This window comes from Eschrichtius robustus, chromosome 18 (assembly GCF_028021215.1).
Source record: "Eschrichtius robustus isolate mEscRob2 chromosome 18, mEscRob2.pri, whole genome shotgun sequence".
NCBI classification, from domain to species: domain Eukaryota; kingdom Metazoa; phylum Chordata; class Mammalia; order Artiodactyla; family Eschrichtiidae; genus Eschrichtius; species Eschrichtius robustus.
In genome coordinates, this window is record NC_090841.1 from 19,946,264 (window position 1) to 20,007,211 (window position 60,948).

The 60,948-nt window shown below is 40.6% G+C and overlaps 2 protein-coding genes across 3 annotated transcripts; one reads left to right on the plus strand and one right to left on the minus strand.

The window, feature by feature from the left end:
- The first annotated feature begins 22,479 nt into the window (after positions 1-22,479).
- Positions 22,480-42,032, plus strand: MED4 (mediator complex subunit 4). Of its 2 annotated transcripts, XM_068527075.1 has the most exons (8): positions 22,480-22,650; positions 31,591-31,626; positions 32,930-32,996; positions 35,086-35,256; positions 37,006-37,063; positions 37,890-37,976; positions 39,479-39,610; positions 41,392-42,032. In XM_068527075.1, the coding sequence occupies exons 1-8, from the start codon at positions 22,526-22,528 to the stop codon at positions 41,562-41,564; spliced, it is 849 nt and encodes a 282-aa protein (XP_068383176.1). In that variant the 5' UTR covers positions 22,480-22,525; the 3' UTR covers positions 41,565-42,032. The 2 variants fall into 2 exon arrangements, with proteins under 2 accessions (XP_068383176.1, XP_068383177.1); XM_068527076.1 differs by lacking the exon at positions 31,591-31,626 and having other exon boundaries at positions 22,481-22,650.
- Positions 42,033-50,678: 8,646 nt separating this feature from the next.
- On the minus strand, positions 50,679-60,606 carry NUDT15 (nudix hydrolase 15). Its single transcript, XM_068526394.1, has 3 exons — positions 60,430-60,606; positions 55,758-55,954; positions 50,679-52,369 (listed from the first exon to the last, which is right to left on the minus strand). Exons 1-3 carry the CDS (start codon positions 60,585-60,587, stop codon positions 52,209-52,211), a joined length of 516 nt encoding a protein of 171 aa, XP_068382495.1. The 5' UTR covers positions 60,588-60,606; the 3' UTR covers positions 50,679-52,208.
- Between the last annotated feature and the right edge of the window lie 342 nt (positions 60,607-60,948).

A 60,948-nucleotide genomic window follows, 5' to 3' on the forward strand; every position in this document is an offset into this window, starting at 1 on the left:
AATCTTAGAAGGAGTGTCCTCAATGGAGCCAACTTTAGAAGTTGTCTATGGTTATCCTAGCATGAGTGGGCCAGATGTAAAGTACTTGAACTCACTATAATTGGTTTAGGACATATTGCTTTTATTTTTGGTCCAATAAAGCAATTGTTTCCAAACTGTTCTGTAAAAACTTCAGAGGTTCAACAAGGGATTTTTGAATATCTTAGAATAAAAACAAGAGTGTATCGTAATATACGTTTTTGATTTGTGTCCCCAGTTCACCCTCTTCAATCACCACCCCATAACAAACGTATACTCTACGGGTAATTATGTAGGAATCACGGGTATGTCTGGCCAAATGCGACATGATTCTAATTTTATCGTTCGAGTCATATGTTACATGAATGTTAATTTACTGAGTACTTATTATGTGCCTGCATTTACTTGGATTATTTACATTAGTCTTCTTAACAACTCTGACGTAGGTGCTCTTATTATCCCCTTCCGCAGAAGAAGCAGAGACTTAGGAGGTGAAGAAACTTGCTCAAGGTCTCAGAGTGAAAAGCAACTAAGCCAGGACTGAAACCCTAGCATTTGGCTCACATGTTTTTAAAAACGATGATCTGCTACCTCCTCAATGGTTAGAAGGAGAATAATCTGTAAAATCAAGCTTTCCTTCTGTACAGTAGGTTTGGCCCCGGCCTCCAATATCCCGCCCCCTGTTGAATGAATAGATTATAAACTTGGAATTTCAGACATTCATGTGAATCATGTAAGGGACGGGGGAGTGGAAGGGGTACCTTCTACTAGTGTATTTGTAAGGGCTGCTTTCCATGCAGTTAGTTGAGAGCCGCTCTATTTTTTCAAGTTCCACTGGCCAACAAAAGGCAAAGACTACCTTCTCTAATGACCATTCTCGTGTCACAACATCCTCTCAAAGGCCCTTGGTCAGCACGGCCCAGGGAGGGGACCTGCAGCACCTCCCTCCCTGCAGCTCTGTTAAGTTCCTGGCTGCTCTGCAGACCAGTGAGTTGTCCCGGTAGGCTGCCCTCTCCTGGCTGTTTATGGGTCTGCAAGGGTTTTCACTAGGGGGCCGTTTCTCCTTTCCTTGAGGTTTGACGGATTACAGTTCTCTTATTACTCCATTTCAGTCAGTCCCAGTCTGAGATGCCATGGAGGTGAAAGGTTTATGCTTTGGGTGCCCTACGGCTGCTGACCTGACCAAATCCCTTCATATGAAATATGGTCTCCTGGCACTCACACGGTCTCTCTGAAGTCTGTGAGCAAGTCCTCACGGACTCCCCTCCCAAAGCTCCTCCACCCCTCACTTCCCCATAGGCCATCCATTATGAGAAGCGACGATTTTGAGGCTGTCATCGTGATGACGGTTCAGTGGCCCAAGAAACCTGTAACCTTTCTGCCTCAGGCAGATGGAGCCCTTGCCTCCCAGGATTACAGCTCCATGAACAGGGATGAGATAGACAGGCCTCTGTCCTTCTCAGAAAGACCTGGAGCTCGTACTAGTTCTTGGTCCCCACAAGGTAGCCTTGTTTATCCCATAGCAGCTTTCCCTACTGAAGTGCAGACCAGAGTCCCAGCAGGATGGATTAGGAGAAACTGTGGTAAAACTGATCCAAGTTTTCTTCTCCTTACTGACTCTAAAATTGGATCCCCCCTCAGTGACTCTTGGGCCCAAATCAATCGGTCTATCTTGTCTTCCCTTCACTTGAGCACCATTTCCTGTACTGTTACGGGAATTTTTCTTTAAGGTCAGGAACCCAAGGTTCACCTATCCACCTATCCATCCGTGCCTCTATCCATCCGTCCATCCCTCTATTCATTGATCCCCTTGCCCACCGTAAAGCATTTACTGAGCCTCTCTTACAAGGGGCGTTTCAAGCAGTGGGGATTACAGTGATTAATAATACACAGTCCTTGTCCTTGAGGAGCTAATAGTCTATTGGAAAGATTGAAAAATAAATGGGCAGTTACAGCTATCACCCAGCGTAATAAGTAATGTTATCGTCTTTCAGAGCAATAAAGGGGCACATGCAAGTGGCCTTGATCTTCCTCCCTTCTCTCTTTGGGCATCAGGTATATCCCATTCGATTCTGACTTCTGACCAGCCTCATTAAGCTCTTCAGGGTCCGGGCTAAAGTTCAGTTTATAAAAGGAAAGTGGAAAACACCTCACCCTTTGATAATGAATCCACTCACTTCTGAAGTGAAAGTAATACTGAGAGAAAACATGTTTTCCAGCTTGAGTCAGATTTTCTTCCTTTACTTTTTAAAATGGATTACTTGGAGCACTGGAAAATGCTAATAATATATGAATTATCAGGGCCCTTACCAGTTAATTTGAAATAGGTATTCTGAATTGCAAATTCACCTCCCAGGCTTCAGTGAGTGCATTGCAGTGTTTACAGTTAAAGATGTCTCAGAAGAATAATTATTTTGTCATGCACCTTAACTCTGAACATGTTGATGAAACAAACTACTTTGTAGTTCTTTCTTAATGTTCTAGACCTACTAGGACATTCATATTTCCAATGGGTCTTAACTTGGAACATCTGTGCTGCCTCATTGCACCCTCTGAAGACTTCCCAGAATAACTTTGACATAGGGTTCACTTTCCCAAGGACAACATTTTGCCTACTGCTTCAAAAATGTGTCATTAAATTAAGAGTCTTTTCATTCTTGGAACCCTGATGCAGTCAATCCTTTCTCTCTGCAAGATACCCTGATATTAATAGCAAGCACTCTGAGTGTCTTGGCCCATTGTTGGCCTGACCCAATACTGGCTCAAATGCCCACTCTTGTTCTAGTAAAAAAATTCTCTTAGATAAAAAAAAAATACATTTGGCACCTGATAGATTCTGGACATGATGCTATGCACTTTCACTTACACTGTTTCATTTAATTCTCAAGATAACTCTATAAGGTGGGTAGAATCGTGCTTGGCATACATACATAGATGCTCATAAAATACTTGTTGAATGAATGAAGAAATTACAATCAATTCCCGTTTTACAGACTAGAAAACTGAAGATAAAAAAGGTGACGCCCTTTGCTTGAGATCACTCAGTGGCCAAAGCAGGCCTGTGTCTTCGTTCTCCAGGCCCTCTGTACCACGTGCTTCAGAGCCGAATGTGTTCTAGAAGTCTTATGCTGCATCACCATTTGATGCCCTAAGGATTTTCTAAGTCATTGTAATCAACACTTACTAAGCCCCCTCAAGTAATCAAAAGTCCTTTAATCCTCAACTGTGAACACATAAAGCAAGGCTTTATCTTTGTGTCTATGTTGGATAAAGGTCTCTGCTGAATCTCCTTGGTCTTGGATGTCAATTATCCAAACAAGTGTAGAGAAACTCAGGAAAATTCACAGGGCAAAATTAATTTTAATGACTTTAATTTACGTAAGAGCCCGTGAAGTAACTAGCTTACTGACCCCATCTGCCACATCGCCCTTTGTCTGCCCTGCTGAGTCCTGACCCCTGTCCAGGCTGCAGGCCCCTCCCCTCTCCTCCCCAGTGCCCCTCTCTGGGTCCTGATCCTTCCACCCAAAGCTTATTCCATCTGTGGGCCACTGTCTGTGATCCGTCCCAGCACCTAAAAGACTTCTGTGTCTCCCCATGACATATGAAGAGCAAGGCCACTCTCTTGGTTTCACCCAGAGTCCTGCCTCCTTTTCTGGATTTACTATTGCCTTAGTGGACATTGTATAGTTGTATACAATTTACAATTGCCTTAGTGGACATTGTATAAGTTGTATAGTTGTTGTATAGTAGTTGTTGTATAGTCCTTAGTCTTGTCTTCCAACTGGTATGGACATTTATCACCCCATCTTAAGCATTCTCCTAAACATGTCAGGCAAACTCTGGGCATAAGAGGCAGGTGGTGTGAAGTCCTGTTAAGTACTTCTGATAAGCAGTCCATCCCCTACCAGGCAACAAAGAAAAGAGGAACCCTGACACTCTCTCCCCTTTTATGACCTGAGTTCTGAATTTCCTCTACAAAAAAGGAGAATCTTGCTGTTAATGGCGATGTACACAGTTTTCTTTCTCTTCATAAACTGCAGTACAGGCCGTGTTCCTCAAACCCAACCAGCCCAAAGAGAACTCCCCATTTCCCCAAGACCTCTCCCTTCTCCTGTATAGTCCTCACCTGAGTTAATGACACTGCCTCTACCAGGTCATCACCCAACCTCATCATTTAACTTTTTTCCATCCCCCTGCACGTCTCTCTCTCTCTCTCTCTCTCTCTGTCTCCCCCCTAAATTCAATCAGTCAGGCAGTCCTTATTTTATCTAGTAAATATTTCTTCAGTTGTCTACTCCTTTTCATTCCCCACAACTCCTGTCTTGGTTCAGACTCACATTACCGCTTTCTTAGGCTGTTGCAATGTCTCTTTAACTGGTTTCCCTCCTCCCATGTCTCCCAACTCCCGCTCCAGCCCATTCCTCACGTGGTTGTGTCACTGTCTTACTAAAAATCTTTCAGTGACTTCTTATAAAACCATATCCAATTTTATTGCTGATTTCTTTTTTTTTTTTGGGCCATGCTGCACAGCTTGTGGGATCTTAGTTCCCCGACCAGGGATGGAACCCAGGCCCACAGCAGTGAAAGCACAGAGTCCTACTAACCACTGGACTGCCAGGGAATTCCCCTTATTGCTGATTTCTAGCTTAGAGGCTAATCAGAGAATACGGTCTATAACATCTCTATTTAGGATATTCTATCAATATTTTCTTTGTACCTAAATGCATGATCAATATTAGAAGATACTCCAACAAAATAGGAAAGAATGTATATTTTCTGTTTCTGATTTACAAAAAGAAAGGTCTATATTCACTATTTACAGTGTCCATATCCTGTTTCTACTAAATTGATTTCAGTGATTATATTCTGCAATATCTAGTTTGTTATTTTTTGTTTATTTCATATTTCGAATTTAAAAAGCCACATATTGACAGCTATAGTTTAATGGTGTTTTGTCAAAATTTCCTTATATTTCTAGTTTTTTTTTTAAGTTGGACGATACGGTGTTTGTTGCATAAATTTTCCATCCTCTGTGAATAAAACTTTTACCAATATTTATTTATAAAAAAGAACAAGTCTAAGATTTTTTCTCAGAAATAAAAATGCCCTTCATGGAATGGCTTCTCCTTACACTCTCCAGCCTTCTCTTCTGCTATTACCTCTCTCTCCCTTTCATTTTAATAATACAGCCTGCTTTGGGTGCTTCAGATCTTTCCAGATACACCTAAAATTTTGCTCTCCCTAAAGTTCCCATCATAACTATGACTCAGCTTTATATCTGAGCTCAGCTGTGGTGTCTTGAACCCCCCAGATTAATCTAAATGCACTTTGTAAACTCATAGCACCTGTGTTAACCTGCTTCTCACCACATCTTGTAATCTGTGTATATGTCTGGGTTTCTCACCAGACTGTAAGTGCTTAAGAACGTGGACCAGATTTCATCTCTTTTTGACCCTCACAAGGCCTGAAACCTGGTAGGCTGCTCAGTTCTCTTGCACTGTACCTGACCAAACAACTTCCAGCCAACACCCCAATCTGAGCCTTGTCTCGTCTTACCCATCCTCCCCGTGTCCAATATGATTGATCATCTTAGGTTTCCATAAACCCTTCACTCCCCCTTGCTGTTTGATCTGACTTCTCCAGAATATTCTGGAGTGCTTCTTAGCAAGAGTTGGCTTCTCTCCCTGTTCTTTTTCCTCATGCTTCCTTGGGTAACTGCCTCCGGGTTTGTGTTCTCTTGCCTCAGAAGTGGTTTCTTGTGATTCAGCCCCATCCCCTGGAGAAGGAGCTGGAGAGAGATCAGACATTATGACCATTCAGTACTTTTTGTTCTGAAACTATGCTCTCCAGGCCACTTTTTTTGATTGCCGTTGGGCTTGCCAAATGGAAAAATAATGGATCCATCGACAGGGGCATCTATGAACACTCAGAAGTTATAGTTCTCATTATAACTGCATCAATTTGCATTGTTTTAATTAATTAGCTTCTTGAAGAATTAGTTTGTATAACATAATTACTGATTCAGATTCTTTAAGTTGCAAGAAACAAAACTCAGTCAAGCTAGTCTGCGTGTGGAGGGGGAGAAGCTCCCTTATGTGGAGCAATAAGAGAGACAGGGGTCATGAGAATTCGTGAATAAGACACATGATAAAGCTGAAGCTTATGGGAACTGAACTTAGAAAGTTGCCAGGAAGTGGGCCGGCCCCAGGGACTACCACTCGCCCCACTCCATCTCTCATGGGCCATATCATCTCTTTCTCCCCATTACCCTTTTCTTTCCCTATACTCTGCATATCTTTCAACTTCCTCATAGCATCTACATATTCTTGGGTTTTGCTCCTTTATAAATTTGGCGTACACAACCCATCATGGTCTCTTCAGCTTCTCTCTGCATCAATTTCATTCTCTCCATATTTTTTTTGGCTTCGTTTCCGTAGAGAGAGTTGGCTCCAAGTCATCTCTTTAAGCTGTGGATGGATGTATCTGTAATCAGTCAACTTTGCTCCGTCTCCGTGGCTACTATTTTGGTCAAATCACTATCATCTCCCCCCTGAATTAGTACAATGACTTTTCCTACCACCATCTTCCCCCATTCCCAATCCATTTTCCGTACCCTTCAGAGAATTCCCATTGTCTTCATGATAAAGTACAGATACTTTAACACCCTGACATGACCCTTCATGATTTAGCCTCATGGCCTGGTCCTTAAATACATTTCCAGCCTCAGTTCTTCCCACTTCTCAATCTTGTACTCTGCTTCCCACCTTACTGAAAATATTTAAGTTTCTTAAAATATACCACGTTCTCTCTTACCTCTGGTTATATGCTGTTCCTTCCAACTGGAAAACTTTTCCTCTGCAACTGGCCTTCTTCTACTTAATCTTCAGCTCTCAGCTTAAACATCGCTGCCTCCAGGAAGTCTTCCTTGACCAGGTTACTTGACTACACTGCTATATGCTCCCCTAGCACTGCACTTTCCGACTTGACCCTTTCTCCTGGCAGCCCAGGGGAGTATCAGACCTCAGCACACTTTCTTTTTCCCTATTGTCTGGGGCCACCCTGAGCCTACCCGGGCCCCTGGGGTGCATGCCAGACAGAAACTGCATGTATATCAAGTGTGACTTGGAATAAGAAAGAGGACTAATCAGAGCTTTATATCCCTGGACTTCTCCCACCTCACTGTCCTTGGTGCATAGATGTGGGCCAGGCCGTTCACTCATGCTGGGGATGTAAAGTTTATTGACCAATACTCTAGGATGTAAACGAACCCAAAAGGCATAGTTTGCAGAGATTTAATATGCATCTGTCAGAATGGTCACTTGCCAAGTGATGTCTGTGATCCATAATTCCACCGTTTCGCATCTAAATCCACCGTTAAACACACCGTGGGCTGTGGGTGTCTGAAGACTCAGAGAAGAACCACTGACACTGCTAAAGTCAAGGGATCTAAACTCCCTTTGAAACTGTAAAGCCTTTGTTGAGGAACGTCGCAGTTGTTCTGCCAGAACCCGAGAAATACCTTTGGGGCACTTTGTACAGCCCACTGGCCCGGCAGGAGCATTGTATACATACAGGGTTGAAAATGGATTGCCTGGTCATCCAGCAAATGAAGCTTTATTATGTGTTTGTCTGGTTGAGAAGAGATAAAAAGCATGAATCAGACAGAGTAAAATGTGGCCAACGTTTGGCCAGGGCTTGCCAGTGAAAATAAAAAGTCTTAACAAAGAGTGGCTTGCAGTTTCAGATCTCCTAGGAGAGAGAATTTGGTGTCTGTAATTAGAAATTTTATATCAGGTGTTAGGTTCACAAAATGGGCAGGCGACTTTCTGGAAGCCCAGCCTTGGAGGACAGGGAGCCAGTGTGTTCACCACCGGCGGGGCTGCCCCAGGGGAATGACTTGCGGGGAGGTTTGAGGACCAGACCTGGCCGAAGCCCAGCATGTCCAAGAGCAACGAGTTATCCAAGAAAAGGCAAGGGCCAAGCCCCAGAGAGTCTGGAAACACAAAGGGGCCACTGTTCTCCCTGATGAGGGCCAAGAAACCTCCTTCAACCTCATGCTTTCAGCAGTAGACTCATCCGTCTGTCTTTAACGATAAAAATCTGGCCAGCATCAGAATCAGATAACAAGAGTTCAGAAGTATTTGAAAGTCAGTAGAAAAATGGGAAATGACGATGATGTCATTATATCCAGAAGGCTAAATTGTCTGGGAATTTGGTGGTTTTGAGGGGGGGTTCAAGTCCTCATTTCCTGACACTTCAATGTTTATCTCTTTGCCTTTGGGGAGAGGTGTTACAGTGAGTCATATGCACACAGGGTCGTGCAGTACGTTCTGGATTGTGATAAACATTCAGAGAGAAGGTGAAGGCAATCTGAAGCCAATTTTGCCAATTGAACTATAGTGTTTAGCTCATGAGGTGTTTTTCTAAATTAAATCAGTAAACATTTATCAAGCATCTGCCTATCCTGTGAGAGGCTGATACACAAAAATGAACAGGATTTGAAACGCAAGGAAGTGAAAAACAAACCAGCAGCCTGGAGATTGTAGTTAATCTTTTCTGAGTTGTCCCCACAGAGTTAGAGACAGGAAGTGAACTAACTTACTAACAGCCAAAAAGGAGAGTTTTTCTGGGAAAGCTCCCTCAGTATAGCCAAAACAAATATTTTGATCTAGGGGAAAACAAAAGTTAAAATGAATGTAAAACTGACCTTCACATTAAGATGCTAGATAAGTCAACTAACTTCAATAAAAATACTGAACATTTGCTATGTGGTAGGTACTTGTTTTATGAAATTAAAAAAACGCGGCTGGCATTCATGAGGACAAATTTAAACACATATTATTCTGTGAAAAATGGGTATTATATGAAAATATGTTCCTTTTTCTCAAACCTCTTTTTTGTTGCTGTTTTTGTTGTTTAGGGATGTTAGATGGAGAAAAATTAAAAATTATTGTAACTGAAGTTCATGAATTTGGTAGAGTCTATCACGAATTCCTTGTGCATCAGACAAAGAAATGTGGACAGGATGATGGTATAGTAGGTGGATTTGTATGGTTAATTATTTATAGCCCAGCAGCACTGATTTATTAATTGATGGCTGCTGCATCCCAGAAGGTTCTTGAAGGCATCAGGCTATTGGACTAACTGAAATATCATACATCTTTGCTTTGGATTGGAATTATATCAACTTTACCCAGCAAATACTAGCTAAGAAATGCAGGAGAGGACATTTAGAGTGTGTGTAATTCATTCACTCCTCCAGCTTCATTAAATTCTGTCCTTGAATCAGGTTAGACCACCAGCAGTCCAGACATATGGTCTTCTGATGGCTCCAGGGCCACATTAAATTAACCTCTCACAAGATAGCCTTCACTGGCCCCAGAGGACTCTGGGAGGCAAGGCTTCCAGAAAAAGGGGGTTTGAAAAACTACTGGATATGATGGAGCTCTTGGAAAAATAAACGGAGAATTATTGCAAAAGATTACCAGAAGAAAAAGAAATAGAAACACCAGAAAAACTAAACACTGTGTAGGAAGAGAATTAAAATAATAATATCCTACTTGGTTCTGCCTTGAGCAACAATTACCTAGGTTACAATATTGTAAACACTGGTGAACACTTACATGGTTTAAGGGGAGTTCATCTGAAAAACATCAAGAATTTTTAAAATAAACTTTTATTCAGAATAGTTTTAGATTTATAAAAAAATATTGTGTAGTAGAGAGAATTCCCATATATTCCACATTAGTTTCCTCCGTTATTACTATCTTCTATTAGTATAGTACATTTGTCACAATTAATGAACCAATTTTGATACATCATTATTGACTAAAGTCCATACTTTATTCAGACTTCCTTGGTTTTTGCTTAATGTTCTCTTTCTGTTCCAGGATCCGTCCAGGATACCACCTTACATCTAGTTGTCCTCTCTCCTTAGGCTCCTCTTGATTGTGATAATTTCTCAGACTTTCCTTGGTTTTGATGATCTTGATATTTTTGAGGAGTCAGTTGTTTTGTAGACTGTCCTTCAACTGGGATTTGTCTCATGAGGTTGTGGGTTTGGAGGAAGATCAGAGGTAAAAAGCCATTTTTATCACATTATATCAAGGGTACTTACTATCAACTTGACTTATGACTGTTGATGTTGACCTTGATCACCTGCTGAAGCAGTGTTTGTCAGGTTTCTCCACTGTGAGTTTACCCCTACCCCCTTTCCATACTGTACTCTCTGGAAGCAAGTTATAGCTAGCAGTATACACCTAAGGAGCGGGGAGTCACACACCGTCTCCTTGAGGGTGCAGGACCTACACAAATAACTTGGAATTCTGCACGAGGGATTTGTCTATTCTCCCCAATTTATTTATTTATCCAATCATTTATTTACATTAGTGTGGACTCATGGATATTCATTTTATATTTTAGGTTCTAATCCAATACTATGTTACTTATTTTGTTACTCAAATTGTTCCAGCTTTCACCATGGGGAACTCTTTCAGTTGGCCTATGACACTTTGACATACTCCCATCATTGTAGGTTTTTTTCTTTTCTTTTTAGCATCTCCTTACTTTCTGGCAGTGCAAGATGCTCCAGGTTCATCTTGTATATTTCCTGTCCCAGTGCTAGAATCAGCCACTTCTCCAAGGAGCCCTGGTTCCTTTTAACAAAGAATGGTTATTAGAAATCCAGGGCCAAGAGCTAGACCCTAGGTGGCCTTGTTGCTACCAGGCAGCAGGGGTCACTGCTTCTAGGCCCTCTCAGCTGACAGATCAAGGAAATATATATGTGTCTACTAATCAGTGTATACACACACACATATAAGTATTTCTATTTGTAGCCATCTGTATCTCTGTTTAGTAAACATGAGTTCATACTGATGTGCCCAACTCTAATCTATTACCACATGGTCATTCTAGCCTTCTAGCCTTGCTTGTCTGTAACCTCCTTCTCCAACAGTGAGAAACCTGGTTCCCACATCTGCCATCTGTTTACTGAATTGTTCAATCCCCATATACATGTATAGTGACTTCAGAATTGTTAACCTGTATAACCTTGAGAAACAACTTTATCAACTAGACTATGGTGTTCATATACCATTTATTTTGCCTTTAGTCTTAAAGATGAAAGTTACTTAGGTCAGCACCTTTTACACTCACTGCCTTCAGTGAGGTTGTTTCATGCATATATAATATAGTTAGAATATTTTGTCACATTCTTCATCCCATCCTGGGATCTCACAACCTCCCAAATGATTTTTTAAATTTGCACATGTTAAGGTTCACTCTTTGCGCTGCACAGTTCTATGAGTTTTTACAAATGCATAGTGTCGTGTATCCATCATTGCAGTATCATACAGAATGTTTAACCACCCTAAAAAATCCTCTGTGCTTCACTTTTTCAACCCTCCCACCTCCTGAGCCTCTGGCAACCACTGATCTGTTTACCATCTATATAGTTTCGCCTTTTTCAGAATGTAATATAAATGGAATCATATGTAGCCTTCTCAGACTGGCTTCTTTCACTTAGCAAAATGCATTTAAGACTCCTCCTTGTCATTGCAGGGTTTGATAGCTCATTCCTTTTTATTGATGAATAGTATTCCATTATATGGAAATACTAATGTTTATCTATTCTATGGCTTATCCAACCTATTGAAACACGGATTGGTTGCTTTCCATTAAGAATTTTAATAAATTGCAAACTTAAAATGAATCAGCAAAACTACATGACTTCCAGAAAAGTTACTCTACCACTATGATGCATTGGGAGAAGTAGAGCAGCTGTAATGTTAGTTGCTGTAAAACACAGTGTAGTGGTGAAGAACACAGCCTCTGAATCCAGACTGCCACCTCCCAAGATATGTGAGCTGAGCTAGATTACCTACCATTCCTGGGCCTCATGTCCTTGTTTGTGAACAGGAATAGTAACTGTACCCATAGTGGCTTAAACAGTGGCTCAATAGACGTTAGTTATTGTTATAACTTATAATAATATTTTCACGTATCATGTAGCAAGCACTTTACATACATTCTTTTCTGCCTTCCAACAAAATTTCAGAGGAGCATAATTATCCCCATTTTATAGATGGAGAACCTGAAATACAGAGACTACACCTCAACTTGAACTGAAATCTATCATTACAAAGGCTCTACTCTTCTAGCTTTACTGCAGTGATTTTCAAGAGCATAAGGAATGTCTCCTTTTACTCAGCTCCAGACATATCATCTTCACTATGAGTTGCCACACATTATGAAGGACCAACTAGAATGTGAGAAAGAGATGATGATCAGGGTGATGAAAGACCTGGAAATCCTTTCAGTTGAGGCACAGCTGAAGGAACTAGAGATGGTTGGTGTGGAAAATGAAAAGTTGGGAAGGAAGTACAGCAAAATGTTAACAATGTGTGTCTCTTAATGGTAGGATAACAGATGATTTTATTTTCTTTATATTTTCTAAATTTTTTAAGATGGAATGTTTATTTTGTTTTTTTAATTTATTTTTTATAATTACTCTTATAATAAGAAAAAACACTTTAACAAATCACAGTTAAAAGAAAAATTTGAGTGATAGATGTTAATGAAACATTATGGTAATCATTTTGTAATTTATACACATACCAAATCACTATGTTCTACACTTTAAACTTATACAATAATATGTCAATTATATTTCAACAAAGCTGGAAAAAATAACACCTATATATACACATCCAGCACAATATTTAACCCCTTTTTGAAAAGGGAATTATTCACATTTTATTTTGAAATCTGACAGATTTTGAAATGTATATTTGAAAATATAACCTTTTTTTCCCTTGTGAATTCTATGAATATAGGTTACATTGAGCAGAAAGAAAGAAAGAAAAACTTGATAGTTTTTTCTGTGAAAGACGGGTTAAATGTTTTGCTTATGACCTCAGAAGACAGAGTTTGGTACCAATGTGTGACAATTATCTTGAAGCACACTTGGGCTCAATATGAATGGAATTGGTTGACATGTGAGGTGGCCAGCTTCCCTCTACCAGAAAGGGATTACTCACAGGCTGGGGTTGGGCTAGACCAGATGACCTCTGAGATCTCTTTTGACTCTTACTCTATAACTTGGGCTACTACTTATGACCACAACATGTTTCTAATGGTTTTAGCTCATGATGTACAAATTGATGCTGTTAATAGAAATGCATTTAGTTTATTAATATTCAGGCACCCAAGAAACACTTAGCAATTTGTTTTACATATAAGAAAAAATGTGCTTGTACTTCCTTAGTATCTAATTTAGAATGTCTATTCATTCAAACTAGACTTCTTCCTCCTTGTATTAGTTTCCTAGGGCTGCCATAATAAATTGACACAAACCAGGAAGCTAAAAACAACAGAAATGTATTCTCTCACAGTTTTGGAGGCCTGAAGTCCAAAATCATAAGCAGAGCTGTGCCCCCTTGAAGGCCCTAGGGAAGTATCTTTCCTTGACCACAGGCATTCCTTGGCTTGTGGTTGCATAACTTTCATCTCTGCCTCTGTCCTCACATGGCCTTCTTCTCTTCCCTGTGTCTCTCCTCTATGTGTCTCATATAAAGACTGTTATCATTGGGTTTAGGGCCCACTTGGATAAGCCAGGGTCATCTTTTTAAAAAAAAAAATTAATTAATTTACTTTATTTTTGGCTATGTTGGGTCTTAGTTGCTGCATGCGTGATCTTTGTTGTGGCATGCGGGATCCTTCGCTGCAGCGGGTGGGTGGGCTCTTTGCTGTGGCGCACTGGCTTCTCTATAGTTGTGGCGTATGGATTTTCTCTCTAGTGTGGCGTGCTGGCTCCAGAGTACGCAGGCTCTGTAGTTGTGGTGTGCAGGTTCCAGAGCGCATGGGCTCTGTAGTTTGTGGCATGCGGGCTCTCTAGTTGAGGCACATGGGCTCCATAGTTGAGGCAGGTGGGCTTAGTTGCCCCGCGGCATGTGGGATCTTAGTTCCCTGACCAGGGATCAAACTCGTGTCCCCTGCATTGGAAGGCAGATTCTTTACCACTGGACCACCAGGGAAGTCCCAGCCAGGGTCATCTTATCTTGAGATCCTTAACTTACTTAATTTTCCAAGTACCCTTTCTCCAAGTAAGGTCATATTCACAGGTTCTGGGATGTGGACATATCTTTTTTATTTATTTATTTATTTATTTTTAACATCTTTATTGGAGTATAATTGCCTTACAATGGTGTGTTAGTTTCTGCTTTATACCAAAGTGAATCAGCTATACATATACATATATCCCCATATCTCCTCCCTCTTGCGTCTCCCTCCCACCCTCCCTATCCCACCCCTCTAGGTGGTCACAAAGCACCGAGCTGATCTCCCTGTGCTATGCAGCTGTTTCCTACTAGCTACCTATTTTACATTTGGTAGTGTATATATGTCCATGCCACTCTCTCACTTCATTGGGTTGTGGACATATCTTTATGGAGGTCCACCGTTTAATTCACTATGCATTTGAATCAAGAAGTTGATGAGATATTTTAACCATTCTCTTTCTGACATTGATTCCTTACGCTAGTTCTTCTTTTCTCTATCCCTGCCTATCTTCCTGCCCATCTCCAACACTTAGCCCAGCCAACTTTTACCATCGTAGGAGTTTCTGATTTCACCTCTTCCAGGAAGCCTTCCCTGACCACTGTTGTTTTGTTTGCCTTCTACAGGCCCAGCATGTAGTGTGATCCCTGGCACATAAACAGAGCTTAATAAATATTTGTTGAAAGAATAAATGAATCTATCAAAGGAGGCCAATGATGATTCCTACCTTTCTTTGGCATTACTGAGAAGTGGTAAGTTTTCAGTGATGCCTGGAGAATTTCAGGCAGGAGATAAGGCTTAATTTTTTTTAAATTTTTTATAAATTTATTTATTTACTATTTTTGACTGCGTTGGGTCTTTGTTGTTGCTCGCGGGCTTTCTCTAGTTGTGGCGAGCGGGGGCTACTATTCGTTGCGTGCTGGGCTTCTCACTGCGGTGGCTTCTCTTGTTGCGGAGCACGGGCTCTAGGCGCAGGGGCTTCAGTAGTTGCAGCACACGGGCTCAGTAGTTGTGGTGCACGGGCTCTAGAGCACAGGCTCAGTAGTTGTGGCGCATGGGCATAGTTGCTCCGCAGCATGTGGGATCTTCCCGGACCAGGGATCGACCCCGTGTCCCCTGCATTGGCAGGCAGATTCTTAACCACTGCGCCACCAGGGAAGTCCGAAGACTTTATTTTTAGAAGGTTTGTTAATTCCAGAAAACCTTTGCATTGAAACCGCACCATGAATATTTTAAAAGAATGAGGTGTTTAACCTAAACTGTTTTTTATTCTCAAGGCACAAGAATGTAGGGAGTTAAAGACAAATTGCCACACTTTCCACAGGGCTAATGACTTTAATTAACGTTGAACGATGTTGGACAGTGGGAGTTTTTTGTTGTGTTGTGTTTTGGAACGAGGAGGATAAGGTTCTTCTGATGAAAGCTTCCCAGTGTAACTAGGACAGGAGGATGAAGACGATAAGGGGCTTTGTTCAGCTTGTAAAACTTCTCCTGATGTAGAGCAGCCCCCGCTGGATTGACCAGAGATAACTCGGCTTATTAAAAGGAGTTAAAATGGCACATTTTGAGGCTTTGTAATTGATTTAAAATTTGAAGTTGCTAACACAACATTGTAAATCAACCATACTCTGATATAAAATAAAAATTAAATACAAAATTTTTAAAAGAAACATATATATATAAGTTGAAGTTGCTGCCCTAAAACCCAGCAACTTAATGGGAACCCACCCCTTACCCTGAGTAGCTTTTTGAGAGGTGATTTATGGTACAGAAACCATACATGTGATTCTTGACATCAGAGCTTACTCCTGAGTTGAGTGTTATTTTTACCTGGGATTAGGGACTCTGAGGCCTGTGCTTTGAGATACAGTCTCAAGCCTTTCTGCTTTTTGAGGAAGGAGTTAATCAATGCCGTGGGCCTGTTTTCCTTTTCTCACTGCCTGACCACTGGGAGAGAAATGCCTGAGTCTGACTCTCCACCTCCTTCCCTGTGGGTTTGACCAGGAATGTGAGTGTTCAAGCTTACTTTGGGGACTGGCTGGGGGAAGGAGCTTCAGAACAGAGGAAGCTGGAATGAACCATTATTTCTTGAGTTACAAGGTACCAGGGACAGTACCCACCACTGTGCTGACGAATATTCCATTTTTGGTTGAGGATGTTATAAATATTTGGAGTTGCTTTTGAGACTCTTCAAGGAGAATATGGACAGAAATCATTGACAGTAAGGCTTTACCAGTTAGAAGCAAAATTGTAGACAACTACAGTTTGTTTGGTTTGTTTTTTGTTTTTTTTTTTTTTTTTACAGTTTGTTTTCAATGTCTGATGATTTCAGCATCTCCGTCGACAACAACAAATCCAATAATTGTTATTGGTGCCCACTCCATTTCAGACAGCATTCTAACACTGGGGCTATGTCTGTGAGCAAAAGGGCCAAGAGACCCTGTCCTCATGGAGCTTACATTCTAGTGGAAGAGACAACTGGCAAAACACACATCAAGTGAATTATATAGAGTGTTAGAAGATGACAAGTGCTGTGGGAACAAAGTAGAGCAGGGTAAAGGCGATGGAAGGTGGGGTGAGATTGCAGTAGTAAACAGGGTGGCCAGGCTGGGGGTCCTGGAGAAAGTGACGTTTGTGCAGGAAGTGAGAGGTTAGCCATGTGACTAGCTGGGGGACAACAGATGAAGACAGGGAGAATGGCCAGTGTGAGGGCCCTAAGACAGGAGTGTCCTGGTGTGCTTGTGGACCAAAATGGCTAGAGCAGAATGAACAAAGGGAAGTGAAGACAGAAAAGCCAGAGAAGTAATGCCAAGTCAGATGATGTTGGGCCTCAGAGCTAACAGTGTTTGGTTTTCACTCTTGAGTGGGATGGCGAGCTGCTGCAGAGGTTTTTTTTTTTTTTTTTTTGGCACGGTATGTGGGATCTTAGTTCCCGGACCAGGGATCGAACCCGCGCCCCCTGCAGTGGAAGCGTGGAGTCTTAACCACTGGACCGCCAGGGAAGTCCCAGCTGCAGAGCTTTGAGCAGAGGAAAAACATGACCTAACTTGAGTTTTAAAGAGGATCACTCTGACCGCCATGCTGAGAATGGTCTGCAAACATCGGGGGAGAAGCAGGGAGAACGGTGACAAGGCAATTTCAGGAAACACAGGTGAGAGATGATGGAGATGTGGACCTGCAATTAGAAGTGGAAAGGTGAGAAGTGGACAAGTTCTGGGCACGTTCTGGAGGCAGAACCACCTTGATTTCCTGATGGATTGGCTGCGGCGTATGAGAAACAAGGAGCAGAGTCGAGGATAACCCCCAATTTTTGGCCTGAACAACGGAAATGAAGAAATTGCCATCAGCTGAGTCGAGGAAGGCTGCAGGTGGTTTGGGTGGGATGGTGAGGGGTGTAGAACAGGAGCTCTGCTTTGCTTATGTCTTTTAGACACCCAGGTAGAGGTATCTAGTGGGAGCTGCAATACAAGTCTGAGTTCAGAGGACAGGTCTGGGCAGGAAATAAAAATTTGGGAGTCGGTTTACAGGTAGCATTTAAAGCCACTGGACTGACTGAGGTGATCAGAAGTGAGTGCAGATAGAGATGAGGGCCTAGCAGTGGCCCGAAAACACTCTTGTGTGTAGAGGTCAGGAGGAACCAGGAGGAAGCAGCCGGAGTGATGGAGAAGAGAGACCAGTGAGGAAACAGAAGAATGAAGAGAGTCTGGCATCTTAGAAATCAAGTGAAGAAAGCGTTATCGAGAAGGGGTGATGGACTGTGTCCAGGGCTGCTGAGAGATCAAACACAGGGAGCACTGACCGTTACCTTAGGCAGCGCGGAGGTCTGCGGTGACCTTTACAAGCTGAGTTTCCGTGGGGAAGTAAGGGTGAAAAGCTAACTGAAATTGACACAAGGAAGGAATGGACTTGGTAACAAAACAGTCTGAACTTTGCTGCACAGGGGAGCAAAGAAGGAAAGCAGTTGCTGGTGAGGGAAGAGGGGTCAAGAGAAGATTTTTTAAATAGGAAAAATAGCAGCAGGTATGATAAGAAGGATGAGGAGAGGGTGGAAAATACCACAAACTGGGTTGCTTAAACAATAGAATATTTTCTCACAGTTATGGAAGCTGGAAGTGCAAGATTAAGGTGTCAACAGGGTTGGTTTCTCCTGCAGCCTTTCCTTGGCTTGCAGACGGCCGCCTTCCCGCTGGGTCCTCACACCATCTTTCCTCTGTGCCTGCACATCCCTGGTCTCTCAGTATGTCCAAATTTCCTCTTCCTATAAGGACACCGGTCAGATTGGATTAAAGCTCACCCTAACAGCTTCATTTTAACTTAATTACCTCTTTAAAGGCCCTACCTCCAAATACAGTGGCATTCTGAGGTACCGGGGGATAAGGCTTTGACATATGAATCTTGAGAGCAAATAATTTGGAGCCCATAACGACACCCTCCATCTATGCAATGCATCACAGATGATCATCTCAACACACCACTTTATTTGTACATGTTTGCTTTGACTTTCTGTCCCTGGAACACAAAAGTTACACAAACTTTCCCTTTGGGGACCTTCAGGTAGAAGGTGTTGTTTTTCTAAGACCTAGGGTTGGTATCATCCTTACTCTCCAATGCTTGCAAACTTTTTCAATCCACAGTAAAAAATATATTCTATGTTTGACCTAGTACCCACACACATAAATATACAACCGAAAAAAGTGTCCACAAAGTAGTGATACGCACTTTGATGAAATGTTCTGTTCTATTCTGTTTTTTAAAAAACCTCTACAGAGATATCTGTTAGGCATCTCAAATAAATAATAATTCCTAGTTACATGTAAATAATAGTGTAGTAATCTAAGCACTGACTATCGGTTTAACAAAAACTTGGATTTTATCTATTGAGAGGGTAGAGGAAGGGGAACAGGGCATGTAGAGATAAAATCCTCATTCATCATAATCGGAAAGCAATGAATTTCCGAAAGAGTTGAATAGAGATATAGAATGTAGGCATGTTATTTTAAAATATGCAAGCAAAGCGTTAGAAGGACCAATTAAAAACGTTGAGAGTGGTTGCCACTAGGGTGAGGGATGTGACAGGATGTGGGAGTTGGGGGAGGTGGTGACTGAAACTCTGTTTCAGGGCTCTTTGACTTTTTAATCATGCATTATATAAAAAAGTATATATATTGATAAAAATAAAAAATAATTTTAAAAAGACATGTGGTGTATGCAGCCACCTCTGTTGACTCAGGAGCAGCCTGATTAGTTTCTTGTTCTCACTCAAACGTCCACCAAAGGTTGTAGCTGCTTTTTGCTCAAATCTCTGAACTGTGCGTTTGACGGTGCTTGTGTTTTAGACAAGAGGTGCCCAACCCATTTTCTGTACATGAAGGCAACTCTTTCTGTAAAAAGAGAGGCAGGACAACCAGAGGCTAAGAGCACAGATGTTGGAGCCAGACCCTGGGTTCAGATCCCAGCTGTGCCACTGACCAGCTGTGTGGCCTGGGGCGAGCCTCTCCACTTCTCCGCCTCCAGCTTCATTATCTGTAGCATGGAGATAATTACAGTACTCACCTCTAGGAGGTTGCTTTGTTTTTTTATTTATTTATTTTTTATTTTATTTTATTTTTGTCGGCGTTGGGTCTTTGTTGCTGTGCTCGGGCTTTCTCTGATTGTGGCGAGCGGGGGCTACTCTTCGTTGCGGTGCGCGGGCTTCTCATTGCGGTGGCTTCTCTTGTTGAGGAGCATGGGCTCTAGGCGCGGGGGCTTCAGTAGTTGTGGCAGACGAGCTCAGCAGTTGTGGCTCGTGGGTTCTAGAGCGCAGGCTCAGTAGTTGTGGTGCACGGGCTTAGTTGCTCTGCAGCATGTGGGATCTTCCCGGACCAGGGCTCGAACACGTGTCCCCTGCATTGGCAGCCAGATTCTTAACCACTGCACCACCAGGGAAGCCCCATCTCTGGGAGTTTTATGAAAATTAAAAGAGTTCATTTTTTAAACATACTTAGAACAGCGCCTTGCAGGTTGCATACATAAATATTCATAAGAAGGTGGTACTTACCCTTTTTGATTCTATAGATTGAGAAAATCTTTTGCACTCAAAGTTACCATGAATTCAGTTATCATAACAATACAAATATATAAAGTATTCATATTTAATTACACTTGACCCTTGAACAACACAGATTTGAACTGCGGGGGTCCACTTATATGTGGAATTTTTTCAACAAATATAGAAACTGCATTTTCATTTTACAGATCTTTAAGTTAACTAAGTGTGGGGAAAAGCTTGTGTTTGATTACAGATCACAATATATAGAATCAAAAGAACTAGGGTTTGAGTCCTGATTCTGTCCAATCGTGTTTCAGCTTTCTGCCTTGGGTGAGTCATTTAACAATTTCTTTGTTTTTGAGGCAAAGATAGCAGTACTCCGATTGGCACCCTTAACTCTCACGTTGCTCAAGGCTCAGCTGTATAATATATTATAAAATAACTCATATTTTGTTTATCATGTTTAGGTCTGCACAGTTTGCAAAAGAGTGTATCAGTAGGAAGTGCCATTACTTATCAGTCTATAGAGACTGTTCAGTGTGCATGTGAATTTGCACAAATCCGAGGAGGTATAGAGTTCACAACACACATATACTGTCCACATATTGACCCTCGTTATCTGTAAAGTAGGACTTATAATTGGTCATTTTTAACTAGTTAGAACCCTCCCAGAACTTTTATGTGGAAGCTACACTAATATGACCTTCTCCCTCCCCCCACCGGAATCGTGACCCAAGACAAACCTGTAAGAGTTGAGTAAACAAAACCCACACAGGCTGCAGGAGTTTATCCCCTTGGAAACTTAACATAAGAAATTATTGACTAGAGCTACTGGGAGGCATGCTTAGAATGCAATTGTAATTAAGAAAACTTAAATCTAATTTAGTCCATTGCCTGAGAATTGACTGTATTAGAAGAAGGGGTTAGCCCAGAGCAGAAGTGGAGGGTGGTTGGAACATAAAAGGTGTCCATGAGTCTCTTGCACTGTCTAGGGAAGGAGGCACGCTGACCTATGAACACAAATATGCCAATCTCTTTAACGCACATATCCCTACACTGTGGAGGTGCAAATCCATATGATTGCATCAATTAAGTTTTTATTTATGTTCTGATCCAAGTTTATCAAGCAACATTCTGGTGATAATTTATGGCTTCCTGTGTGGGTTTGTCTATGAGTATAATTGTGCTCATCGTAAGAGAATAAAGTGGCATTCTGGATTATTATTATTATTTAGCAGTTACCATGAATGAATTTATTTAGCATGAGTCCCACAGAAATCCTCAGCTCTGGTTGTCCAGCAGGAATCAGGTTTGGCACCTTCAGAAGGACAGACCAGAGGACAGGACTATGGAACGAGGGGACCACAGGTACTCCTGCCTCGCTACCAGCTGTTGTCTGTAGGTGACAACTTTCCAGCTCACCTTCTGTGACAGCAACTCGGGCCAGATACAGAGCTCCCACTCCCAGTGCTGTTTAACTTTGGGTTTTCCTAGTAAGGAAGGTCTCCTACTACATTGTTCTCCCCCAGAAAAGTGGGCTAAGGTACATTATTGGTTGATTTGGAATGTGTGCTACATCAATTATTTAAACTATTTTCAACAACCATTTCCATACTATATTGATGGATTCAGTTCGCTAGTCATCTTGAGCAGTGAACAAAACAGTTTGTTGGGAGATGTATGATTATAAAGATGGAGTACGAAATTGTGGAAGCAAGCCAAGTGTCCCTGACAGATGAATGGCTAAGCAAGGAGGGAGGGAAGAATGGGAAATTGTTGATGAACGGATACAGAGTTTCAGTTTTGCAAGGTGAAAAGAGCTATGGGGAAGGAGGTGGTGGTGGTAGTGCACAGTATGAAAGTACTTCATGCCTCTGAACTGTACACTTAAACACGGTTAACGTGGTACATTTTATGCTAAGTGTATTTTACCACAATAAGAAAAAATTAAAGAAAATAAGATGGATTTCGGTTCCTGTCCCAAAGTGCTTACTGCCTCCCTGAGAGCCCAAGCAGGAGGGTAGGAACAGTGTTATGGGAATGCAGACTAAAGAGAGGTTAATATGAGGAGACCCCGGCCCATTTTACGAAGAAACGACACAAGAGGCAGGCCATTATGTAATTCCCTCAAATGCTTAAAATCCGTTGAGCAGAAGCTTCCCATTCCAGCTTGAATAACCTAAGGCTTAGGAGACCCTGACCGCGATGGACCCCTGTTCTCGGTTTGGCTCTCGCTCCAAGGGTTAGACCCGAGAAGCCCTCGCTGCCCAGCAGATGGCGCTGGGGCCCGCAGGGCACCTCCAGGCGCTCAGGGGCGCTCCCGCCCGCCTCTCGTCCCCCGTCTTGGTGACCCTTCCTTCCGCTTGCCGAGCCCGCCCCTCCACGCCTGCGCGTACTTGCGCGGACGCTGGCCCGTGGCGGGGAATGGCGGCGTCTTCCAGTGGCGAGAAGGAGAAGGAGCGGCCGGGCGGCGGCTCGGGAGCTGCAGGCGGTAACAGCACACGTGAGAGGCTGCTGTCTGCGCTGGAAGATCTGGAGGTCTTGTCGAGGTGAGGCCGTCGGCCTGAGGGCCTGGCTGGGGCTGGGCCGGGAGGACTGACTCGGGACCCCCGGCCTGTCTTGGGCTGGTTCCCAGGGCTTGGCGGGGAGGGCCGCGCTCGGGGCTGCGGCGCACGCTCCCGAGGACAGTGCACGAGGGTCGGGACGTGGGCCCGCAACCCTCAGGGGCTCGGACGGCATATTCCCCCCTTAGAGGACATTTTAATACTGACAGTGACTCTGGAACCCCAGACTGTCAGAATCGTAGCGAACCTTAGAGGTCGCCGGGTGTGAGTCCCTTCGTCCACCGACACTCGACAGACATATCAGGAACTCCCCTGGGTGCCGCGCGCTGGGAGACGGTCCTGCGGGGGAGGCTAGATGTCGACGAGGAGGAGCTCAGTGTCAAGGGGGAGAGACTTACGTGTCAACAGTGACTGTGGTGCGGAGCTTGTTTTGATAGGTAGTTAGGGCAGGCTTCCTGGAGAAAGGACTGCATGGGACGAATGAGTCCCGCAGACCCACTAGGCGGCATGTGGCTGGAAGAGCATGTGCAAAGGCCTGGAACAGGAGCACGCATGACTTGGTGCTGGAATTACCAGTTTGGGGTGGCTGGAGTGCAGCGTGTGTGGCAGAGGTAGGAGATGAAATTGGATGTCCTCCTCCTTATTCTGCCATCTTTCATGGTACTCTGTCAGATTGAAGCGTTCCTTAGCTCCAGTGCATTCACTTGGATGTTAAAATTGTTCTGGTTCTTCGTCCCAAAATGTTCCCATCCCCATTGTCATAATTAATTCTTAATGCAGCTTCCCTACAGTTTCACTTGCCTTAATGCTTCTGCGTTTTATCCTTCTATATTACCCGAGAGCAGAGCTATCTTTTTAAAAAGGCCTCTGGTATTACTTTTTTGCTGTAGAATATTTGGTAGCTTCCCACTGCCCAGTGAAGTAAAGTTCATACTCTTTAGCTTAGCGTGCAGTAAAGCCATTCTCCACCCCTGTTAATCCATCTCGTTGTCCTTATTTACTGCCGCATCCCTCTGCCTTCGCATGCCCTTTATTCCAGCCTCGGTGAATGCTCCCTATTCTCAAGATAGAGAACTTGAAAACTTCCTCATCTTCAGTACCGTTTTTACTCCATCTCCAACTTGATGAATCATTCGTTTATCCTCCAGAATCCAGTTCAAGTGTCACCTTTTCTGTAGTCAACATTCTTTGACGTTTTAGAATAAGTCTTACATACAGGCATACCTTGTTTTAATCCACTTTATTGCACTTTGCAGATGCTGCATTTTTTACAGGTTGAAGCTTTATGGCAACCCTGTGTCAAGCAAGTCTATTGGTGCCATTTTTCCAATAGCATTCTTTTAAAATTAATACTGTTTTTATTCTATTTATTTTCTAAACTTTCTTTTTTAAAATTTATTTTATTACGATTATTTTCTTTAATTTTTATTTTATATTGGAGTAAAGTTGATTTATAATGTTGTGTTAGTTTCAGGTGTACAGCAAAGTGATTCCGTTATAAATATATATCTGTAACCAAGTCCAAGCTCCTACTGCTCACCACATGACAGGCTAATAAATCAAGAGATGAGTTGTTGGGGGTTAGGGAATAGAGACTTTATTCAGAAAGCCAGCAAACCGGGAGGATGCTGGACTCATGCCCCAAAGAACCATCTTGCCTGAGTTAGAATTCAGGCTTCTTTTATACTTAAAGGGGAGGGGCTAAAGTCAAAAATTTAGGTCAGCCTCCTGAGGGAATGTGTTCATTTCTTCCTCCCTGCAGTCATTCGCAGGTAGGCCTGGTCAAGATGTTTCCCGTGAGCTCAACAAAGGTGTTTTAGCTTAATGCTCATTACCTGGGAGGCAGGGCTCCCAGAGATGGGCCGTTATGTATAATTTAAGCTTATAGGCAATGTCTCTTTAGTAATTAACTTGTAATAGAATACAAAGTTTCTTTCTTATTACATATTTTTCTTTCTCAGATTCTTTTCCCATATAGGTTATTACATACAGAGTTCCCTGTGCTATACAGTAGGTCTTTGTTGATGATCTATTTTATATATAGTGGTGTGTATATGTTGATCCTAACGTCCTAATTTATCACCCCCCCACCTGTCCCATTTGGTAACCCTAAGTTTGTTTCCTAAGTCTGTGAGTCTGTTTCTGTTTTGTAAATAAGTTCATTTATATCATTCTTTTAGATTCCACGTATAAGTGATATCATATGATATTTGTCTTTCTCTGTCTGACTGACTTCACTTAGTATGATAATCTCTAGGTCCATCCATGTTGCTGCAAATGGCATTATTTCATTCTTTTTTATGGCTGAGTAATATTCCATTGTATATATGTACCACATCTTCCTTATCCATTTGTCTTTTAATGGACATTTAGGTTGCTTCCATGTCTTGGCTATTGTAAATACTGCTGTGATGAACATTGGGGTGCATGTATCTTTTCGAATTACAGTTTCCTCTGGATATGTGCCCAGGAGTGGGATTGCTGGATCTATTTTTATTTTTAGTTTTAGTTTTTTAAGAAACCTACATACTGTTCTCCATAGTGGCTGTACCAATTTACATTCCCACCAGCAGTGTAGGAGGGTTCCCTTTTCTCCACACCCTCTCTAGCATTTATTGTTTGTAGACTTTTTGATGATGGCCATTCTAACTGGTGTGAGGTGATACCTCATTGTAGTTTTGATTTGCATTTCTCTAATAATCAGCGATGTTGAGCATTGTTTGCAAATATTTTCTCCCGTTCTGTGGGTTCTTTTCGTTTTGTTTATGGTTTCCCTTGCTGTGCAAAAGCTTTTAAGTTTGATTAGGTCCCATTTGTTTGTTTTTATTTTCATTACTCTAGGAGGTGGATCAAAAAAGGTCTTGCTGCTAGTTATGTTAGAGAGTCTTCTGCCTATGTTTTCCTCTAAGAGTTTTATAGTATCTGGTCTTACATTTAGGTCTTTAATCCATTTTGAGGTTATTTTTGTGTGTGGTGTTAGAGAGTGTTCCAATTTCATTCATTTACATGTGGCTGTCCAATTTTTCCAGCACCACTTATTGAAGAGACTCTCTTTTCTCCATTGTATATTCTTGCCTCCTTTGTTGTAATTAACTGACCATAGGTGCATGGGGTTATTTCTGGGCTTTCTATCCTGTTCCATTGATCTGTAAATGTGTCTTTGTGCCAGTACCATACTGTTTTGATTACTGAAGCTTTATAGTATAGTCTGAAGTCAGGGAGTCTGATTCCTCTGGCTCTGTTTTTCTTTCACAACATTGCTTTGGCTATTTGGGGTCTTTTGTGTTTCCATACAAATTTTAAGACCTTTTCTTTTAAAGATCTGCAAAAAATGCCATTGGCAATTTGATAGGGATTGCATTGAATCTGTAGATTACCTTGAGTAGTGTAGTAATTTTGACAGTATTGATTCTTCCAATCCAAGAACATGGTGTATCTTTCCACCTGTGTCATCTTCCCATTTCTTTCATCAGCGTCTTATAGTTTTCGGAGTACAGGTCTTTTGTCTCCTTAGGTAGGTTTATTCCTAGGTATTTTATTCTTTTTGATGCAATGCTAAATGAGATTGTTTCCTTAATTTCTGTTTCTGATCTTTTGTTGTTAGTGTATAGAAATGCAAGAGATTTCTGTGTATTAATTTGTGTACCCTGCAGCTTTACCGAATTCATTGATGAGCCCTCATAGTTTTCTGATAGCGTCTTTAGGATTTTCTATGAGTAGTATGTCATCTGCGGTGGCAGTTTTACTTCTTTTATTTCTTTTTTTCTCTGCTTGTCATGGTTAGGGCTTCCAAAACTATGTTGAATTAAAGTGGTGAGAGTGGACATACTTGTCTTGTTCTGGATCTTAGAGGAAATGCTTTCAGCTTTTCACCGTTGAGTATGATGTTAGCTGTGGGTTTGTCATATGTCTTTATTATGTTGAGGTAGGTTCCCTCTATGCCCACTTTCTGGAGAGTTTTTATCATAAATTGGTGTTGAATTTTGTCAAAGGCTTTTTCTGCATCTGTTGAGATGATCATATGGTTTTAATTCTTCAGTTAATGTGTATCACACTGATTGATTTGTGGATATTGAAAAATCCTTGCATCCCTGGGATAAATCCCACTTGATCATGGTGTATGATCCTTTTAATGTATTGCTGGATTTGGTTTGCTGGTATTTTGTTGGAGGATTTTTGCATCTATGTTCATTAGTGATACTGGCCTGTAATTTTCTTTTTTTGTGATATTTTTGTCTGGTTTTGGTATCAGGGTGACGGTGGCTTCATTAAATGAGTTTGGGAGTTTTACTTCCTCTGCAATTTTTTGAAATAGTTTCAGAAGGATAGGTGTTAACTCTTCTCTAAATATTTGATAGACTTCGCCGTGTAGCCATCTGGTCCTGGACTTCTGTTTGTTGGGAGTTTTTAAATCACAGTTTCAATTTCATTACTTGTGATTGGTCTGTTCATATTTTCTGCTTCTTCCTGGTTCAGTCTTGGGAGATTGTACCCTTCTAAGAATTTGTCCAGTTCTTGTAGGTTGTTCATTTTATTGGCATATAGTTTAAGAACAACTAATGGTTAATTGGAAAATACCTCACTTACTACTTTTTGAGCCAGTTTTTTCCACTTGCTTGAATTCTGGGTCTCGTTCTGTTTGAAATATTCCCTTGAGCTCTTTCTTCTTTTGGGAGAATTCTCACCAGAAGCCCAAGTCTAATACTTGATTGGCTTCTAGCATTTTTGCTAAGGAATCTTGATGACACTGATGAGTGTGAAATTAGTCGAGTTAAAAACCACATGGTATGGATGGTGGTAATTAATTTTTCTGTAAATATGTTGACTTTGTGAAGAAGTAACACCCCCTTTGGGAAGCAATGGATGCTGCCTTTTGTTCTGAGTAGGTCTTAGTCTGAGAATTTCAAATCTTTGCCTTAGTATAACCAAAGAACTATTACATCTCACCCTTCTACTCTGGAGCCCAGTAAATTCGTTTCTTTTCTTAGCTTTACTTGCTGTAACATAATTTGTCTGTTTTGCTGAGTAACCCTAGTATATATTTCATGTCCACCAAGTTCAGGAACTGTGTTTCTGAGCCTGCCCATTCAGTATAATGGTCTTTGAGAACATCTCCTACATTGGACAGCCCAGTAGTCAGTCTTGAGGTCTTGCCTCTAGATTGATTGGCTCCTGGGCTGTCTGTCTGTGGTGTGTTTACTTGATGCTGTCGGTACCTGTAGGAGTGCCTATACTTGGTATTCATGTACTCTTTGCTTGAGATAGCATAGCTAAGTAATTTATCAGTTATGTTAAATTTGAGACTAAATTGAAATTCTCTTGTATCTAGATTTGACCAGCTTATCCCTCTCTATATTTGATTCTTGATTGTCAAGTATAGCATTTTCCGTTTGATGAAGTGTATTTATCCATTGAAATTTTGAATCATTTAAATTTTCCTCAAGAACCTCAGTGTTTCTGAAACTTTCTCCTTCAGCTTTCCAGTTGTACATGATCACCTGAGGTGCTGAGTTCTCTTTTGCCTCCTCTAAAAGAAGCTGTAGTTCTTCTGCTTCCCATTCTCCAGGAATGCCAAAAAGACTTGGATTTCTCGTTAATTTGTAGTCCTCCTCACTGAATCTGTTGACAGGTTGGTTAAAGCCTTCTTCTTTTTTGAGGCGCTCTGCTGCCTGTGGTAATAGCCATTGTCTTAGAAGTTCATTTTTCTTTTTCTCCGATTTTCTCATGCCGTACCTGCCACATTATTTGTTCGTCTCTAACGAAAGACTGGGTGACAGTAGGTAAGTGAGAATTTCTCTCTTTTATAATCCTGAGAATGGTTGTTGGTGGTGACGGAAGAGATGTCACTTTGGTTTGCCACCTAAGACTCATTGGAACCCCACCACAGAAGGAGGCTGCTCCAGTATGATTGGCTTCCCAAAAGGTCCCATTCTGTGGCCAGTCACACATAGATACTTATACTGATTTTGTGATATGTGACGTTTGTCATCATCCTATGAATGAAGTTTTTCTCTTTGCATTTTTAAGTGAAAAATGAAAAATCTCATTATTGTAACCTCTTGACTTTAGAAAGTAGTGAGTGTGAAATTTGGCATATATTTTTGTACTGTTACCTGACTACAGAGCCTTTTAGTGTATTATTGGGGTGGCCAAAAAGTTCCTTAGGTTTTTAAGTAAAAATGAAAGACACATTTTTCAGTTTCACCAAGAACTTCATTGAACACACCGTATTCACCCTTTTGTTCCACTACCTTCTGCCATTTTCCAGGCAACTTCATAATTCCATCTTCCCAAAACTTTTTATCTTTTTAAGCAAAGAACTGTTCCAGGTGCCTTTTACAGTCTTCCAGGGAATTGAACTTTCTTTCATTAAGAGAATTTTGTGAAGACCGAAATAAATGGAAATCTGAAGGTGCAATGTCTGGTGAATACCGCAGAGGAATCAGAACTTCCCAGCCAAGCTGTAACAGTTTCTGCCTGGTCATCGAAGAAACATGCGGTCTTGTGGTATCCTGATGGAAGATTATGCGTTTTCTGATGACTAATTCTGGAGGCTTTTCGTGCTTTCAGTTGGTCTAATTGGGAGCAGTACTTGTTGGAATTAATCGTTTGGTTTTCCGGAAGGAGCTCATAATAGAGGACTCCCTTCCAATCCCACCATATACACAACATCACCTTCTCTGGATGAAGACCGGCCTTTGGTGTGCTTGGTGGTGGTTCATTTCACTTGCCCCACGATCTCTTCCATTCCACATGATTGTACAGTATCCACTTTTCATCACCCGTCACAATTTGTTTTAAAAACGGAACGTATTCATTACGTTTCAGTAGAGAATCACATGCGGAAATACGGTCAGGAAGGTTTTTTTCGCTTAACTTATGTGGAACCCAGACATCAAAGTGATTCACGTAACCAAGCTGGTGCAAATGATTTTCAGCGCTTGGTTTCGATATTGTGTGCCAGCTATCTCTCGTGTGGTCTAACGTTGTTTGTTCTCAAGGAATGTCTCGATTCGATCGCTGTCGACTTCAACTGGTCTACCTGACCGTGGAGCATCGTCCAGCGAGAAATCTCCAGCACAAAACTTCACAGACCACTTTTGACATATTCGATCAGTCACAGCGCCTTCTCCGTACACTACACAAATCTTTTTTTGCATTTCAGTTGCGTTTTTGCCTTTCTTGAAATAATCAAGCATAATGTGCTGAAAGTGTTGCTTTTTTTCTTCCATCTTCAGTATTAAAATGGCAACACAAAAATTCGCCAGTTTTGATAAGTGTTTTTTTAAATGCACGCTGACATGACAGCTGTCACAGTACAGTCTAACAAAGTTGTTTCGAATGAAGTTAAAGACCACTAAGCGCTGCTAGAGCCATCTATGGAAAAAACCAAACGAACCTTTTGGTCAGTCCAATACTTTGTAAGATGTAATAGAATCAGGTAGTCTGCGGAGGAATTTAAAAAATAGAAACCTGTAGGTAGATTGTAGTCTAAAAAGTTTCTTTTAACCTGTTTGTAACTCAGAACTCATTGTGGAACAGAAACCACGTTGATAGGAGTCTTGAGGTTTCCCCACCAGCCTATTAATTGTTTACCTGGGGCTTCCCTGGTGGCGCACTGGTTAAGGATCCGCCTGCCAATGCAGGGCACGGGTTCAAGCCCTGGTCCGGGAAGATTCCACATGCCGCGGAGCAACTAAGCCCTCGTGCCACAACTACTGAACCAGCACGCCTAGAGCCTGTGCTCCGCAACAAGAGAAGCCACTGCAATGAGAAGCCCGCGCACCACAATGAAGGGCAGCCCCCGCTCACCGCAACTAGAGAAAGCCCGTGCGCAGCAATGAAGACCCAGTGCAGCCAAAAATAAATTAAAAAAATGAATTAATTTAAAAGAAAATTGTTTACCTGAAGTGTAGTATCACAAATAATATAGGACCTAACCCTGTGTAAGTTATATTTGTGTGGAAATGTGGGAGGATTCTAATTTGGCATGCCAGGAGTACAGCTGCTTCCTTTGTAGCGGCACGGGCCTCCCACTCCTATAATGAGAGAGAGGACAGGGGGTCCTTCAGCCTCTTTTCACCCTTGGAGTGGACAAAGGTTTCCACTTTGTCCTAGATAGTTAGTGAAGAGCACTGAATCTTACAGACCTCTCCCTCCCTGTACGCCTCTGCCTAAAGTAAACCCTTGTAAGGTTTTCTGTTGATTTATGCTCCCAGATTGGCAAGAACGGGTCATTCTGCGTCTCCCACCATACCCCCAACCCCTCACCACCATCCCTTCCCCCACAGAAACCAGCTTTTATATAGGCCAGGGGTTATCAACTCTCTCCATCTCATTAATGGGGTACAGAAAAGGGCTAATGTAACATGCTGTTTTCATAAAATGTCTGTTTAATCCATTAGCAAGTCCTGTCAGCTCTGCTTCCAAAATATATCCTACATCTGTCCATGTTTCCCCATTTCCATTACTAAATCCTAGTGGCTAGGACCTAGTCAAAGCCAGTGTCATCTTTTGCCTGGGACACTACAAAAACCACCTAACTTGATTCCCTTTCTAGCTCTCTTACAGTCTGTTCTCCAGATAGTTCAGCAGTTGTTTAAAAACGTAAATCAGGTCATGTCCTTTGCTTGTTTAAAATAATCCAGTAGCTTCTCTTTGCACTTAAGAGTGAAATACTAATCCTGTACCCTGACCTACAGAGCCCTACACAATCCAGCCCTCCCCCTCCCTCTCTCTTTCACTCCCTCCCTCCCTCCATTGTCCTTATTTTGTATCCTGCTCCCTGGTTGCCTGCTGTGCTCTGGCCACATTTCCTCAAACCCATCTTTGAGCCAGTGAGCTAGCTGGGTCTTTTACCAAGCACTCTTTCCTCCCACATCTCCTGGCTGGCTTCTCTTGTTTAATTCATGTTTTACTTCACAGATATTCCCATAGAGAAACCTTCCTTGACCACCCAGTGTAAGTAGCCAAACTACCTCACCGACACTCTCTGGTTTAACACTCTGCTTTATTTTCTTCCTAACCCCTGTCACTCTGGTTTTACTTATATAGTTTTTTGTCTTCTCTATTAGAATTTAATTGCCATTGTTCACTTTACTAACCCAAGCATCTAGAAAATGCCTGGCACATAATAGGCACTCAAGAAATATTTGAATGAGTGAATGAAGACTTTTCATTCCCTTATCTACTTTTTTCATTAATTAGGTAATTAATTCATACATAATGGTGTATGGGAGGGAGGTTGAGTCCAATTGGCACCATCCACTAAAATAGCCTGAGGCTGGTGAGCGGAAGGTGGAACTATGAAGGTAAAAATAGCATGGTAGCCAGTGAGAAGGTACAAACCCTGGGCTGACTAGTAGTGTCAGGTAGTTAATTGTGAAGCTGTCCTCTCCTGGATAATTTCTGAATTAAGTCCCATGTATCAACAGTTTTGAAACTAATATATAGAATATTACCTACTACACATTTTTTCCCAATCATTCTTCTGTTTTTCATGTAGAAAATTAGCATATTTAACAAATGAGCATTCTAGAAATATATGGTTTATTATGTGTAGGTATCCCTCTTAACTGATACCTGTTTGGTTAATTTAAAAATTTGCAGGTGAGGAGTTCTGTGTCACAGCTACTCAGTTCTGCCGTTGTAGTGGGAAAGCAGCCTTAGGCAATATGTAAATGAAGGGGCGTGGCTATCATCCAAGAAAAGTTATTTACAAAAACCACAGATGGGCTGCATTTGGCCTGTAGACCCCTCATGTAGGAGTTTTTCTTGCATAAACCACGCATAATGCATTGTCTGCATTTTCTAGTTCGGTTTTTTTAAAGTGAAATGAGCACTTGGACACTCATCAAGCAGTCTTAGGGCAGGGTCTTGCTGAGTTTTTATGACTTTACTTCTCCTGGTTCGATAGTTATTCTTTGCAAACCTCTGTTGAGTGTTTCCAAGCTTAGGTTTTTATAGAAACAGTTTTTCCTATTCACAAGCATACTTCATTTGTATTTATATGCTCAATGTTAATTTATACAGTTATAGTAATAGTAAAGTTTGAATAAATGGGTCTGGTAATGAACACAGCTGAGTCTTGGTGAGAATGCACTGTGCCGGTGAGAGCTGAAGTCCACAGTCAAAGTGGCCTGTGGGGCAATAGCTCTGAGTACTCAGCTTGCTGTGGGTACCGTGAATCCAGCAAGTCAGTCAGGTGGAGATCAGGTAGAGGCTCTATTGTATTTACTTTGCAAACTTTGTTTTTGTCTCATAGAGAACTTATAGAAATGCTGGCGATTTCAAGAAACCAAAAGTTGTTACAGTCTGGAGAGGAAAACCAGGTAAGTGGTTTCTTTTTGAATTAAACACAAAAAACCTCCATCATTTTTACAATTTCCTATTTATATTTACTTTGTGTGAGAACAGGAAGATCAGATTCTATTAAATTATTAATTGCAGTTTTTAAATTGATATTTTTTTGCATCATTTAGGTAAGATATAATTGACATGTAATATTGTATTAGCTTAAGATGTATATCATAATAATTTGATATAGGTACATAATGCAAAGTGATCACCACAGTAAGTTTAGTTAATGTCCATCACCTCACATGGTTAAGTTTGTTTTGTTTTGTTTTGTTTTGTTTTTTGGTCACACCACGCGGCATGTGGGATCTTAGTTCCCCAAGCAGGGATGGAACCCACGCCCCCTGTAGTGGAAGTGTGGAGTTTTAACCACTGGACCACCAGGGAAGTCCCCAGTTTTCTTTTCTTTTTTTTTTTCTTAAACAAATTTTATTTATTTACTTATTTATTCATTCATTCACTCATTTATTTATGGCTGTGTTGGGTTTTTGTTGCTGCGCACAGTCTTTCTCTAGTTGTAGCGAGCAGGGGTTACTCTTCGTTATGGTGCGCAGCCTTTTCATTGCGATGGCTTCTCTTGTTGTGGAGCACAGGCTCTAGGGCGCATAGGCTTCAGTAGTTGTGGCACACAGGCTTCAGTAGTTGTGGCACGTGGGCTCAGTAGTTGTGGCGCACGGGCTTAGTTGCTCCGCAGCATATGGGATCTTCCAGGAGCAGGGCTCGAACCTGTGTCCCCTGCGTTGGCAGGTGGATTCTTAACCACTGTACCACCAGGGAAGTCCTTTCTCTTCTTATGATAAAAACTTCTAAGAAAATTGCAGGGAAAGTGGCAACTTTTCATGTACCTGTTGACCATTTGTATGTCTTTGGAAAAATGTCTATTCAGTTCCTCTGCACATTTTTTAAGAACTGTTTTAAGTTGTTGAGATTTACTCTCAGCTGTTTTCAAATTTACAGTACTGTATTCTTAATTATAGTCACGATGGTGTACGTTATATTTCCAGAACTTATTTATCTTATAGCCTGGAGTTTGTACCTTTTGACCACCTTTACCCATTTTGCCGCCTTCCCCCTGGCAACCACCAATCTGAGCTCTTTTTCTATGTGTTTGGCTCTTTTTACATTCCACATATAACTGAGATCATACGGTGTTTGTCTTTCTCTGTCTGACTTATTTCCCTTAATGTAATGTTCTTAAGGTCCGTCCATGTTATCCCAAATGCCAAGATTTCCTTCTTTTTTTGTGGCTGAATGATATTCCTTTGTGTGTGTGTGCGTGTGTATAGATTTACATCACGTTTTCTTTATCCATTCATCCATTGATGGACACTTAGATTACTTCCATGTCTTGGCTATTGTGAATAATGCTACAGTGAACATATGAGTGCAGGTATCTTTTCGAAAATAGTGATTTCATTTCCTTTGGATAAATACTCAGAAGTAGAATTGCTGGATCATATGGTAGTTCTAATTTTAATTTTTTAAGTAACCTCCACACTTAATGGAATGTTTTCTGCAGTAGTTGCACCAATTCAGATTCTAAGGGTTCCCTTTGTCTCCACATTCTCACCAACACTTGTTATCTTTTGTCTTTCTGATTATAGCCGTTCTAGCTGGTGCAGGGTCATATCCAGTTGTGGTGTTGATTTGCACTTCCCTGATGATTAGTGATGTTGAATACCTTCTCATGTATTTTTGGCCATTTGTATATGTTTGGAGAAATGTCTATTCAGTTCCTGGTGTCAGCTAATAAAATCATCTCAAATAAATTTTACCTTCCCTGAGAAATGAATAAACCTGCTCATTTTGGCATATTGCTAGTTCTGAAAGATTTGTTTTATTTTGTGTGAAAGAATAGCATATAATTAGAAAAAGCAGAAAACCTTGACATTAATCTCTTCTAAAATAATTATAGGTAGGCTGTTTTTAACAATGATTAGTAAATAGTACTTTGAAGGTGTTAAAACTTTATGGACTAGCCAATTCACGTGTGGATTCTTCGTTTCATGGGAATGTAGTTCTTCAGTATTCTGTTGTCTGCTTTAATCACCTATTATCTGACAGGTCCTGGAGTTGTTAATTCATAGAGATGGGGAATTTCAAGAACTAATGAAATTGGCACTTAATCAGGGAAAAATCCATCATGAAATGCAAGTTTTAGAAAAAGAAGTAGAAAAAAGAGACAGTGATATTCAGCAACTACAAAAACAGCTAAAGGAGGCAGAACAGATACTGGTAAGTTGATAGAGGCTGGTTCTTAATGTAAAAAAGGATATTATTTACTCTTATTTCTGAAAAATAAATCTATTATCACAATTTTGAAGTGGTAGAAAACTTGAATTTCCAAGTCTAAAAGTGACCCCTTATCACTTTGGTTAGATGAAAGACCATGTCATTCCCTTTTTTTTTTTTTAATATTTATTTATTTTATTCGTTGATTTTATTTATTTATTAGGCTGTGTCTGGTCTTAGTTGCGGCACACAGGATCTTTTCATTGAGGCGCGCGGGCTTCTCTCTAGTTGTGGCACGTGGGCTCGAGAACAAGTGGGCTCTGTAGTTGCAGCACGAGGGCTCTCTCATTGAGGCGGGCGAGCTCAGTAGTTGTGGCATGTGGGCTTAGTTGCCCCGCGGCATGTGGGATCTCAGTTCCCTGACCAAGAAGAAGATGGATTCTTTACCACTGGACCACTGGGGAAGTCCCTCCCTTTTTAATTACTGTTTTCTGATAGTCTGCATTGCTTTTGAACCATATTTTCATTATTTGAAGATTGCACAAGATTGAATTAATAGAAATGGGAAGTTCTACTTTTATCCTGTCCTAAGTTTTCATTTGTTAATAGTCTAAATCTCTACTTCAGTTTTAGAAATAATTTTTGAAATCAGTAAAAGCATATACCAAATTTATAAATTGATTAAAATTTACATTTATTTAGTCTTCCATCCTAAACTAGATGGGATTTGGATATATGTTAAGGACTCTAGTTTTTCCTTTCTTGTTCTTGGCTACTATTTCAAAGAGACAATTTATTTGTTATTATTTGCTCAGTTATTTCACTAAATACTAACTAATGTAATTGTTATGTGGTGGTATTGTAGGAAGAGCTGAGTTTGCTTCTCATATGGACCAGACATTGCTGGCTCTTCTCTAGATTAGATTTCCAAAAGACAGTGAACACAAGGACTATAAAGAGACTACATTTTATGATTTAGATAGTGGCGACTAACAGTTATTAAGTACTGGTGCACCAGGCCCTGTACTTTGCACTTTATGTGTATTATCTCAATCTTCATAACAATTATATGAGGTCAGTACCGTTATTCTATTTTTACAGACAAAACCATGATTTTAAATGAATACCTACCTTGCCCAAGAGGTAAAAGTTGAGAGATGGAACATAAACCTAGATCTCTCTGACTCCGTACTCTTAACCGCTGTGTTATGGTGGAGGATGCATATACTAGGTTAGCTTCATTTTACACTTTAGTTTGCCTTTGCCCAGGGGAGGGTGGGTGGAAGAGTTCATCATAATAGTCATTGAGCATGGAGGTAATGGTAACGTATAAATGAATGAGACTATCCAAGAATTTATCTTGTAAACTAGAAAAAAAAATTTTTTGGTATTTTATCCTTGAACTAGATATAAGAATAGGATGCTTTGGGAGTAGTACGTGGTCTGTTTTCTGCCTGTTTATGATGGATGACATAAAGAAAAAATGGTAGTGAACAATCCAATTTACATTTTGTTTCTAACAACTAACTTGTGTATGGAGACTGACTCATAAATGTTTCTTTTTTTCATTGACTGTAACTGATACAAATGATTCCCAAGTGGTGGTTCAGAATATTACAAATAAATTGTGGGGATTTCCAAATTTTGCATATTGTTTCTATGGGATAAATGATTTTGTGAATTTAGCCAAAAACTGGGCTTGGTATAGTTTTGAATAATCCATATTTCTTTTTTTAATGTTGTTTAAATTAGGCAACAGCTGTTTACCAAGCAAAAGAAAAACTCAAGTCAATAGAAAAAGCAAGAAAAGGTTAGTACTGTGGGAACACTGAATGACTTTCGGAAAAATCCAAATTTTGGTTTCAAGAAACTAATGAGAGGATTATTGGTAATCATTTGCTGCTGTTGAAAAGTTTCCAATAAATTTTCATTGTAAAGTGCCTGCTATGTTATAGCACTATGCTGGGCATTGCTAGGGAGGTGTCACATTCTTTTTCAGGTTATAAGAAGCAATAATAGAAGTTACGGCTCTTACCCAAATGTGCAATAAAGACAGTGTGTTTTTTAAATTGTTGGGAGAAGAGAATATGGGCTGGAAGCAAATGAGATTTGAAAGACACCGTGAAGTCAGAACTAGATAAGGCTTTGGGGTGTGTGCACATGTAGTGGTGCTTCTAGAGGCTCAGCATGACTTCTTGTCCTGTCCTGCTTCTCTCTTTAAAAGGCTTCCATTTTGGATCTTTTAGATTGCATACTAAAAGTCAGAATTATAATGAAGACTTTGGTTACTTGCTTTTAATGATTTGTGGGTATGATTTACATCTAACTCGCCTCTTGTCCTATTTTAGATTAACTACTGTTAATGTTTGGTGTGTGTTCTTCCAGATTTTTCTTAGATCTGTAATACATACGTAACAAGAACAATACAAATACACGTATGACATATATTCTAAAATACAAACCAGGTTGTGCTATACATATTATTTACTAGTGTACTTTTTTACCTAATGAATATATTTTAAGTATGAAGTGCATCTGTGATGTGTGCAGTATGACTTGCATCTGTGATGTGCGCACTGACAAACTTGTATGTTGACTAGGCTGAAATGTTAACGCTCTCCTCCTGACTCTCTCAGGTGCCGTCTCCTCTGAAGAAATAATTAAGTACGCACATAGGATTAGTGCAAGTAATGCTGTGTGTGCCCCACTGACTTGGGTCCCAGGTAAAAGTAATTCTCTTTTTACTAGATATATGTGGTTTTGAAAATTCTTAGGTGACTGTACACAAAAATAGGAAGAAAAGATTTAAATATGGAATGTATTTATCCTTAGAAACATGTTTCATATTTTCACATCTTTAGTGTCTTATAAGTGATAATATAGGCCAGGGGTTTTATCATTGGTTTTCTACAAAGTTGTTGCCACTGGGAACTGTGTTTCTTTCCTTTTTTAAAAAAAAAATCAGTAATAAATTAATAAATTTTAAAAGTATAATACGTGATGATTCTAAAGCTATAGATTTATATACCTGTAAAACCCAGGCTGGCCGGAAGCTAACTTGTTTGAGCCATTAAGATTTCCACAAGGGGTCCAGCCTGAGAAAGAGACAGTCCCAACTCTTAGGGGATAAAGGTGAAGCACTGGACACCCAGCAGCAGACACACAGGACTGCTGAGAGCTGGAGTAATTAGAAATAGCAGAGAGAGAAACAAACTGCCACATATATATATATATATATATATATTTTTTTTTTTTTTTTTTAATTTATTTATTTGGTTGCATCAGGTCTTAAGTTGCGGCACGTGGGCTGTGGCATGCCAACTCTTAGTTTCCCTGTGACGTGTGGGATCTAGTTCCCTGACCAGGGATTGAACCCTGGCCCCCTGCATTGGGAGCGCAGAATCTTATCCACTGCGCCACCAGGGAAGTCCCTTGCTACATATGTTGACAGCAGAGACCTCAGGTAGAGCAGCAGCAGCCTTTTGGGAGGAATGGGAGGTAGTTATCTCAGCTCTAGTCACTCCTGACGGTGGTGTTTTGCCATACCTGAAACACTAAGGGTAGCTGCAGTTTTGGAGGATAAATCATCTGGAGTTGGTGAGAAAATATTACCAAAAAATTGGTCCAAATCTGGCCAAGTTTTCATCAACCCAAAACTAAAAAGTGTGCTTTCATGATTGGAAATGAACGTTATCGGCTCCTGATGCTCCACTGGAATGTTACAGGAATTAGCCTGCCTTCCTCCCTCCGTTCCCGCAGCGTGGGGCACGTGGGATCTTAGTTCCTGGACCAGGGATTGAACCCGCGCCCCCTGCAGTGGAAGTGCAGAGTCCTAACCACTGGACCGCCAGGGCGGTCCCCAGGAATTAGTCTTTAAATTACGTGATCAAAGAGGTTGGTTAGGAAAAGGTTTTAATTTAGAAGACTTAGGATTATACTTTTCTTACTTTGTCATTTGGAATGTTTGCTTAAATGAGAGACTTTTCTTTTTTGCATATAGAGAATAGTGTATTATTGTGAAGATCTAGAGAAGAAATAAAAACACATGTATTTAAAATTTTAATATATTATGTCTTAATAACAGTTGATAAGATGACCTTCATATTCCAAAATTGAAAATGTGGCTTGAGTTTTTCAAAGTGAACCAAGGAAAATCAATATTTCAGAGAAGGTATCAAAGCTTATTTTCATATGTGACTTAATTAAAAGCAGTCTTATTTTTTAGGGGACCCACGGAGACCATACCCAACTGATTTGGAGATGAGAAGTGGATTACTGGGCCAGATGAACAACCCTTCCACTAATGGAGTGAACGGTCATCTACCAGGGGACGCACTTGCAGCAGGCAGATTGCCAGGTAACGTTAACCAGAATAATGCTTTCAAACAAAGGTTTTTTTCAGAAATGATGAGGAAGACAGAGATCTGAACAAGTTTGAGGGTCTGGACCCAACTCATTTTAGTTGCTAGGTTCTCTACCAGTTTATCCTCCTCTCTGCTTCCTCTAGTTTAAAGACTGTTCTAGATGGAGGCTGTGAAATTAGAATAAACTGATTTTATGTGCCATTTTCCCCAGGAATTAGGCTTCTCATTAACTAAGCTCCAAACATAGCTTTTTAAAATGAAATATACTTTATAAACATAATAAGATGTATGTATGTTCAGTTTAAAGAATACCAAGTGAGCACACTTGTGAAAAAACCCCAGATTAACAAAGTGACTAACAAAGCTTTTTATGGGTGTTTTAATAACTAAATAGAATATCATTTTTTGTGAGACTCAGCTCATTCTGAACTTCAGCCTTCCTCAGGTTTTGCATATAGGTTTGTACTGTTCTTATATTTATTTTATGTTCCCCATCTTTTACCTTTTGTAGGTGACTTGTTTTGTTTTGATCTGGTAGAACATTTTAAAAGTTTTTTAAAAGGCATAAAAAAGGGAAAAATTAGTCTTTTTTGAGCAATCACTTTTAATATTTTACATATTTCATGTTTTTTCCTGTATTTTTTACATCGCTAAAAACATACTGTAGATAATGCTTTTTTATGCTTAACATTTCATTGTAAGGCTGTCCCTGTGTTATTAAAAATGCTTTTATAAACATCGCTGTTGTTAACTAAAGTACAAACTGGGAAGTCGCTGTGCATTAGTTTCCCTTGGTAACTCCTCATTTTTCTCACTGTGATTGTACTGTATCATAATATGCCTGTCAGGTCCAGGCAGGAGGCAGAAACCACACCAGCAATATGAAGGAAAATTTAAAGAACTACTGAGTGGTAACCAGATACTAACTACTGGATGGTAAAGAGAACTATATTTTTTAAATGCAGTAATAACAGATGCAGGGAGCAGCTACTACGTGTAGGATGAGGCAGATACCCAAGGAAGGGACCGACTGAGAAGAGGCTCCCCCCCATCCCAAGGCTGATATTCAGTCCTGAGTGGAAAAGGTGTAGCTCTGGCCTGCTGGATGGCAGAGAAGTTAGATGAGGTGTCACAGGCCAGAGCTGGCAAGTAGGAAGTTATCCACTAGGGTCCCTGGGAGACTAGCTGGGAATTCATCCAACTGGGATGCCACCGATGTCCTAAACACCCACGAGGCACCACAGGAGGGAAAGGCAGGATCCCGGAAGGGAAGCCTGTTCCTCCTGTGGAGTCCTTGCAGTGCCCTCTACTGACAGAGCTTAACATTGTGGCCACTGGCAAAGGAGAAGTGTTTTCAGGGTCCAGGGAGAAGAGTGGAATTGAAGCTTAAGAGGCAGTTTAAACTGGAATACGTAATATAGTGTACATTAGCTATTTATAATATATATGGAGAGAATATATAGAAAGTACTGTATATGATGTATTATATATGTGCATAAAATATGTATAGATATGAGACATTCGATTTGAAATTGTGAACGTCTTGAATAGTGACTACAGGAAAGTATGATTTAAAAAAAATAAACCATAGAGTCTAGTTACTAAAACATCACATTTCTCCATGATAAATTTGATTATTAATTTGGCCAAATGTATATTTTGATTTCTAGCCTTTAAGAAATTTTACTTCAGATTATTTGCATGAAGGAAAGTATGACTAAGAAGTAAATTATTAGTAGAAATGTTCTCGTGTGTGCTTCTTTCTTTTCTCCAGATGTCCTTGCTCCACAGTATCCATGGCAGTCAAATGATATGGCAGTGAATATGTTACCACCAAATCACAGTAGCGACTTTGTGTTGGAGCCTCCAGGACACAACAAAGAAAATGAAGATGATGTAGAGGTTATGTCAACAGACTCCTCAAGCAGTAGCAGTGACTCTGATTAAAAAAGCGTAAGACAAAACATACGGAATTGAATACTATCAAATTCTGTTCCTTAAATAATTGCAAACCTGTAAAAATAGCCAGGTGATAATTGGCTATAGTGGAATTGTGCTGCCTATTAAAAATCACAGTGGACTTGCTTTTTAAAGCCAAAAATCATGGCTTCAGTTCTAAACCACTACGTGAATATTTAGAGAAGATCAAAATTTACTGTTGGAAAAAAAGATTATTCAGTTCAGTGCCGTCTTGTTCTGTTCCAGTTGTGTTGGACTTGTGCATAGTAGTTCTGGAAATAAGATTTTAGGGAAATGACCCATGTACGTATCACTAATAGGCCTCCTGGAACTATTAAGAAAAGCATAAACAAAGGCAGCAGATCACTGAATGTGCATCATTAACTCAGCATAACAGAAACCCTCATTTGAAAGTAAAGGCTGTTAGCTTCTGTCACAGGAACAGGAGAAATCGTCTCAGTTTGTACTATTTGTAATTATTGTATATTTTGTAAACTCACTTTTGTTTGTACTTTCTATGCTTTTTTTTTAAAAATTATACTTTCAGCATAGGTAGGATATTTCTGTAAATCCAGTTGCATTTTGTACATACTTTAGAATTTGGAGGATCTGAACTAGTTAATACCAACTTTGGTAGGTTTCTTAAAGGCACACACTGCCATTCTTAGAAGAAATAAAATGAAGTAGTTTTTTAAATGAATTGAAAACTTACCATAATGTCATAACAAGCATAACAAATTGTATGAAAGGTTTTAGAATGGAAAACACTCTCTGGCCTTCACCTTCCCTCTTATGGCAGTTCCCAGAAGGAATCACTTTTAACTTCTGGTGGTTAACCTCCATGTTTAAATAATATGCTTATACAGCTACATTTTGACTTATCAGTTTTAGACAGTATTGCACCCTTTACTCTTTTTTCCTTATCTTTTGTGGAAAATTTAGCAAATATGGTTCAGCATAAAGGAGACACAATGAAATTAGCATTCTACCCAGAGATCATATCAATTAACATTTTGGTGTAGACTTTTATCTTAAAAAAAAAATACACATTATATACATTTTGTTTGAAAAAAATGAGAATATTGAAAAAAGAAAAAGCATACCCCATATGAAGGATGTCAGACTTGTGCAAAGCACAATGGCCATGTTGGTTACATTTTAACTGTCTTGAAAGTGGTATTTCTCAAAATCTGGCCACAAACCAAGTGTATCCAAATTACTGTGATGGCCGTTAGAAGGCAGATTCAAGAACCTGCCTCTTACCTGCTGAATGGGAATCTGTGAGGCCTTCACATCCAAATCTAAGTACTGGGACCCTAAAGCCTTTAAGATCCCTGTCAGTCACTGCCATTCACAGTTCAAAAATCTTAGCACCTCTTCCCTCGAGGGGTTTTTACTTATAAACCAACACAGACTAAGAACATAAAAAAAATAAACCCAAACGGAAAAATAGGACTCAAGAATATATAGATTCCTGGGCTTCCCTGGTGGCGCAGTGGTTAGGAATCCGCCTGCTAGTGCAGGGGACACGGGTTTGAGCCCTGGTTCAGGAAGATCCCACGTGCTGCAGAGCAGCTAGGCTCGTGCGCCACAACTACTGAGCCTGCGCTCTAGAGCCCTCACACCTAGAGCTGGTGCTCCAAGACAAGAGAGGCCACCACAATGAGAGGCCCGCGCACGGCAATGAAGAGTAGCCCCTGCTCACCGCAACTAAAAAGAAAGCCTGCGCACAGCAACGAAGACCCAACACAGCCAAAAAAAAAAAAAAAAAAAAAAAAAATTCCAATAAAAAGAAAATAGAATATATAGAGTCCTTATGAGTGTTGATGGATCAGTGGATTAGAAAACAAGTGGAAATTTCACATGTACCTCAAAGAAATCAAGCTGCTGTATACATGCTCACTTGGCGTTTATCCGTACAGCTCTACAACCCCTCATCCAAAACCCTCGGGTCTAAATGTATCTCAGAACTTGGATTTTTAAAAATATTCTAGAAAGTTAACAGGACTTATATGTTATATAATACCTCCAGCAAGATCTGAAGAGGCATCTTATAAATTAAGCACATTAAACTTTCATTTTAAGGCACATTTCACATACACGTCATTTAGCGATTTCCCCCCAAACACAGGAACTTGTCCTCATTATTCCTCACTGTTTGTTTGTTAGTAAACGGACATTTGGATTTCAGCTTCCCCCACCTGGTTTTGGACTTTGTGCAGGTCTTTAACCTCCAAGGCAACTCTGTTTCTATTTCAGACTCTAGCGCCTCTCTCCCTACACCTATAGAGACAGCTCTCCTTTATGTCCCTACAAAACCTGGAACACAGAATTTGCATTCCCTTCTCTGAGTATGCTCAGCACTACTTGTCTTGTTGCAGCCCAGGACAAGGACTAGTTAAGAACTACTAGAAGGTCGATTTTTCATTCAACCAGCACACACTGGGCATTTAGTACTCCCAGTCACCACTGGCTGCTGTGTGTATAATACACACAGTCTCCAGCCTGAAGTTTACTTTTCCTGGGGAGGCAAGCAATCAACAGAACACAGCATGGCTTGTGCTGCAGTTCACAGGCACTGAACCCAGCCCAAGACTGCAAATAATCAGCGGTGGTGCTCAGCCACGGTAAATACCCCGAGAGTCACACCTGATCCCTGAGATGTGGACACGTTTCCTCTTCATTCATACAAACAGTGCTTATGCAAACTATGCACTATAAATGAGCACCTATTTTCAGCCATTTTTAAGGAGAAGGCTGATTTGGGAGCATTTTATCTGCAGAATCTATTACTTCACAAGTGTTTTGGGAGTGAATTCAACCCATTAGAAATTAAACCAAGTTATACAAGAAGGCAAAAGTAGATGACTTCAGAAGAACACAAGTGTCACATATCACTTAAGCCTACAGCCTCACTAATTCAAAAGCCACCACTGAAGTTAAACTGCAGTAGCAATAGTGTAAGGCGTGGTATGTGAAAGTCAGCCTGGTTGAGTCCAGAAAGCTTCACAGAGGAAGGGACCCTTGAAGTGCAGTATGAAAAATTGGTAAGGTTTTGTTGAGGCAGACTGAGGGTGGGAGTGACATTCAGTTCACAAGGAGCTGCAGACACACTGGCGAAGTACACTTGAGGAAGCACAAAGAAATACACCTGGAATGTAGTAGAGTGAAAAAGTGATGTGGATATGGTGGGAAAGTTACTTTAGAGAAATTATGAAAGACCTTGCATGTCAAGTTAAGGATTTTTCATACAAGCGATGGGGAACTTCTCAAGGAGTTTGGGAAGACAAGAGACACGACCAAATTTATGATTCTGAGAAGTCATTCTAGGAGTACTGTCAAAGATAAGTCAGAGGGTTAAGATGGTAAATTTTATGTTGTGTATTTTACCTCAATCCATCAGTCAGTCTGAGGATACAGCTGCAGGAACAGGAGAGAAGATGATGAAGGACCTGGACCAGGGGAGAGGCAACCGGGACAATGTGATGAGGATGGATCCAAGAGACATGAAAGAAACAGAATGGACAAGACAGAGACTGCTTTATGTGGGGAAAAGGAAACTAATCTGAGCAACTAAGCAGATGGTAGAGGCATTCCCTTCGAGGAATACAAGAGGAAATTCAGTTTGTAATGTATCAAGTGAGAAGGACAGAGAAAATCTCACCTAGAGATGACTGGTGTGTGATTGGTGAGTGATCTGGAGTTTAGGAAAAAGGTTTGAGCTGAAGATAATGTTGTTTGGGGAGCCATCAAACAATAGGTGGAAAGTGAATCTGTAAAGAAAAACAGAAGAATAGAGGACAGAATACCAAGTCAAACAATCTGGTGATAACCTTGGCTTGCTTGCTACTTCCTCCTGGTTGCCCATAAATTGTTCTGGTAAATAAAATGAGGAGTGATATAACTTAGTGCATATAAAGCTATTAAGCGACATTATGCAGAAAGCCAAATAACTTAAACATTTTGAACATAAAAATGGGAAATCTAGAATGGGAATTTGGCATTAAGGAAGTGTGATAGATTCAATTTACAGTGTAAATATTATTAAGCATCTACCACAATATTTGGCACATAGTAGATGCAAATTAAATGGTTATGGAGGGCCTTAACGTGTTCAATTTCTTGAGGTACATAAAATGGAAAGCTTGGTACACACCTCTCAGTCAATGCATACTGTTATTTTTAATTTGCATTTTTCACAAGCACTACTCAAGTGCAACACTGATTTCTAAGTACAACATAAATAATTTAAAAATAAAAGAGAGGCAGCATCAATATATGATTGAGTTTATGTTGGAAGACTTTGTTTCCTTCCTTACAGATGACTCCCTGAGCTCTCCTTCTCCACGATCCCTAAATGATCCTTGATGCCCCAAAGAAGAGAATATTTCATCTGAAGGAACATTTGCCTTATTTGGAAAGCTGGCAGTCCAGATAGCAAAGAACTGCCTCTTCCAAGTTCGGATCTCAGGGAGGCCGAATTCACATCATGCTCTGCTGGGCACACCTCTGCTCGGATGTTGTGAAGGTCAGTGTAGGAGCACTTGCCTATCTTGGGATAAAGGACACCTCGGGGCTTGATTTAGCATATACATGAAGAGCTATTTCACGCTTGCCAGTATCCTGGCAGAGTGAGGTATAGACATTTCATGAGAATACTGCTAGTAGTCAGTATTAGTTTTTTCTATTAAAGGCAATTCTCAAAACATTTAAGAATTAACTGCTTACTTAAAGAGCTTTAAATCCTGCTCTGGTCATTCACTCTTTTAGAGAAATATTTACAGAGTGATTATTGGATGCCACTGAGCACGTTGGGTGCCGACTAAGTGCAATCCCCCTCTAACGTGAAACTTAGCTTTTTACTTTTTACTATAAATAAGGGCCCAGGTTGGTTTTTTTCTTTTCATTGAAATAGACCTTCATGTCTAATTTGGTGAATTTAAAACAAACAAATGGAAAACCTCACAAGCTCCTAATGAGTTTGTCTACTACAAATTGAAAAGTAGCAGATACAGAAAAAACTCCTCAGGTTTGTGATAAGTTTCTGAAACTATAAAACACCTGCTTGGATAAGTACTGGCATAAAGACATATCTCAGTGAATTCCCAATCAACTATACTTGGGATAAAGCCATGGAGGAGTTTCATCTACAAGGCTGCCTGGGTTCTTATCAAGCCTCCCATGTCTATCATTTAGGGAGGAGCCAGGGACAAACAGATTAAGTCAGTTGAGGAAGGGAGTAAAACTAATGAGCAAGCAACAGAAGGATATGGAGTAATCAAATAGGAGTAGGAAAAACTGTGAAATTCATTAGTTCAAGGAATATACACTAATTCCACTTGAGCTCCTCTCACACTCTTAAAAAAAAGTCTGTTAAAATAAAATAGAAAATGAGATTTGTAAATGGTAAACTATACAATGTGCACATATAACTTTGAAACAGTAAGCAATTAAGAAAACAACTTGGGCTTCCCCGGTGGCACAGTGGTTGAGAATCTGCCTGCCAATGCAGGGGACACGGGTTCGAGCCCTGGTCTGGGAGGATCCCACATGCCGCGGAGCAACTAGGCCCGTGAGCCACAACTACTGAGCCTGCGCGACTGGAGCCTGTGCTCTGCAATAAGAGAGGCCGCGATAGTGAGAGGCCCGCGCACCGCGATGAAGAGTGGCCCCCGCTTGCCGCAACTAGAGAAAGTCCTCGCACAGAAACGGAAGACCCAACACAGCCAAAAATAATTAATTAATTAATTAATTAATTAATTAATTAAAAAAAAAAAAAAGAAAACAACTTTAGGGACTTCCCTGGTGGTCCAGTGGTTAAGAATCCGCCTTCCAATGCAGGGGACGCGGGTTCGATCCCTGGTTGGGGAACTAAGATCCCACATGCTGCAGGGCAACTAAGCCTGCGCGCCGCAACAAAAGATCCCGCATGCCACAGTGAAGATCCCGTGTGCTGCTACTAAGACCTGACGCAGCCAAATAAATACTAACAAAAAAAGTAAACAACTTTAAAAATGATCTTCATTCAGTGAAGAAAGATTCTTTTGTAACATGATTACAACAGTATTTGAGTCTGTTGAAAGGGCAAAATTCAAATGTAACCAGCTTTAGGAGAAGCAAGGGATTTTACAGAAATGGGCTCATAAAGAAAAGGATGTGAGTTCATGGTCTAATCCAGCAGTTCTCAAACTTTTTGGTTTTGGATCCCATTACACTCTTAAAAATTACTAAGGACCTAAAGACTCAACACAAAAACTATTAGAACTGATAAATGAATTCAGCAAGGTAGCAGGATACAAGATTAATATACATAAATCTGTTGCATTTCTTTACACTAACAATGAAATATCAGAAAGAGAAAGTGAAAAAACAATCCCTTTTAAAATCGTGTAAAAAATACCACCTAGGAATAACCCTGACTAAGGAGGTGAGAGACTTATACGCTGAGAACTATAAAACATTGATAAATGAAACTGAAGATGATTCCAAAAAAAAAATGGAAAGATACCCCATGCTCTTGGATTGGAAGAATATTATTAAAGTGGCCATACTACCCAAAGCAATCTACAGATTTAATGCAATCTGTATCAAATTACTCAAGCATTTTTCATAGAACCAGAACAAATAATCCTAAAATTTATATGGAACCACAAAAGACCCAGAATTGCCAAAGCAATCCTGAGGAAAAAGAACAAGCTGGAGGCATAACCTTCCCAGACTTCAGACAATACTAGAGTATCAAAACAGTGTGGTACTGGCACAGAAACAGACATGTGGATCAATGGAGCAGAACAGAGAGTGCAGAAATGAACCCACACACCTATGGTCAGTTAATCTTCCACAAAGGAGGCAAGAATATACAACGGAGAAAAGAGTCTCCCTTCAGCAAGTGGTGTTGGAAAAGTTGGAAAGCAGCATGTAAATCAATGAAGTTAGAACACTCCCTCTCACCATACACAAAAATAAACTCAAAATGGCTTAAAGACTTAAATAAGACACGACACCATAAAACTCCTAGAAGAGAACATAGGCAAAACTCTCTGACATAAACTGTACCAATGTTTTCTTAGATCGGCTTCCCAAGGCAAAAGAAAGAAAAGCAAAAATAAGCAAATGGGACCTAATCAAACTTAAAAGCTTTTGCACAGCAAAGGAAACCATAAACAAAAGGACAACCTACAGAATGGGAGAAAATATTTGCAAATGATGCGACCAACGAGGGCTTGATTTCCAAAAATACAAACAGCTCATATAGCTCAATATCAAAAAAACAACCCAATCAAAATATGGGCAGAAGACCTAAACAGACATTTCTCCAAAGAAAACATACAGATGGCCAAGAGGCACATGAAAAGATGCTCAACATCACTAATTATTAGAGAAATGCAAATCAAAACTACAATGAGGTATCACCTCACACCAGTCAGAATGGCCATCATCAAAAAGTCTACAAATAATAAACGCTGAGGAGGGTGTGGAGAAAAGGGAACCCTCCTACACTGTTGGTGGGAATGTACATTGGTGCAGCCACTATGGAGAACAATATGGAGGTTCCTTAAAAAACTAAAAATAGAGCTACCATATGATCCAGCTCTCCCACTTCTGGGCAGATATCCAGAAAAGATGAAAATGAATTTAAAAAGGTACACACACCCCAGTGTTCACTGTCGCACTATTTACAATAGCCAAGACATGAAAGCAACCTAAGTGTCCATCGAAAGATGAATGGATAAAGAAGATGTGGCACGTATATACAATGGAATATTACTCAACCATAAAAAGGAATGAAATAATGCCATTTGCAGCAACATGGATGGACCTAGAGATTATCATAGCAAGTGAAGTAAGTCAGACAAAGACAAATATCATATGATATCACTAATATGTAGAATCTAAAAAAATGATATAAATGAACTTATTTACAAAACAGAAACAGAGACTCACAGACATAGAAAAAAAACTTATGATTACCAAAGGGGAAAGGGAAGGGAGAGATAAATTAGGAGTTTGGGATTAACAAATACACACTATTAGACATAAAATAAACAACAAGGACCTACTGTATAGCACAGGGAACTATATTCAGTATTTTGTAATAACCTATAACAGAAAATAATCTGAAAAGGAATATGTGTGTGTGTGTATTAATACATATCTGAATCACTTTGCTGTATACCTGAAACACAACATTGTAAACAACTATACTTCATTTAAAAAAAAAATTACTAAGGACCTCAAAGAGTTCTTGTTTTTGTAGGATTTTATCTAGTGATAGGACCATATTAGGAATTAAAACCAAGAAATTTAAAACTTCTTTTATTAATTTATTTACAAATAACAAAAACCCATAACTCAAAACCGTTATATGTTAACATAATTTTTATAAAAAATATAGCTATTTTTCTTTTAAAAAAAAAAAAGCAAAAGAACCAGTGAGAAGAGTGGCACTGTTTTACATTTTTGTCGATTTCTTTCACATCTAGCTTAATAGAAGAGAGCTAGACTCTCATATCTGCTTTGCATTCAGTCAGCTACAGTATCACACAACATGCAAACTCCTCTGTACACTCAGGAAAGAATGAGAATGAAAAAAGCAAATGAAGTCTTCGTATGACAAAAACAGCTTTAACCCTGAGGACCCTTGAAAGGGTCTTGAGGACTTCCCCGGGCCACACTTTGAGATCCACTGCCCTAGTCTAATCGCATTTTACACATAAGGAAGCTGAATCTCAGAGAGATCAACTGAGATCCAAAATGACAGGGCCTGTTAATGATGGGATACAGATCCTGGATGGTGTTTTCTCACTTCCCTTGCTTTAGGTTCTCAATCGGAAACCTGGGAAATACACCCTAAAGACCTGTCCTGTTTGCTCTAGCTGCAGGGACTGTCGCAATATATTACCAAAATTTTTTTTGATTTAAATAAAACAAAAGAGGAAAATCAACAAATGTGATAAATTCTGCAACAGGCATACCGTGTTAGCACCTGAATTAGGTTCTCTATTAGAACTGAAACACTAAGACAAATTCTGCACTCTCCTCCACGCACACTGGTAATGACAAACAGCACAGTCAAACCACAGAGTAATACGGAAAGCAGAATTACCACAACATCACCATTTATCACATTTTCTGAGTCTGAAATACAATTCATGACACAATCCCTGAAAAATTTTCACGAGTACGGGCTGAAAGGGTATTGGGTATATTAAGAGACTCCAAATAAATTACTGGCAATCATGTGGGACTTTTCAGCTAAAATGGAGTTGTTCTGAAATGTAGATATTTTTCATTCTTTAACAGGACCTTATTTTGCCTTTTATGTATGGGTTGGCCAAAAAGTTCCTTTGGTTTTTTGGGTAAAAATAAAAGACACATTTTTCATTTTCACCAAGAACTTCATTCAACAACATATTCACCCTTTTGTTCCACTACCTTCTGCCATTTTTCAGGCAACTTCATAATTCCATCTTCCCAAAACTTTTTATCTTTTTGAGCAAAGAACTGTTCCAGGTGCCTTTTACAGTCTTCCAGGGAATTGAAATTTCTTCCATTAAGAGAATTTTGTAAAGACCGAAATAAATGGAAATCCGAAGGTGCGATGTCTGGTGAATACGGTGGAGGAATCAGAACTTCCCAGCCAAGCTGTGACAGTTTTTGCCTGGTCATCAAAGAAACATGCGGTCTTGTGGTATCCTGATGGAAGATTATATGTTTTCTGTTGACTAATTCTGGACGCTTTTCGTCGAGTGCTGCTTTCAGTTGATCTAACTGGGAGCAGTACTTGTTGGAATTAATCATTTGGTTTTCCGGAAGGAGCTCATAATAGAGGACTCCCTTCCAATCCCACCATATACACAACATCACTTTCTTTGGATGAAGACTGGCCTTTGGTGTGCTTGGTGGTGGTTCATTTCGCTTGCCCCACGATCTCTTCCGTTCTACATTATTGTACAGTATCCATTTTTCATTGCCCATCACAATTTGTTTTAAAAATGGAACGTTTTCATTACGTTTCAGTAGAGAATCGCATGCGGAAATACGGTCAAGAAGGTTTTTTTCGCTTAACTTATGTGGAACCCAAACGTCAAAGCGATTCATATAACCAAGCTGGTGCAAATGATTTTCAACGCTTGATTTGGATATTTTGAGTATATCAGCTATCTCCCGAGTGGTATAACGTCGATTGCTCTCAATTAATGTCTCGATTTGATCGCTATCAACTTCAACTGGTCTACCTGACCGTGGAGCATCGTCCAGCGAGAAATCTCCAGCACGAAACTTCGCAAACCACTTTTGACACGTTCGCTCAGTCACAGCACCTTCTCCATACACTGCGCAAATCTTTTTTTGCGTTTCAGTTGCATTTTTACCTTTCTTGAAATAATCAAGCATAATATGCCGAAAATGTTGCTTTTTTTCTTCCATCTTCAGTATTAAAATGGCAACACAAAAATTCACCAATTTTGCTAAGTTTTTTAAATACACGTTGATATGACAGCTGTCACAATACAATCCAACAAAATTGTTTCTAATGAAGTTAAACACAACTAAGCACTACTACAGCCATCTTACGGGAAAACTGGACGAACTTTTTTTTTTTGGCTAACCCATTAAAAAAAAAAAAAAAAATCAGGGAGTCTCCTTGTTCACCTCTAGGTGATTTCCTTTGTATCCTACCAGATGATCCAAATCTTCTTTAAATGGATCGTAGCCTTGTTCCTTTAAACAACGTAGTGCCCAGAAAAGCTGGTCCAGGGGAGGAAATTCTTCCCAAGGAACCCACTCCCAACCTAGAAAAGAAAGGTATCAAAGCAATTTCTTTAGATGAAAGGAAACAAAGGATATTTATTTTGGCAAGTTAACCTATACTAAGAAAAATTAATTAAATTTAAAAATGATTTGCTACTAATAAAATGAAGTGCAATAGTGATGCTATGCATTAGCTTGGCTATACAAACATAATTTGCATTTAGAATGAAGATCTTAAGAAGAGAATGATGATCATTTAAAACATGCTGTTATTTGAATATGAAGCCAAGTTTACAAAGGCCATATTGTAGTAAAACCCAGATTTAATACCATTCAATTTTCACTTAAATATCTGGTTAAACAAGACTCACAGAATTTTATATATTGCATTGATACTACAGGTTAAACTACATTAAAATAAGCCTGTTTCCTCACCTACAAAATAAGGTAGATTACAAAATTTCTAAGCATCCTCCATTTCTTAAAAAAGTAATGGAAGCTGTACAGAGAATAAAAAGTATCCTCTGTGCTGTGGTATATTTTAGATAGAAAGACAAGAATGGAAGGAGTTGTCTTCTTAAAAATCCACTCAAATGTGAAAGATTTAACAGTGTCTATTCATTGTAAAGTACATGAAATCCTAGAAAAATATTCTAGGGGATGGTGTTTTCTCTGATGATTTAAATGTAAATAACATGAAAGCACAGATGCCCGTGACAGGTGAATGTTTAAATATTATGATATTAATAATACCGAAATATAATGATTATTAGAACTCCATGTTCTAAATTAGTTTATGATTACATGCATATATCTATGTGTAAGTACTGTTTCTTCCCTTCAGTATTTCTCTGCCTATAAAATACAGGTATGTAATTTCACTCCGGCAAGGCAGGGGACAAAGAATCCATGAAATTGGAACAAGCTGCGGAAGGGCTGATCAGCACCTGTGACCACACAGTAAGAGAGAGAGAGAGAGAGGGAGGGGGAGGGGGAGGGGGAGGGGGAGGGAGACACAATGTGTTGCAAGATGCTCAATTAACTGAGTCTCGAGAGCTGAAGTAAAGTTTATCCTAGGGGCCCCCTAGAAAATGAAGCATCTAGATTATCCTTCTAAGTATAAACAGATGGCTGGAGGAAACTGAAGCAGGCAGTCCAGATCCAGGACCTGATGAACATGGGGCAGAGACTGCATGCTTATATTATAAATAAAACGAAGACCCCCGAGTGCCTGCACCTTGGCCAGGTTATCAGCTCCCCCAGTGAACCTGGTACAATCCTGCCTCCCACTTCTTAAGGCATGAATAATTTTTGTTGTAACCTAGACCAGCTGAAGGCCTTTGGATACTTTGTTTCTTTGTGTGACATCGTGATATAAGAAATAGGTATTTGGTCTTCATCCCTGTTTCCTGGCAGGGTTCCTAAAATCTTTGTAATTTCCTGAGTGATAGGGATCAGAGGAGCATCTTTTGTTTTCCGTAATAAGCTCCTTTCAACCAATGCTGAGTTTATGCTAATGAGATGGCTGGTGGCTGGGGACCCCTAGAGAGTTTCAGGATGGGGGCTGGTGACCAGAAAGACCCAGACGTGATCACAGGGTTGCAACTTTCAGCCCACCTCTCACCCCACGCTCCACCTTAGGGGTGGAGAGAGGGGCTGGAGACTGAGTTAACAGCCAATGGACATTGATTTAACCAATCTCAGTAATAATAATCCCATTACATAGGAACCTCCATAAAAACTCTACACAGCTGGGTTCAGAGAGCTTCCGAGTTGAACACATCGAGGTGCTGGGAGGGTGGCACGTCCAGAGAGGGCATGAAAGTCCCGTGCCCCCTCCCCAGACCTGGCCCTGCCTCTTTCATTTGGCTGTTCCTGAGCTGTATCCTTTAAAACAAACTGGTAATGTAAGGAGAGTGTTTTCCTTAATTCTGTGGGACATTCTAGCAAATTATCGAAGAGGGGGTTGTGGGAGCCTCGATTTATAGCCAGGCAGTCAAAAGTACAGGAGGCCTGGACATGAGATTGGCATTGGAAATGGGGGCAGTCTCATGGGACTGAGCTCTTTAACTTTTCGGATCCAAGTAGACAGTGTAAGAATTGAACTGAATTATAGGACACCCAACTGATGTCTGGAGAGTTGGAGAATTATTTAGTGTGAGGAAAAAGTCCACACATTTGGTAACAGAAGTGTTGTGAGTAAAAACAGTTCAGACTTTGCTAGCTCATTTTAAAGGATTCCAAGTAGTTACCTATTTTATAAAAAATCTTATATGACTCAACAGGCCTTCGGGTAGAACATGCCCTTCTGTTCATTCAATCAGGTCAGTCTGTAAAACACTTCAGACATGATTTATTCATTCTAGTAACGTCACTTCCTGCAGGCTCCGCACACATGCCCCCTTCTCAGAAACACTCCCTGACCACCCCACCTGACACAACACCCACATGTCGCCATCTTTACACAGCTTTACTTTTATTCTTACTCCTATCGTTACTATCATAGAATATCTGCTAATTTGTTGCCTTTCCCCCCAGATAAAATGTAAAGTCCAGGAGAGCAGGGACTTTGTTTTAAACACCACTTTTTCTTCAGTGCTTAGAACAATGTCTGGCACACAGTACTCAGCACGTATTTGTGGATGAAAAGATTTTCTCTGTTAGAGGAGAAATTAAACGTTTAAAGGAGTGATCCTACACGAGACCACTTGGATAAGGTTTCCTATGGCAAATAATATATTGAATAAGTTTGATATTTTACTCTTTAGTTCCTTTTATCATGCAGTTTTATGACATTTGAAGAGAGATGATACATGCAAAGCTCTAAGAACAATGCTTGGTACACAGTAAATAACAGAATATCAGTTATTGTCATTAAAGCTTCCAGAGCACTCAATTCAACACAGAAGGTAACAGCTAAGTGTTTTGTCAGGTTAAGCGTTCTCTATAAAAGAAAGTTTTACCTCTCTTGCACAGGTGAGAAAACTGAGGAAGGCACGTTAAATGTTTTGCTTAAAAATCACAGTGTGAAACAAAATTAAACACTAGCAATAAAACTAACATTTACTGAGTACTTACTGTGTTCACTAGGCCAGGCCCGTTGTATGTATTAACTCATTTTATCCTTACAACAACGCATCTGAAGTAGGTACTATTGTCACAAGTGAGAAAAGAGGCCCAGAGACCTAAATAACTTGCCCAAGGTTACAAACCTCTAAGTGGAAGAACCAGGATGCGAACCAGGTAGTCTGGCTCTAGGCCCAGTTCTCTTTCCTGTTCTGTCCTTACGTATCCAGGATTTAAGTATACTTACAGTCTAACTGAAGTATAATTATATTCTAATCTAATTCTCTTCCTATGGCAACATAATGTAATCTTCCTTCAGACCATATGCTCTCACAGAAAATGCATTATTTATAATTCTCTTACTTTCATTTTTCTCAGGCTCTACATTCTTTGGTTCTGAACCATGAGTCACGTCCACCTCTCCTTTCATTAAAATAGTGACATAATGGTAATTCTCTTCCTCAACGAAAGAATTCACAACCGAGGCAAAGCGAACATTTTTCAGGTTTAGAGCTGCTTCTTCCCAGGTTTCCCTTTGAGCACATTCTTCCCAGCTTTCACTGAAAAACAGAAACACACCACTGTATTCAATTCTATTTATGCATTTTTTTTTTTGCCATGAAATTCCTGGCTAGAAATTCCTAGCGTAAAGCAAAAAGAGCTGTAATTGGTTCACGCTTTACAACAATAAATCAACAACCCTCCTCTGACACTCTGTTTATCCTGTATCAAGTATCTGAAGACCAAAAGGACTTCATATTGAACAGAAAAAATGAACATTTAGCCAATTCAGCACTAGTTCATGTGCCTGGAAGCAGCATGCAACCAGGAGGTGGTTTAATATATCAGTTAAGAGCACAGCTTTGGAGTCAACTAGACCTGGGTTTGAGTTCAAAGTCCATTATTTTCCACCTTAGACAAGTAAGAAGATAATGCTACTTTCTCATGGGGTTGTTTTAAGTGTATCAAGAAGTGGACACTGTCTTTTCTGAAGGCTCAGAAGGCTCAAAATTGAGGGCAATAGGCAACAGGCATTCATGAAATATTAAAATACACTGATGTGATTAGTTCACCTTCAACGTATGATCCATAATAACTAGATATTGACAAAAATGCTGATATTCCAAAAGTTAAAAAAACCTGTATATAAATTAAAACATTTCATTGCAGTTTTTATACAGGAGACAAGATTAAAAATATATAATATACCCCTTTAGAAGTTGTTCCAAATGAAATTTTATACAATCAGATAAAATATGAGTATTGAATGAAAACAAATATTATTAAAATAAATCATTAGTGTGATTCAGTTTTTCTAAAAGTCATTTCATATGCACTTTAGATTAAATTTCCAAATATTTATGAAGCACTTTAGTGTGATATTCAGCAAAAAAGAATACTGTTTCATAGGTCTACCTCAGTGCATCAGAGCAGAGGTGTAGGAGGGAAAGAGCTCTTGGGTTCAGTCTGAAATGTGTCCTGTGGTGTTTAGGGATGCAAGTGAATACACAAGGTGATGCTCATTCCCACTTTAGGAATTTGGAAGGCAGGAGAGTGGCTAAAGCAGCCCACGATGGCTGAGCAGAGAAAATGGGCAGCAGTGAAAGCATCCTTCCCGACGTGTGTTTCCTTTGGGCCAAGCAGATGCTACAAGAGACTGCTGGGGGCCCCATCAGAAAGAAAATGTAGCGTGGTGTGCTAACAGCAGGAGCCGGTGGCCAGCGTCACAAAAAGTCAGTCACCTATGTCAGGGAACTGTGCAGTGTAGAAATCCTTGTAGGACTTCCAACCAACCAATAGACACACCCTAAGAAAGAGAGCATGCAGACTTCCCTGGTGGCACAGTGGTTAAGAATCGGCCTGCCAATGCAGGGGACATGGGTTGGATCCCTGGTCCGGGAAGATCCCACACGCCTCAGAGCAACTAAGCCCGTGCGCCACAGCTACTGAACCTGTGCTCTAGAGCCCGCGAGCCACAACTACTGAGCCCGTGTGCCACAACTACTGAAGCCCGCGCACCACAATGAAGAGTAGCCCCCGCTCGCCGCAACTAGAGAAAACCCTCACGCAACAACAAAGACCCAACGCGGCCAAAAATAAATAAATAAACTTTAAAAAAAAAAAAGAAAGAGAGCACGCCTTGGAATACTGCACCCAGAGGGCACATAACATAGATCACAGCGGCACCACTCAGGCAAAAGATTTGCCCCCTCCCCTCCTTCCTCAACACATCAGAAAAAGAAACCAGAAACAGTGAGAAGAGGAGAAGGTAGAGAAATCAAAACAATGGCCCACACCTCCTTTCCCCCCTACAAAGGAAAGCTAAATGCCTGGAAGAGGATCATAATAACCAAAATATGATTTACTTTTATAATCAAGTGAAAGTGAGACAGGCTGGGACTGGGACCCTTTATTGCAGTGCTTGCACCTGGACTAACATCTCCTCTCCTTGAACAACAGAATATAAAGAAACTATAAGGGACGACGAAAAATAACTGCACCCATGTACAGTTGGGGCAAATTATGAACAAAGATACAAAAAGGCCAAACCCAACTGCCACTTCTGAGGCGCCAGGAGCAAAACCAGGGTACCACACACGACACAGGCACCCGGCACCACCAAGGGGGTGGAGAGATCACCTAAGCCACCCCTCCAGCCCACACCACCTATCCACTCCCACCCTCACCCCGTTTAAGGGACCAGCTCGCCCACCTCAGAGAGCGAGCAAGGGCACCTGTTACTTGTTCTCTCTCATGCTGTAGCATGAGTCCCAAGTCTTGCCTGAATTCCTTTGTCTGACGTCTTATCAATTTCTATTGATTAAAGAGTTCAAGAACCCAGGCTGGTAATAAGAGGAAAACAACTGAATTTGCAGAAAACGTCATGGAGAAGCAGAGAAGGGAAAGACAAATCATGTTTGAAGACAATGAAAAGAGAAAATAAAGCCACTTCCTTCCTGTTTGTTTCCCATCGATTTAGCCCACTCAGTTTACCAGTTATACAAAGATAAGTGAAAGCACACATGTGAAGAGCTTAGCATAACACCTAGCACTTAGTAAAAAGGTCATTAAAGTTCAATTTTGGCCATTATCATTCAATATGAGTCAAGACTCCAGTACTGTCTTGTGTTACTGTTAGGACAGATATCTCGAACCACTACTCTAGTAATTACACATTCTAAATAGTGCTTAATTTGTGATCTAATTTTGGCTAATGCTCCCCCGCCCCCCAAACTGACAAAGTACAATATGGTGTGCTTGTCTGGGCAAGTTGATTCTTAATCTAGGCATTTTATTATTTATTAAGTGATAGCTTATCTTAATTATCTAAAAACGAGAAACTTATTGATGCTTTAAAAAATTCTGAAGACCATTTAAACAATTCCCTGTGCTAGAAGATAAGCATTCCATATTCTATAAAGATCTAAGTCTGATTAAAAGGCACTAGGATCAAGTCTCTACTTCTAACAACCACTTTATAAGAAATAGGTGAATTAGTAGAATATAGTCATAATGTGAGAAATTCAAATGACCCATATTCAACATGGCATAGGAAAAAGGGGAGGGCAGGTACTGCTAGATTAAGAGACTTAAACAAAAGTGTATCAATCACATGCAACATGTGCCCTTCCTTTAATCTAAATTGGTACAAAAGAGTAAAAAGACATTTTCAAGACAACTGCAGAAAATGGTAAAGACTGGGTAACAGATGCTATAAAATATTTTAAGGTTTGAAAATGGTATTGTGGTTACTTTTTTTAAAAAGCCTATTACAGATACATACTGAATTATTTAGGGATGGTATAATAAGATGCCTGCTTTTCTTTAAAATAGTTTAGAAAACAAGGGGTGTGTGTGTCTGTTTGCGGGGAGGGAGGAGCAGTAAAGATGAAACAAGAACAAACTGAGTAACGGGTACATGAGGATTCACTGACTATTCTATTTCTATGTATGTTTGAAACTTTCTATACAAAAGGAAAAACAAGCTCTGTGTCTTGAACGCTTTATTCTCACTTTGAGATAGATCATTTACCAGAGCGCTTGCACCTGGACAAAGGTAGCGACTAAAAATAACTGCACGCATGCGCAGTTGGGGCAATTATAAACAAGCTATAAAAAGGCCACAAACCAACTGCCATTTCGGAGCTGCTGAGAGCAAAGCAGGGTACCACGCACGATTTCCACACACAGCACCACCAAGGGGTTAGGCGGGTCACCTAAGCTGCGCCTCCTGCACAACCCGCAGATCCATCCCTATTCTCACCCCATTTAAGGAACCAGCCCACCACCACGTCCCCTCCAGGGGAGCCAAGCAAGGGCACCTGTGTCTTGTTCTCGCTCCCTCTTGCCATAGTACGAGCCCCAATAAAGCTTCGCCTAAATTCCTCATCTGGCATCTTATCAATTTCTATTGATTAAAGAGTCCAAGAGCCTGGGTGAATCCACCTTCTAGCACAATCTCGGCCTTTTTTCACCCTTGTGTAGAACTAACTTTCTTTGTCGGTCTGACACATCATCAAATCACAATATGCCAAAGCAGAGAGGGACCTTAAGGAGTACATCATCTAACTTCCCCATTTTAAAGAGAGAGAAACTGAGGCCCACAGTTTCAGTCGCCCATTCGCTTGGTTAGAGCGCAACTAAACTTACTGGAGCAGGAAACACGGAATATATCCATGTGCGTTTAAATCACCAGCACACCGTGCAAAAGCCTTAACTAGCAGAACTACATTGATCGCGGCCTATAAACACCAACTTCCGGTCTCTCAACTGCGAGCAGTAAGAAAAACACAACTCACCAGCCAACTCCCAGACGCGTCAGACCTCGCGAGGAGCTGATGGCGCAGGCGCAGCTCACACGGGAACGAGGAAATATCTCCTTCAGCCATACCCAGCGCAGTGCCCCCTCCCGGCCCGAGAGGAGAAAAGAGGAACGCGCGAGAAACGACGCAGCGTCGACACGGACGCACGCAGGGAGCGAGGTCGTCCTTCCCGTGCACGTCCCGCTTTCCCCGTCCGCCAGGCGGCTGCTTACCCGAACTCCAAGTGGCCCCCGGGAAGTTGGAAATTGCCGTCTCCAAATGACCCTTTCCTCCTACCCAGGAGGACGCAGCGAGGATGCCTGCAGCTGGTCACCACTACTCCTACCCCGACTCCTGGGCGTCGTCCCCGCGTCTCCGCACTGGCCGTCATAGCGCGAGAGGACCTGGCGGGCCGCGGCCGGAAGTGACGTTCGCTTTGCCCGCCCCCGGGGCCGCCGCCAATCTCCCTGAGCAGGTGAGGGACCGCAAATCACTGTGGGATCCCCCGGGCCTTCGCCGCTTTTCCTTTGTGCGTGGTGTCTCTCCATCACCTACGGGTCCAAACTTGTGAAGGTTGTTTCCTCCCGAGAGACTGTGTGGCCAGAGTTTGGCTTTAACTAATGCTGTTTACTGTTGCGCTTTCAACATTCATTATTTCTCTACTCTCAGATTCCTCCATGCACTTAACCTACTTTTATAAACCTCTGTGTCTTTGCACTTCTTTTTTTTTTTTTTAAATAAATGAGCTTCAC

Bases quoted from the DNA above. Each gene is read 5' to 3' on its own strand.
- NUDT15 (XM_068526394.1), bottom strand. From the start codon at position 60,587: ATGACGGCCAGTGCGGAGACGCGGGGACGACGCCCAGGAGTCGGGGTA. The intron at 55,955-60,429 runs GTAAGCAGCCGC...TCTGTTTTTCAG, and splicing joins GGGGGCCACTTGGAGTTCGG to TGAAAGCTGGGAAGAATGTG. The intron at 52,370-55,757 runs GTAAGAGAATTA...TTTCTTTTCTAG, and splicing joins AGAGCCTGAGAAAAATGAAA to GTTGGGAGTGGGTTCCTTGG.
- MED4 (XM_068527075.1), top strand. From the start codon at position 22,526: ATGGCGGCGTCTTCCAGTGGCGAGAAGGAGAAGGAGCGGCCGGGCGGC. The intron at 35,257-37,005 runs GTAAGTTGATAG...TGTTTAAATTAG, and splicing joins AGGAGGCAGAACAGATACTG to GCAACAGCTGTTTACCAAGC. The intron at 39,611-41,391 runs GTAACGTTAACC...TCTTTTCTCCAG, and splicing joins TGCAGCAGGCAGATTGCCAG to ATGTCCTTGCTCCACAGTAT.